Below are 71,840 nucleotides of genomic sequence, written 5' to 3' on the forward strand. Positions count from 1 at the left end.
ACTAGGATTATTTTATGTTCAATTTCTGCCAACGGATCCCTTTCTCCTAAATCTTACACACTGGACCTTTAAAGAGCAACTTTCATCAGGAAGAAACCTATGGGTTAAGCAGATGTGTGCGGCGGCCTGCCTCGAGAAAAGTTGTATGGTTTCCTAATCACCCACGTGTAAAAATTGACTTTTTGTCTTTATTGAAATACGACCCATCGCTCACCATACACGTGTCTTTTATGTTGAAGGAGACCGTGTGTTGTGTGTGAGCTGGCACATCCGGCGCCGTGTTGTGTTTTACTGCGGGTGAAGGTGGGGGGAGGAGGAGGAGGAGGGACAGACGCTTCCTGTCGCCGCCGGAGCGAACCGAGGATCCGTGTGTCCGTGCCGCTGTCAGTGAGTACCACCGCCGCTCAGACGCATCGCTTCCAGGCGCCGAACCGGGTCGGACCTTTTGATATATTAAACATCCCGGCGTAGTCCAGCGCTTCACTTTGCAAAACAACAGCACGACCGAGGGGTTCCGCGGCGGGTCTGTTGTTGTCAGCGGTGGGAAGACGAGCCCGCTCGGTCACATCCAGTGCGTGGAGGTGGGTGACATGTTTACGCGGAGCTGATGTTGGGGTCGAATCTGGGCTCGAGGCCTTGCGGGTGAATCCCTGTGTGTAGCGGCTCGGTGTCTGCTAGTGATTAGTGAGCGAGAGCTGCCCGGGGGCTGCTAACAGGTCGCTGCTAAGCCTGCTCTCACTAAAGGCCGCTGCTAATAGTAGCTACTGTAAAGTCGTTTGCAGTAAAAGAGAAACAACAACAACAACAACAACAACATCAACAACAACAGGGCTAAGGTGACACACGAACATGAAGCAGAGCAGAACGCGAGAGCTGGGATCCGGCGAGGAGCTTGTAAAGTACCGTTAGCCTGCGAGAGGAGCTGTGCAGTGTTGGGTTAGCTTCACTTCATAAAAACCATATGTTCTTGTGAGCCGGGTTATGGAAACATACAAACTGGAGTTATTCCCCCCCCGCCCCCCCCAGCCCTCTTTAAATCTGCTCCTTTCGTCAGCTGTTCCTCCTAAAATACACTCATCTTAAAATACACCCTGCTGGCCACTGTGATGGAGACTGATACAAAGCAATAGCGGTGGGGAAGGACACCGAGGACAACTTTATTTAAGCAACAGCAGCCATATAAAATATGATGGATGAACATGATTACAGTTGCTGTGCAGCTATCAAGTTTGAGGTGGACAGTTTGTGGAACACGTGGATTTAATGCTTGTTTTGCTATCTGACGTTCACCTGGAGATAACTGCATTCTCCTCAAATCAGGAATATGATCCAGATCAGTCACTTCTGTCAATAATGCTCAAACCATCAATCAAGTTTGTGTCTCCAGCCCTTTCTAGACCAGTGCTTCTCAAAGTGTCCTTTATCTTTACTATAATTTCATCTATTGGTATCAAAATGACTATATTCCTCCGAGATTCCACACATGACATGGGGTTTGTGTGTTTTTTGTGTGTGTCAGTTTGCGGGTCCTTTACTTGCAGAGTTTGAGCCCCACTGCTCTAGATTACTGTAACTCATTATCTACAGGGCTCCCCCGGAAATCAACTTATTTAAACCTCAGCAGCTACAGGGTTATTAAAATAACTGTATAAAATGAGCACATCACACACAGTCTTGCCTCATTCCCCTGGTTGCCCTCATTGCATCTTTGGATAGTTCATCCATTGGGTCCTGCATGAACTTGTGAAGCACTTCGTAAACCTATGCTATTTAAATACAGTTTAAAATTATAATTATAATTATCAGTGGATTTTTGAGGCAGATACTACACTAATAACTCTTATTTTGAAATGTATCACGATTGCTCTTCATAACCACTACAGCAGCTTCCATGTGGGTTGATAGGACTTTGGCACAGTATCACAAACTACTGACTGCTGGTTCATTAACCTCTATTTGTCCACCTGCAAGTCTTTCACTGTCAAAGGTCGCACAAACAGACACACAGACTGTACAGAGACATGTACCACTTGTTATGTGCAATAAGTGTTAAAAATCCCCATACAACCAAAGAGGGGCAGATGTTGAAAGTCAGTCGAAAATACCAGTTTTTTTTTTTTGAAATATCCATAATTTGGCAACAGATTTAATACATGATAGTTGTATTTATTTGTAAGTAAGAGAGATGCCAGTAGCTGCCAGAGCTCAGATGGTGGAAACTGTGATATGGAATGATTGTGGTTGGAGCACTGGGGTGTCAGGTGGGACTGTGGCAGTGGCAAATGGTTAACTTGACTGAAGGGTCAGGTAGGATGGCGCCCTTGCAGTATTTTACTTAGGGCCTAATGGAGGTCAGGACCGGATGTGGGCATTCAGGGACATACGGCTTTACTCGCCCTCCAATGTGTGTTTCTAAATGAGACTAATGAAAAAGTAGTGCACAGCATTGAGTACAAGTGATGGTTAATACTAGTCCCTATTAAACACCATAAATTCCATATCTAACTTAATTAGACTGAGCCCTGTGTGTAATAATGCATATTTCACTTTCACAAATGCTGGTGAGGTGAACTGATCCGGGCCCCTCAGGCTGCACTTCCTCTCAGACTATGCAGATTTCTCTTAAACAGAATCATTTGATTGGTGGAGCTCACTGGGATTAGCACACAGCCAGAGAGGAAGTGCTGCTCGAGAGGCCTGCAGGGACAAGAAAGACCTGCAACCAAGGAATAGTGCGTTTCTCATGTATATGAACGTACTGATGTCATGCAGATGGGTACGATGTGTTAAGCCCTCCCTGTCCCAGAAAGCAGATTTACCACCAGATGGGTTAAATGCAGAGGTTAAATTTACCTGCCATTGCATGAGTGTGTTGTGCATGTCTGAGCATGTGTTTGGTATAAATAAGCGTATCTTAATCTTTCTGTCAGGGTGTTGTGCCTCCTGCTCTAAGTGGATTATTACCAAAGTTTGGAGTCGATGTCTGTCCATCTTTGGTTTAAGAGGGATTTATAACACTTGTCGTAAAGCTTTTATTGCACCTAACATAATGAGTCGTCAATAGGGTTGCAATGATGTGATCACTTTCCGGTAAATTTCCAGTAACTTTCCATGGGAATATTGAGCTCGGGAATTTTTGGGATTTTGAAAAAAAAAAAAATAATATGCAAACTAAATGCTGATCAATAGAAACATCATTCAAAACTCTATTTTTAAGATGTATGGAATGCAGCACATTCTGCATGTTGAATTTCAACCCTGCACTGTGCATTTCTCAATCACATGCACAGATAATTCCCAGCTCAATAGCCCTGCATAGTGTGCAGGACTATTTCCCGTAAAGTTTCCAACTTTGAATATTCCCAGAATTTTGCAACTCCTGTTCGTCAGCCTGTTTCACTACAGTCTGTGTGTGGAGGAGCAAAGACAGTCACACACAAACTCTCACACTCTCATTCAACACAAAGCAGTGGATAGAAACACGACTGTTATTGAAAGTAAAACAGGAAACTCTGACTGAGCTAAAAGTGCAGTTGTCTTTTTTATTAAAAGAATCTTTGGTTTCATGGGCAGGATTTATTTACCCATAAACACGTAGAATCATGTTAACAGCACCGTGTTCCATGTGCCAGATGGCTCCAGTACATGTGCTGCTGGGTCATCAGGTTCAATGTCCATTTCCCTTCATAGCCATTGGTCACATCCATGATGGTGAAGAGGAGACACATTAAGAATCATGGCTCCTCTGAGCTTGATGCTCAGCAGCTTTAAATTTGCAATACAAGGAACAAAAGACAGTTTCAACATAATGCGTTCATGTGTGTGCACGCAAAGTTATGTCTGCATCAGAAGGAGAGAGAGCAGAGCCAGGATGGGCTGACTGAATCAATGTGCCGCAAACAGCTTACCAATAAGATTTTACCCATTTGGATAGAAAGTACAAAATCAATGAATAGTACAGTGTTGATATTGTTGAAGTGGCCACGAATAAATCCGTGTATGGGAACCACTGAGAAGTGTAAGCATGTTTTAGCTTCCTTTTGAAACTGTCAGGGTCAGAGGATCAGCTGAGTTGGCCGTCCCTCGATGTGGTCTCATTGAGGAAGTGAAATCTTATCACTGAGACCATATTTGGAGGTGCTCATGGACATGTGGCCACATTCTTTTACTGAATACTCACATGTATGTGTTCCTCTAACCCTTGACAGTAGGTGTGTCAAACGCTTGGTGCTTTCTCATTCGTCATAACGACAACAACTAATAACAATAAAACACACAACATAGCTAGCTTTGTGCTAATGTGCCATGCTCGCTGTGGAAACAGTGCTGCACACAGTAATTAGACTCCACAACCAGGGGAACAAACCAGGTTCAGCAGCTGCCTCGGACTCCTCTCTCCAGGCTCATTTGATGACAGATGTCCCAACAGAATTACAGAAGAACATATGTTGGGCAACAGGTGATGTGGGAAGTCGATTTGATCCCACACTGTGGTCCGTGACATCTGAGGTCCATTGTAGAGCTGTGAAACATTGTTGATAAGATGCAAGTGTAAATCTAGACCACCATCATGTAACGAGTGCAGACAAGTGCAGCCCACAGCTCAGATTCCATCATCAGTTCTGGTACCAGTAAGGAAGGAAAGCAGCTGTCTCCCATACACCTGTACAGAACCCCCTCCCCCCTCTAGATACTGTAGAAAAAATTTAAAAATAGTTCTTAGTTTAATTATAGCTGCATATTTCATGTGGCAGTGTCCTTCTGCTATCTGTGTGACAGCACTTTCAAAATTCCCCTTCTCCACGGTCAACAAATTGACTTGATCAATTTACAATTCTGTTCCACTTTACCTGAGGTTCTGTGATGCTGATGATCACTTTCTGCAAAAGCCACATACTGTTAGCAAACCACCTTAAGTATAATCAGGCTTCACCTCCAGTGCACAGATTGTCAATTTAGGGTTTTTGCCACTGGAAATATTAATAGTTGACATGCATCTTTTTTGTGGCGTTTTCTTTTTTGGGGAGATGGACAGCATCAACGTGCAGAGATGATGTGATGCAGTCAAGTCAACATGGAGCAGAATCTCAGAGGAAAGTTGACATGAGCACCTGAGGCTGTTTGAGAGCAAATGGAAGAACTCTTCAGTGTTTGGATCGTGTTCGTTATAAAGTGCTGAGTGACTTTATCTTTCTATCCAGGGCTGTTCGGGGAATAGGGTAAATACAGGATACAGTGGGAACAGCTTTAAAGTGCTGTTTGATAAGAAAATTAAGATCAAAGATCACAGCTGACAAACTGAAGGCAGATTTCTAAACCTCTGCTGCCTCAGGTCTCCGCACCTCTGTGCGCTCGGTATGATCCAGTGAAAGGTAATCGTTGTGTGTCTCAGCCACTCCACATGCCAACCAATTAGCCCCTAGGCATAGGCCCATTTTGAATAGGACTTACAGTGGTGTCATTTCATTTTAAAACTAAGTGTTAGTAACTACTCCTTTGTCTGTCCTCTATCTGTAGGTGACCCCTGTGATGCAGCTATGCATGTTCCTGGGTGGATTTTAACTCTAACCTTTACCTGGTGACAGAACATTGGACTTTTTCCTTTCTGTCACCACCTGACTGGTACAGTCTCTGCAGCACTGGGCGGGAAAAGCAAGTGAGACTGAAGGGGCCGTAGTTCTTGTGGTGGTGGTGACAGAAAAGTAGAGCCACCCTGTCAGCACGTTGGTGGCACGTGAGACAGGATGACCAGCCTATTCAGACGCAGCAGCAGCAATGGAGGCTCCAGAAGCAACGGAAGTGGTGACGGGAGCGGCAGTGGTCAGGGTCAGCTCAACAACAGCAGATCCAACCGGCTGGTCCGACGCTTGGAGTTCAACCAGGCCATGGAGGACTTCAAGACCATGTTCCCCACTATGGACTATGAGGTGATTGAGTGCGTGCTGCGCTCCAACAACGGAGCTGTGGACGCCACCATCGACCAGCTGCTCCAGATGAGCATTGACGGACAGGGCTCGGATGACAGTTCGGATTCAGATGACAGTATCCCACTAGAGGTCAGTGAAAAGGACCAAGAGCACCCACACCAGTTAGGAATCCATTGATTTTTTTTTTTTTTTCATTAAAAAAAAAACCCATCATATTTGATCTGAATTAAACTTTTATGGATTACCTTCACAAACATCAGGATCATTCAGACATGTAACTGCTTCCCCTTTTTATTTTTTTCAAGTCGAGTCCATTGAAAGGAAAGAATAATTATGAGCCCTGGTTTTATTTTACAGAATGAATGTATCAAATGCTTAGCAGAGGAAAAAAACCAATTTACACATACAGAGGCTGCTGATTGTCCATCTTAATTTGACAAAATAAATACAATATCACAGAGAGGGCTAAATGTGGCATGTTACATTTCCCTCTGGTCTAAACTGACTAGTTTGAGGGTAAAGGGTAAAACAGTTGAAGGGAATAAAGCTCATATTGTCTTTTGTTTCTAGATTCTGGAGCGAACACTAGAACCTGACAGTTCTGATGAGGAACCGCCTCCAGTCTACTCTCCACCGACGTATGATATGCACATTTATGACAGGAAATATCCAGAGACCCCACCAACACCCCCACCCAGGTGAGTAAGGGAGTGGACATCCTCAGAAGAAGCTTAAGCCTTGATATTGTAATTATCAGATTAGGAGCTACTTTAGAAACCTGCCTTGTAGGTGGCTAAAGGTTAACGTGCTTTACTGGTGTAGTTCTACATACTTTAGGCACTTTAAACATGAAACCATTACTTGATTCTAGAAGAGATTTATTGACCGATGATTCAAAATGATCACAATTCTTTCATATCAGAGGTGCGTCTCTGCATTGTTCAGTATTGTTTGTATTAAAAAAAACGTTCAGTAATTAGCCACACTGATCACTTTTCATTTGAACTGAGTGCATTCTATTACATGATTCATTTATCCATGAAAATGTAGACAACACACGTACCTAACCTGCAACAATTGTGCTGATAATCAACAATTGACAACACAACATCGGCCTGATCCCAGTGAAAATGAGACCGAGGCTGAGGGGAACATCTTTGTTTTGCATGTATTCGTCATTAAATATGACACCCTGTGACTCTAACCTGATGATGGTGCTAGATGAAATGTCAATCCATCGCTAACTACGAAAAGGAGTGTACGATTCTTTTTGTGTCTCCGATGTCTCTCTGGTCTGTAAATAAACGTAGTGAGCCTAAAGCGGTTTGTAGAATTACTATTCTGTTCTGTGACTCTTAGATTTGAAGTCCAGCCACCTCCCGGTCACCAGCAGGTCCGAAGCTACCGGAACTGGAACCCTCCAATGCTTGGAAACCTCCCGGATGATTTTCTACGTATTTTGCCGCAGCAGTTGAACAGTATAAAGGTAAAAACTGTGAGCATACAGATTTTTAATTGGTTTCTTTCTTTTCATCAAAAATGACGTTTGTGTGTTTATCAGTGTGGCGTCAAACAGCGATTAAAAAATTAGACAAATATTCATCATCTCATCTAACTCTCAGAGAGAAAGTGAATAGTTGGTATATTCCAAAATGTTGAGCTATCTCCATAGAGCACTTATAGTAGTAGTAGTAGTAGTCCAGTTTGTATGCCACTCATGTTTATATATGAGTATCACCAGGGTTAGGTAAAGTAAACTGCTGTTGGTGAATGGCAGTAGAAGACTGTTAGTATAGTGTTGACAGCAGCAGTAGTACAGGCCGCTGTATTTCAAGATACCAGTGATTAAACTGAACAACTTTTCAAGTGATCCTTCATCTAAGCACATTAATTGATTTGTATTACCAATGACCCATGCTGTCTTAATCCCCCAGCAGGGTTCTCAGAGCAGTGTGTCCCAGCCTTCATCGTCAACCTCTTCAGTTTCTCCAATAAGCCAGTGGACAGCCCAGTCCAGCTCTCGGTCCGGAGCTGCAGGGACCACTGGAGGTGCGGGATTGACAATGGGCGGCTCCGAACAAGACAAGAAACTGAAGCAGTACCTGGATGACGAGCGCATCGCCCTCTTCCTCCAGAACGAGGAGTTTATGAAAGAGCTGCAGCGCAACCGCGAGTTCCTCATCGCCTTAGAGAGAGGTATGACTGTGACTCATTCCACAGAGGCACCCTGCTCATAGTATTGTTTGGGTTTCACTGGAAATGATGCATAGAACATAAAAACCTACACATTCGATGTTGATCCAATTTGGTGCAGATCCTGATAAAATCGGGATCCAGTGAATTTAAATGTGCTTTCATAAGGTGACTGTTGGGTCTTGGCGGAAGCATGCACTCCGCTGAGTGCCAATATAGTTTAAACTGAAAAAATCCAGATTATAAATGCCAATATGTGCCGTTCACAATTTAATTCCTTGAGGTTTAGCAGTAATCATAATTTTGGTTTCTTGCTACTGCTGTTTCTTGTGTTATTTCTGCATTTGTCTGCACTCATCTTATGATCCAACGCAGTCTCACTCCCAAGTCCTAACATTCAGACTAAACCTTAAAGATTTGAGAAAATTATAAATAATAAACAGCAATTTTACATAACATGTTTTTTATAAAAAAGGACAAACTGCTGAGTTCTCAGTTTCCTAAATGTCCTTATTCAAATACAATTAAAAAGAAAGAGGACAAAATGATGAGATGAAAGTTCAAACCCTGACTTTGAATGAATGTCTCCTAGCTCAGATTTGAAATTTTTTGAGTTAAACCTCAAGACATTTATTCGTCCACAGGCCCATCGTCTTGTATGGATCTTTAGTCTTCTAAAGATCTTCACCGTCTTCTATTAACAGGCCTTGTTCTTCACATGGTGATAAACCAACTATTTAGCTCCTAACTGATTTAACACCATTTTTGAGGAAAGACTGTTTACAGAGAAAGTTTGTAAGCAGCACAAATACAATCAATTAATACTTTCAGAAATTTTGGCCTTGTTAAGACCAGCTTTTTGAGACACGATTGATGATTGGTCAAACGGTTTGTTGCGGCTGTTCTGGTGCAACAAAGCTTTAAACTGTTTTCCCTCCTCATCAGATGCTTGTCAGGATGAATTGATGTGGTGGTTTAGACGTTTGGGAATTTCTATCATTCTACCTGAACTCTTCACATCTTGTTCTTCCCGTCTTCCTCACATCAACAACATCTGCTCTCTGTTTTTAGATCGCTTGAAGTATGAATCAAAGAAATCAAAGTCCAGTAATTCATCTAGCATGGAGAGTTCCACAGGTAGATATCACTCATCCGGCTTCTGCTGCCAAAGCTATTTATAATGTTTCTTCTTCTACTGAGCACTGGGTCTGTCATTGAGTGTGTGTGTCACTTTGATATTTGTTGATGCAGGAATCACACTATAAATACTAAACATATTTTTGCGTGCAGGAGAACAGCACACTGCGGCTTCAATGGAGGCCATCTCAGATGACGCTCTGTTCAGAGACAAACTCAAACTCATGGGCAAATGTAAGTCTCACGGTGGACAGTAATACTATTATTAGTAGTATTCCACAAAGCACTGCAATAACCTTTTAAGGTAGATGTGTAACTGTTAACAAAGTATATTTCAGTGTGTACCAGTTTTTGATATCACATCTTGGCTAAATTTTGTTGCAGCAGAGAAAACAAGTAAATGCAGAAACAACAGTTGACAAAGCCATAATTATTACTGTTACAGATAAGATATAAACATCCAAATGGTCAAGGTCCTTGTCTGGTGCAGTTAATTATTTATTATTACTTTTTCACTTGCAGCAACGAGAAAGAAGCTGTTTGAAATTGCCAGGACGTTTTCAGAGAAGACAAAGAGGAGAAAGTCAAAAAGAAGGCTCCTGAAGCACCATTCGTATCCTTTGGTCAAAACTTGCTCACAGTATCTGGATAATTTTCAATTTTTTATTATAAAGTCGAATCGTATTTACTTACAACAATCAAATTCCATTCAAAGAGAAGGAGATGATTTAATTCTGCTTTAAAGGTTCAGTGTGTAGAATATAGCAAAATCTAGTGGTGAAGTGTTTTGTTGTGGCTGAATGCCCTTGACCTCACCCTCCCCTTACAAGACATGAAAGAGAACCTGTTGGAGTCTTCAGTTGTCATAAAAACTCGAAAGGTGTTTCCAGTTTGGGCTACTGTAGAAAACATGGCGGCCTCCGTAGAGAGGACCCGCTCCTGATCTATATATAAAGTATTTAAATACAAACGGGCCATTCTAGGGTACAGAAAACAAATTTAATTACAATTTGAACACTGAAAACATCACTAGGATTTATATAAAGTTTCTGCCACTTGATCTCTTTCACCTAAGTCCTACACACTGGACCTTTTTAATAACAGCAATTCATTCAGCAGTAACATCTGACCTTGTACATTCTTGTCCTCAGTGACAGCTAAAAAGTGAAATTCTATTCTATACAAAGAGCAAACACCAGTCATGTATCAGCCTCCATAACTTATCTGTTTGTCCACATCACTGAGACCATGGTGTTCTTAACTAAGCTCCTGTCAGACTGGGCACAGCCAACTCTACAGCCAATCTCCTGGACAATGTGGAGGGAAACCCCTGTGGTAAGAAGCGATGTCACACCCACATCCATAACCACAGAGCTACGCTTCAATTCTGATGCATAGAATTTGAACTTAAGTTCATCTGCTTGACGATCAATCAGAAGCCCTCAAAGCAAGAGAGGGCGAAAGGTCCAAATGAACATGTGTTGAAGGGGATCTTCTAACTCAGCGTTTGTGTTTGTGTCCAGACGAAGATGGTCAACGGAGGAAGGCAAACACTCAGGAAGAGACTGAACAACGTAATGAGCCGATATCATGGTGAGATGCTCCTCGGGTGTTCCTCAGGGGGCTTCACAAGAGTCCTGTCAATGTTTGGGTACACGTTGCTTTCACAGTTATTATAAGCCATATGGACACCTCGTCTAAAATGATGAATGAAAAAACATTACAGATATTCATAAACTGATACAAATCACCCTCTCACTCCTTACACTTGTCTCTAGTAGATACACAATTTAGCACAAACCCAACACCAAACAGATATCAAACATACTGTTCTACTGTCACAGAATTCACAGTTTACAGTTTGGTGTCATCACAAATCTCTTTAGAAAATGATTTAAAAAAGCTGTTGATCAGATGTAATTTTTTGAAACTAATGCTCAATGGCAGAGGGAGCTTTTCCTATTGGTACAGATAAAGTTACACTTTACCTAACAGCGTGCAACATCCCTTTGAAAAAAGAAAATAAATATACAGGAGGGCCCATGATCTTTAATGGGCTATTCATTAATACCTTTATCATAGGCACCAACTTTATATTTATTTGGGTGTAAGGCAAGTGAAAGTGAATACTCCGAAATTCCTGAGAACCCTGATATAAGGAGAATTTATCTGTGGCACTAACATCACACAGGTATCGGTTTATGAAGGGTAATAAATAACATAAGTATGTAGGTATGTAATTAATGAATACATATGTAAATGTATAATTAAATAAATGAAGAGTTAAAAAAAGTTAAAAATATATCTAGAAATACAGAATATATTACTTATATATAATACTTATTTATTTATACTTATACTTAAGATCTGTCATAACAGATGGGGACAAAAAAGAAATTTGGGATTGCGTATATGACAGTGTCATGGTTTTGTTTTTTGTAGATTTGTTAAAAAAGACAAAGGTCACTACACAACCCCTGTGTTGTCTGTCGAGGTTTGTTCAGTCCCAGTTCTATTCATCTGGACTCTGCTCTTCCTTTCAGATCCCCCCGTGCTGCACCATGTCAGGGTTACCATGGAGAAAGCAACATGACCCATGGGTGGTGGCCTTGCAGCTCTTCCAGTCTCCACCGGCCCACCCCCACCCTCATCCAGACCAGCCAATACAAGGCTCAGCAATGAGTTGAGCCCCCGCCCCTCCCTTCCCTTCCCTTCCTTTACCCAGGGAGCAGAAATGGGCTGTTCCCAGCACTGGGCTGACTGTCTATAAACGTCTTATCTGTATTATAACACTTTGTTGATATATACTTTTAAATGTAAAGGAAAAAAGCATTAGTCCTCACCAGTATTTGTTAACAGCTTACTTTAGTTTCTTGAGAGGAAACACACACCTTGTGAACCTTTGTTACTTCTCCTGTTGTGTCCAGTAGCAGAATATATGTCTGTGAGCAGGGTCCCTCAGTTCGGGCATTTCAAATCCAAAGTGTGCACATTCCCCTTTATATACACTCAACCATGTAAAGCTCTTTTTTACCATGTTTTCTTATCCAGATTGTGATATTTTGCTGTTTCTCAACGTCAGGGGTTATGGAACAGAAACTCTTTGCTGTAAGAACATTGTGGCCGCTCGTGATGTAGGTCACCCGATCCCAGTTAAAAGATGGTGCTCCTTTTAAAGAACGACTGGTTTGGTTTGTTTGTCAGAGTGCAGACCAGTCTATTGTAGCAGCACGGGTGAGAGCTGTGATGAGATATGTGGTGAGAACATTAAACATGGGTGGCAGACCTGGGTGTCACACTTTCAAATAGCAAACGGCATGAAACTTTAATCCCAGCATACAAGCTGGGGTCGTTTGAACCGAGAGAGGTATTTTATATGTCAGTCAGCCCAGCTGATGTCGTCAGAGTGGGTGTCACATCCCTACACAACAACAACTTCAATGACATGAGCATGTGTGGTTTGATGGCAGAGAAGCAGAAGGGACAAATTAGAAATGTTTACCAGTGACTCCTGCTGGTTGCTTTTGGTACCATCACCCCTACACGGCCCATGGTGACCGCTGTCTCTTGCAGCATAGCAGAAAGAGTGAGCCACATAAAAAGTATAAAAATAATAGAAAAAAATAAATAAAGTGCTCGTCAGATCAAATGCTGACGAGTGGCTACCAGATGTCAACATCTACCTCCTCCTACCCATAAGCCCTTGCATTTCCAGGGTCCTGCCCTGTTGGTTTGCTTAATGTTTTCTTTCATGCCACCTCCAGAGGAACTTTGCTGATAATCTATCAAGTTTCCACAACTCTTAGGTTAAATGTTTTTTGCAAGAAGTTGATGAAATCCAAGTTGTCCTTCTGAGCTCTTTGCTGTATCTCATGTCGTCCCTGTCCTCTCCCAGCGAGTCACGTCAGAGAATTGTGATGGTCACGTGTGTGTGTTTGGGAGGATGACACTGAAGTTGGGGGAAATGAAAACAAAAAAAAATTGCTTTTGAGGTTTTCATCCTCACCGTTCTGCTGTGCATTTCCTTTGTATGTGTAGATGTGAATCTAGCATGGTTTAGAGAAGTAGTACCAGACTGATGTAGCCTGTGTGAACAGAGGATGTCGGGAGAGGAACACTAAGCGTAAATGTGTGTAGTAGAATTGCATTGAAAAGATTTCTTGGGAAAGTGTCTGGATTTCAGATGTATACAATTTAGAAGAATTTACTTTCTCCCTTTTGTACATAAAACTTTTTTTTCTCATCACTTTTGGATTATTATTCTCAGTTATGTGAACGTTCTCTCTCCCCTTTGATTAAAAGTATTAACAAACTATTTGCTGATTCAGTGATGAGCAAAGTTTGAATGTTGGGCAGTGTTTTTATGTAAGTAACCCGCCAATGGACCATTTCAGTGTAAATGCATGTAGACCATTTACTGTAAGCTCCATTTATGAATACTTTTATATGAGCCGTGGATCATGATGATGTGAAAATGTGGGAACCACCGGACCAATCACCACCGCTCGGATAAAACACCTCCTGTGGAGAACCAAATAGCAACTAGCTCGGTAACATAATGGCTCATTTTCAGCCAAAATGACAAATGGAGACCAAAACTGAGCAAAAATATAAAAACCACAAAACTCTCAGAGTTATGTGGGGAGGGGGTGTATCTTGGTCTGGCTTAGGTTGTGGAAAATGGGACACATGGTCAGTTGTGTCGCATTGTGTTATCGGGTGATCAGTCCTCAGCTTGTGTTCAATTGTCCCTGAAATCTGCAAAGTTCCAGAGAACAGGAGACCGCTGACAGGTGTTATGCTTCCCATTGAATCCAGTATCCGTCATTCCACTTGAGCCAAATCCATTGGCTGTGATCTGTCAGTCGCTTCTGAGGCTGACCTGATGGTCTGTTGTGGCGCCCAGCAGTGGTTTCCCATCTCTGTCAGAAGTCCGTTGGTAGAAGAAGCCACAAATCCTTACTGATTAACAGGTGTCAGTGTCGTAAGCACGACTTCAAATGAACCCTTGTGTTGCTCTGTGGGTGCTCGATGTGTCGCTTCTCTGTCCTCACACATTTTTATCAACTTCAGAAAGCAATATGTAGCAATTTTACGTCTACTGCTGCCAACCAGTGGCCAGAAAGAAACAAAGTTAGCTTTAAGGAATGGGCTGAAACATGTTAAACCAGTTATCTGGTCAGGGTTGACCTCTCTTATTCAGGAAATGGTTGTTGTTCATATTCTCATTTAATGTTTGAAGAGTGAATTCTAAAAGCAGAAGAGAGAGACACAGTGTTGGGCTGTAGCGAGTGTGAGGGCAGCGACATGACTGTTGTTGACCTGCTGTCCAACGCTCGCTCCTGCAGGTTGTGCTTCCAGGCCGACCCACACTGGTTCCACTTGGCAGCACCTCACGAGTAGATTTCACAGCGTCACCGGAAGACTGGTGGTGCTGCTCCTGTGTATGTGTTGGACAGTCGGCAGGTTGAGGTGCGGATTAAGAGGAGAGAGAGAGAGCAGTGTTTCTGTAAGAAGTTAATCCACAAAGCAATCCCTCCATCAGAATTACCCGGACGTTGGCTTGTGAGAGTCGCCTCATTTCTCACTGAGATTTCAGCCCCAGCTTGTTTGAACGCTGATGAGATCAACTTGCAGAGTTTTCCTTTTGAAGATCAGAGAGAATTTTCAATGGACATTTATCGGCTTTTGGGGAATTGAACTAGCATGACAGGCACAGTTGCTTCCATAAGGATTCGGGCAGTGATAATTTATGAGTTTGCCTTTGTACACCACCACAGTGAATATGGAATGGAGACGTGAATGAAGTATATATATATATATATATATATATATTTAATTTTCATAGGCTCAACAGAGAAAATAACATTACTATAAAATGTTATTTTCAATGCTTGGATATTGCTGTCCACACCAGTCTGAGGTCTGGAGGTCATTGACATTATTAGTATAACCAGTTAAAATAGGTTTAATGAGGCAACCCGACGACCACACATGTCTTAAGAAGGCTGAGGGGGATTGGCTGCTTTTGTTTCACACGCACTCCCTCACTGTCACTTTTGACTCCACATGTACACAATATCAACCCACGCTCACATATCCACGGCCTGTAACACTTTGTGGAGAAGAACAGTGTCTGAGGCTCTTTTAGGATCCACTAGTGGTCTCTGAGCTGAGCTGTTAGAGGCTATATTTATCTGACTGTTGTTGTGGGGAAGCTGTTGATGTGTTCTCCTCTCAGGGACCCCTCCCCCCCACCACATACCGCCACCCCCACCCCCACCTGTCCAGAGTTATTCTGCTCCACTTTGATTAGTTTGACACACCTGACGAGCACAGATCTGCCATTCAGGTTATTCATGTGAACTTAAAGCATCATTTCGACTGTTTGGCCAGAGTGTAACATAAAGGAGACCAGGATTACTTTTTACCTAAGATGATGCAAAAGAGTTTGAGAAATAAGTTCAAGTTGCTTCCTCTTCTCGTCGGTCACGTCACATTCAGCTTTTCTGTTTTAAAGTTACTCACTAAATGATTAGTCTTCCGATACACAGAGCATGATTTCAAAGATGTCCACATGTGACCGAGCACTAAAGGGAAAATCCCCAAAGAACGACCCAACTCAAACCACGTGGTGCTTCACACTCCAACACGCTGGTATTTGAAACTTGAACACCCTCCTTATGAAAGATTTTCAAAACACAACTCGTCAGAAATGACAACTTAGTACAAAGATAAAGAATATTGCTTTATAATTGAATCTTATGCTGCAATCATAAAATACATGAATTAACTGATGTGGGTGCCTGTCATTTACAATCACAGTTCAGTTTGCGTTGAATTACTTCAAACAAGGAAGTCTTGTTTTCACCCCCTGTCTGTTTTACACAGAAGCAACTGAATGCATTACCACCACACTTGATGGTAGGCTGTGGTTTGGGTCAGGGAAGAACTCACTTAGGTTTGGTTGTCACTTTGGTTGTAGATCTGAACCAGGGGGCACATCCAGTATTTTTTTCTTATATAGTAACTTCTTTAAAATTAACAGGTAGAACTTTTTCACAGCTAGCCCAGGGAATAATTCATGGATCTTTTAGGATATTTATGGTGGAATTTGTTTCTGCTTGATTGAATTTAACTGTTGGTGCAGGTATGCGCTCTACCAAGAGTCATCCTAGTTAACAGACTGTCTTCAATTTAAAGACATGATCAGTGTGCAGCCAAAAAAAGAAATGAGACCCGGATCCCAGTGAAACGCCCAGTTGATCCGGTTGTGTTAGAAGAGTCAGACTCCATACAGCCACTGTGTGGGTGGGACTGTTATACATATTAAAAAAAACAAAAGAAAATATCCATCATCAGTTATTGCTATGTAGGAAAATATATATATTTTATATCGTATTAAAGGTTTTTGAAAATTTAGTTTTAGCTAAAATCAATTTAATATTTTGATTTTGAGTTAATTTAATATCTCTAAAACTTTCTGTTGAATAATAAATGCTGAACATTCTGCCACTGGTACACTCCTCATACCAATAACAGTTTGAGGGAAAGGGCCTGTAGAAGTCATTTGGGTGGATTTTCTCTTTAGTCTGAATTCTGATTGGCTCAGTCAGTCGATGTTGGCTGACTTGGGTGTTGATGCTCATGTGTTGTACAGGTGCAGTGCTGTGTGTCATGACTGTCAAGCCTCATCACAGTGTGAGAATGTGTCATATCAACAGAAAACACATCACTGTGCAGACGCTGTGCTGCAGGTTTAACGTCAAACAGGTTTATTTCTCCTCCCACTCATGTTATGGTTGTTAGTGGTTGTTCTGTTTTTACATTTTGATTTCCACAGAAGTTTTCTTACATGAGGATTTCTTAGTCATTTCTTACTCGTGCTGTACCTCGTGTCTTTTCTTTATGAATTACTGTATATTTGTAAATATATTAACCATTAAAATGTTTTCTATAAAGCAAAGCCTTTTGTCACAAGTCATGAATTCACACACACACCCTTAAGGCAGTTCTCCTCTTTGCTATGTTTTCCTTATGGGTTCTCCTTGTAAACTATACTTAAAAATCAAATCATCCCAACTGTTACTTATCTGTTGGTGTATGGATTTCTTGATTTTTGTTTAAACTAGTGCAATGCCCCTCCAAACCTTTCAGATGTATTCCTTGTCATTAGTAAGTCCTCCTCAAACAGTACTGAATGATTGTCTGTATGCAGAGTGAGGTTAGAAAACGTGATTCATCCTACCTGGTTTATCTGCAATTGCGATTTTAGAAGTCAATGTTGTACATAGAATAATACTTTTATTACACTTATATTTAAGTTTGAATGATTAACTTAACTCCTATAACTTTTTTCATATGCAACGTTCCAGTTCTGATGTCTGTTAGGCAATCGCCAAAATCTTCAGAACCAAGCTCACCATTTTTTTTAAATAAAAGCTGTTATTCAGCTCGAATAGGAGAGGTTATTCTATGAATGTTGTTGCCATGGAGATCAGCACCTGTGATACCTGTGACTGTGCGTCTCTGGCTCTGGTAGACCAGTACGGCCCATGGGCCCCCAGTTGCTGATCACTGCTGTAGTTTATCCCAGGACATAAAAGAGGATACACCTTGGTCCACAGCCTGACGGCTACAGAACGCTGGTCATCTTTTGTTCTCATTAATATTGAAAGCATTGGGTCTATAAATCTCACCGAATTCAATAATGCATATCCTTGGGCTCTTAACATTACAGGTACCAAGTGCAGAGCCGATGAAATGAACGGTGTGTGGGACCTAGGAGCTACAGACAGACTTTGTGAAAATATCAAGTAGATGACCCACGAGCAGTTCTATTGGAGAGCACCGGGATCAAGCCCCTTCAAGGGTTATATGCAGCTCCATCACATTATGTACATATATGAATATCTAAAATCAACCATATCTTGACAAGCATCTTCCTGTTTTGTAAACCCATTTCAATCTATTGTAGAAATGTTCTCATCACACATCACCAATGAAGACATGGAAAAAGAAAATGCCAAAACACACTTTCAATAACTTTTATTTTTTTCTCCCTAATAGATCTGTACAATCAGCAAATCAAACTTAAAGATGAGCCTAGCAAAAAAACTGATCTGTACATGTTAAATGCTTTTAGGCAACGACAGCTTAACATCCATTTAAATAATCAAATGATGACTTGTCTAGCTGTGCAAACACTTACAAATCAGTCCCACGGTGTGAGAACAGTGAGTGAGTTGACTGGGGAGGCGGGGGGGATTAACTAGAGCAGACCAAACAAAAAAAAATGTTCCCTTTATAGCTTGTTCTCTCCAGTGTTATAGAAAAGTACAGTCCAATATCTTATTTACAAAGAAATTAACACTAGTCTACAGGGTCTATGGGCAGCAGGGGGCAGCGGCGGGATGGATGAGGGTTATTTTAAACACCTGTTTAAAAAAAGGAGAGAGAGAGAGAGAGAGGAGCAGAGTTCATGTGAAACAGGAAGGATGCACACAGGCCAGGGACAGACAATATGGCTACTGCTCCGATCCCAGCACCGACGTGTGTTGACCTTCGTCAGGAGGTCAACACACACACACGGACGACCCACTTACTGCACGTCACTATCCAATGTTTTCTAGCACAATCCACCATCAGCTGCCCTCGTGCATGTTGCTTTCATCACCCTATTAACCATTCCTGAGATAAATTATTGAACTGAACAAGTGTTGATTACCTACAGTGTGTTACCGTTAACAGCGGTTATCTTTCTAGACATGAGTGTCAGATATTTAAACAGTTAATACCCCCCCCCCCCGCCACCCAACATTCTGTCCTTCAAATAGTCCAAATAAAGCTGCCTTATTGCTAGAATAACATTTTTTTCCACTGAAAAACCTCATTAAAACTATGACATATGTCGATCCAACATTATTTAGAATTAGAGTCATAATGTGGAAAGGAATCCCTTCTTCACTCAGCCACGTCCAGCTGAGTCGAATGTTAGTATATATTTGCAAACACAGGGAAGGTCGGACTGCATGATACTGATGAACATGTCTGACAAAAATAAACAAATGTCTACAATAGTGAAAAGACAGTTGAAGAGATAGAAGTTAAAACCCGTGGTAAAATGCTCCCAGCACAGCAGGACACTGTTCTTCACATGTGGATAAACTAATCCAGGGGTTTGGTGACCAGCATCAGCACGTCTAGATCCGGTTCTTAAATCCAAAGTTATCATAGATCCTCACATCAACACCGTGGCCTCGTCCTCATCAACCCCCTTTTAATGTTTTAACTTGTTCTTCATCTGAACATATGTCGTGTTTACTAGATCATTAACCTGGTAACTAATCTGCGAACAATAATCCCTGAGTGTCTTGTCAAACTCCCTTCAACAAGATGTCATCCATCTGAAGTCATCCTGTTTCTCAATCAGCAGACTTGGTTTGATCCCGTTTTTTTCCTCTCAAATTGTTATTCACATTTTTGTGCATCACTAATCTGGCTCACAGTTAACTGGGATATATTACCATGGTACCACAGGCTGCACAGATATTAATAATGACTTGTGCCTGAAGTGGACAGCAGTCGAGGCCTTTCCTATTCCTATTTCGTATTCCTAGTCTATTATTAGACAAATAAATCCACATGCTCTTAATTAGCTCCCATTAAATCACAAGAGCATCCTTCAGGTCAGACAGATTACTGTTAAATTCTCACATGTAACATCTGAGAGTGATGCCCGGCCTCCAGAGAGAGGGAAAACAGATGATTGCTCATGAATTCATAGCTGTTATTTGAATATTTCAATACTTCTTTCTGCTGTTGCATTTTGTTCAAATTAAAAATGTTCACCTCAAGAAGCCAATGTCTCTGATGATGAACTTCCACATGAATAACGCTGACAGCAAGAGTGGAAAACCCAGAGTTAAGAGTCAGCTGAAGATCAGCTTCATGATACTTTCTATCCAGGATCACGAATGTTAACGCTTCACTACACCAGCTCAGCATTCCTCAGGTTTGGGCATAAGGTAGTGATTATCTGAAGAATTGAAAGATAAAGTTAACTGTTGTCCACATGTGAAGAACAAGGCTCTGCTCTGCTAGTGAACACAGGCATCAGCCTGATGAAAACTGTCAGTGTCGTGCATTGCTAAGTTTAAAATGTGCCATACGACGCAGCAGGTCTATAGTGAGGGAAGCAGTGACACTTCCTTTTTCATGGGTCCCTCACTGAAGTCAGCGTAACAGCAGCAGTCTGCCCTTACGTCACATTAATCACTAATAAAATGTATTAATGCTGCAACCAGCTGACAGTCAACTTTCTTTGGAATTAGGATTAAACCTGGGGACGTGAAATAGTTGCTGAACATCTTCTAAATCTAAATTATTCAGATTGTGTTTTTGATCTCCATAGAAATATCTTGTGCACTAATGTACTGTATATAAATCCACTGAGCACTTTGTTGGGAACACCACACAGATGGCCAGTCGAACGTATCGCGGGTGAAAGTTGTCCACAGGATGCCATGCTGCAATCTGCCTCGCTAGAGGAAGTAATTCAGTAAATCACCTCTTTGCTCACACAGATTGGAAGTGAACTGGAGGCGAAGGTTCACCACTGAAACATTTGTGTGTGTGTGTGTGACCGTGCCCTCACACTGGTTAGTTCCTCTCTGCAGATTGGTCAGCTGCAGATTGAGGCACTATTCTCATCACCACAGTTAAGAGTGGTCATCAGTTACTGCAGCTGTTATATTATCTGTTGGCCCTAACCAGTCTGACCATTGTCCTTGGACCTCGCTTATAAATTACAGAGCTTCTGTTCACTGGATATTGTTTGGCTCCATTTGGACACAAGAAACTGAGAATCTCACAAGATCAGCAGGTTCAGAAATACTCAAACCAGCAGATCTGGCCCCTACACTCCCAGGGATCAGATTTTTAGTCACTCTGTTGTGAACATTAAAAAGTTCAGTGTGTAGGAGTCAGGTGAATGGGATCGATTAGCAGGAATTTAATATAAAATAATCCTAGGGATGTTTTCAATAGTGTATGTTCATCTAAAGTTTATTTTCTTTAATTCAGAATGGGACTTTTATATTTAAATACATTATATGTACAACAGGAGCAGGTCATCTCTATGGAGGCCGCCATGTTGTTTTTTTTACAGTCGTCCAAACTGGACAAACTACCACATGTTCTCATGTTTTGGAGGAGAGGGTGAAGTGAGGGCTTTTCAGCTGCCAAATGCACCTTCACCACTAGATGTCACTAAATTCTACACACTGAACATTTAACTGAAGCGTCTGACCTGTGTCTCCATGACTATGGATTGTTCCACAGATTGCAGCGTGAATAGGTAGGTGTTCCTAATAAAGTGCTCAGTGAGTGTGTATCATCAGGTCTCAGGACTTTGGGGACACTCAATGTTAGGACTTAGAGCCACTACAATATAGTAAAGTCAGTTTTTAAAAAGAGAACAAATGTAAAACAGGCCCAACACAAAGAAGCGTATCAGCTGGATGTCACCTTGAACAGGCCGTTAGAAAAATGCACCTTGGAAATAATGACTGAGAACTATTGCCCAACTTTCCAAGTTCCACTGGGAAAAGCTTTTCAACTGCTTGTTGTCTGGGTGCTTGAAATTCCTGGTTCTTCTGTAACGCAGTGAAAGTTGGTGGAGAGTCATAGAGCAGAGGCAACCAGCTCGCTCCTCTATACGAGCTGGAGGTGCTGCAGCTCTTGAGGGAGACCCCAGAGAAGTCCATGTCTCATGAGGCCACAGGGCTGAACAGACCAGCTGGGTGCTCTGTGCTCCACCAGGGTCAACAGTCTCAGTTTCTCTGCCCCCCCTCATTCCATCCAGGTGACTCTCTGACCACATCATCTGCTGAGTCAAGTTTGAAAAGCAAAGCCCTACAGGCGACTCTAGCTGATGTGTCAGTGAAACTCACTCTACATAGTCTGATGGAGGCGCCAGTCCTTCCACACAGCATGATGATCCACAGTCAAAGTGCAAAGGCCCAGAGCAAAAATGAAGGTAGGATGGGGGAGGAAAAAATATTTGCTGCACCTTTATTTAGTTATAATATAGATTTTTCTTTAAAAAAAAATTTCCCAAGTACCTCTTCCCTTTCCTTCTTGGAGTTCTTTTTGTACAAGTACAAGAGGGGGAGGTTGTCTCATTTTAAAGCAGTGCTGGGTTCTTTTAGATTATGCCTGCAAACAATCTTTAAATTTTCTTTTCAAAAGGAATGAGGGAGGGTAACGAGGACAACCACAACAAAAGAAAACAAAAAAAAAAATGATGAGAGAAAGTCGGGAAGAACAATCTTCTTAGATCCAGTGGCAGGGCTGGGGGCACGGGTCAGGATACCAGATTGCTGTGGTGTCGAGTTCAGAGCATGTTAGGAGTTCAAAATCCCTCCACCCAAGAACCCAGGCCTCTCTCTGCCAGGGTACGGTTCACTGAAATCACCTGGAAAGAGACAAAAAGTCATTAATCCTTTTCAGTAGTCTCTAAATTGCTTCTATTTTTAATGCATAAATTGCCATGAATAAGATTCCAAATTGAATTCACATTGAAGACAGATACTGGCTTGACACGCGCACTTGTTCCTGAAATTTTATAGAGGAGCTGTATGTGAGAGGGTAAATGTCAGTTGCTCCAGAAATGTGTGTGTGGCGTCAGTGTTGATGTGCTCTTAACAATAGCACTAAATTACACAGGACCATGTTCCGCCTCCTGTGTGCTCTACCCTGGCTCCACCACTTGCCTGAAGGATCCAGAAATGTTCTTTTTGTTGTGAATGTGTCTGACCAGGACAATCTATTGCGCTCTATGTAAACGGTAAACACCAGAATATGTCCTGATAATTGGGTCCAGAAATGTTTATTATAAATTTTGAGTAATTGAAAGTTTTTTTAAATGAGAACAACTGAGCAGGAAATATTGAGTTCAACCGATGGCAGCTTAACACCAAAGAAAATAATTTAGAAGTAAAAGAAATTAAGAAAACTGTTTTCTTACTGTAAATGTTACCGTAGTGATGGAGATAATGGTGTGTACAGGGAGGCAATACAGCAATTTTCAATGTATATTGGAACCGTCAAGCAGAGGTTTATTATGTGTATTATTGGCAAAGGGCACAGTGGTGCACATTAATGAAAAAGTCAGAGGCACCCACAGTGTGTAGCACAGTGAGATTGTTCATGTAGGTGTAGCAGAGCATCATACCTCCTCTCCGACCATGTTCCACAGGTGGACCAGCGGGAGGCCTGTGTTGTTGTCATAGTTCGATACCTTCTCGGAAAGACAAATGAAAGGTTAGAAACAAGTTTGACTCTGCAGAGCGTCAGTGGTGGAGGTGGTCTCACCTGTGCAAGCAGCGCCACTCCTCTGGTCAGCTCCTCCAACGCCGATGTCGCCTCTGGTGAAAAACGATCCTCTCCTGATGAAACACATTTCACATAGGTCACAACATATCAGTTCCAACTAACTATATCTGCACTTTTCACACAGATTAGTTCAGACTTGGACAAATTGACAAATTAAATTAAGTCAACACTGAAAGAACTGACACTTCCACTGTCAAACTGGTGTTGATTCTGTAAGATTTAAAATGTCTAAAGACAAACAATGTTGTACCTGGAATCGGGGCGATGCTGTCGAGCAGCACTTCAGCACCTTGAAAAGGTAGTGTTACAAAATCAGACCTGGAAAATAAAAAGAGGGAAAAGGAAAATCACATGTTAGAAGCATATTTAATCTAAAAAATACTGGGAAAAGTTTTAAAACGTGGAGCTTTAAGAAGTTTTTCTGAAACGTTCTATATTGTCAGTGAGTAATATTAAAACACGTATGATATTAAACCTCCTCTTTGGTGTAGGACTTCCAGAACAAAAACAATAGCCCCCTCTAGAGTCTATCTTACCCTACATGGCAGAGAAATGAGGCTGCACAGGTCACTGCTCCCTGCCGCCCAGCCCACAACAGCACCAGCACAGTGAGCGACCCCAGTGAGCGACCCCAGTCAGTGACCCCACTCATCCCTGTCATAGCCCCTTCAGTCTCCTGCCCTCTGGGAGAAGATGCCAGACGCTGATACACCACACTGAGAAACATTTTTATCCACCAGGCTATGATTCTGCTCGGCTCTCTCCCCCTCTGCCTCCAAGCAGTCTGGACTGTGAACTTACCCACTGCCCCCTCTACAGGTCCGGCAGTAGCCGCCACGGGAACCTTTTATACCACTATTCACGCTGAGCATGGCATGTTACTGGCATATCGTTCCACCACTACTTGCCCTACATTTGTTTTCAATACAGGTCTGGCGTTGATCTGGATTGTGAAGTCCAGAGAAGTCCTGGCAGTATGCTTCCAAGAAACCCTTTTCAATTTTAAAGTTTTGAGTGTAACAACATGTCTCAACTTTACATGAACACTGTAATCTTACACCAATGAGGTCACCTTGAGTCAGAGTCTGCGCAGTAGCGAACATGGGATGGAGCTGGTGAGTCTCAACTGTCAATCACTGACATTTCACCCCACTTTTTATAGCATTAAATAAGTAATTAAAGCCAACCTCCAAAAGACCATCAACCCTTGAACATACAGCAGTGTGGTAAGAACTACCTAAAATGACAGGAACCATCTTTGAGAAAAACTTGTTTTTAACGTTGATTTTAACTTTAGTTTTGTGAATGTTTCATCCACCATCATGGAGGACACAGGGTTTATGACTTATACTGCAGCCAGCCACCAGGGATCATTCAAGAGGTTAGGAATTCACTTTTGGGGAGCAGTCATGTCGTCCATCTGTTTAAATGGTTTTAATACAGTGGCACTCACCTTATTTGTCGTAATGAATCGATTTTCACTCTGTCATAGCCTCCGTAATCCACATATCTAATCTCCACCTCATTGGTTTCTTTATAGAAGGTGATGACCTGGGCTCTCCACCAGGCACCTTCCACCGCCGGAGCTGCACAGATCACACCAACTGGAAGACACACAAACAGACAAATTATTGATGCTGTAGGTCCCAGTGAAATCATGCTGAGTCATGCCCTGGGGTCATGGCAACTCTTTTTGTGTTGAGGTGCTGACTTTTTATAGAAACTAAATATTTACAAAGTCAAATTTGAAAAAAGGTATTTATAATCCTAAAGCAGGATTTGCTTTACCCAATAAAGCGTATGCACACTTAAACTGCCTTGAGCTTCATGTAAGATGACAAGACACGCAACTGGTAACAATGCATGTGACCCTTCTTCACTCTAATATATATTAATTAATTTAATGCAACACAATTTTGCTTCTTTTTAATTTGCTGAGAAAAGAAAGTCCACAGTCCTTAACCAATTATTTTTGTTCTCACCAATTTAACATGTTTTTTTTTGTGATATTTGAAGATGCAGTTCAAGCTGCTTATGCTGTCAAAGATTTACAAGAGAAGAGAATGACTGAAAGGGCAGAAACATCACAAGTGTGCTCTGATCCCACCATGTGACCACGGTTACCTTCAGCAGGTGAGGGCAGGGCCGGGGTGCCAGGCTGGGAGTAGCAGAGGAACATCTGCTGGTCGAGGCTTCGCAGGGCGTGGAAGGTGGGGTGCGTGTGCTGCTGGACAAAGATGTGGCCGGCTGACACGATGTTCACCACTATCACTTCAACTGTCACTCCACTGGGGAGCAGGAGCTGAGAGGACAAATGACAAGTCAGAAACTGTTACTGCTCCAGCAAATTAGGACAATTACCATCTAGAGTTCATGTAATTTGACTAAAACCTCACTAATCTTGTCCTGGAATGTAAAGCAGCAGCCAATGAATAAACATTTAAAATAAAACACCTTGAAGGTTATAGCTTTAATTATGCCAATTGTAAAATCTACTTTGCAAACCACTGGAAGAAGATGACTATTGATGAATTCATGTTCCGGTGTTGTTAAGTCCTGTCTGATATGAGAACAAACCTACGTGTATGTGCAGCATGTTGGTGTCTTTTTAGTCTTTTAACTGGATTATCTGTTGCAGCATATTTTCTCACCAGTGACCAGAGGAAACACTTGTGGTGCTCTGTCGTTCTAATGTGACAGGACGGAGTACGAAAGATTTTTACAGGTGCTGAATCTAGATTTTTTTTTCATTCTGTACTTTTAGGTAGCTTATTTGGTTATGAAAATGATGAATACTGTTATTTCAAGCAGTATTGTATATAAACTACACATTCTACTGGATTGACTGGCCTTTAACAACATATTGTCACTGCACATGATGTCTGAGAGAGAGGCAAAAGGGAATGAGAGATTTGTTGAATGTGCAGCTTAACGGATCTGTGTAGTTTACCTAACTAAAAATGAATCCAAAATGGCACCTGTCACCAACTGTGACTCAAGGTGAGGCCACTGAACGGCTTAATGTCTTTGTTGCGTTACTTCCACACAACAAGGACTAAATTAGTAAATTAATAAACTTATTTTTTGACAAACACTTCCCGCTAGTCGACAGTTTCCGTCTCTGTTCATTTTGTATAAAAACAAAACTATTGAAACTTCTCTTTACAATTCCCCCCCTCTTGGATTAACATTACACAACTAAAAGGATTTTCAGGAGTTATATGGCCCATCCTTACCCAGGAGGTCATAGGAAGTGATGGCAATGTGAGTTGGGGCACTGGGGGTGCATATAGGTTTGTTAAGTCCAGATCTTTGAACTTCTTCCCAATCAACGACAGGGCTTTGTCCACCTGCTGCTGCGTACCTGCAGAGAGAGACCACACAGTTAGTTTAGGTGCAGTCCAGAACAAGTTACTGTGACACGATCTGCTGGTTTTCTCCCACTGACAATCTGGTTTCCTGCAATCCCAACCCCTTCACACCAAGACGACATGAGTTGAACCACTCACCCTCTATGTGACAGATCTGGAAGTCCTGGGTGTAAGGCAGGGTGGAGATGTAGATCTTTGCACCGGAGTTTTGCTTGATGAAACTGACGAATCTTCCCTGCTTGCCGATTAACCGCCCGACAAGTTGCTGGTTCAGGAAGACACACAGATGAGATGTCACGTCAAAAGGTCCACGCATTAATACAAAACAAGAACGTAACAAACACCAAGAGCCAAGCCATAAATACAGACTCTTCTTAATACAAACAAACTTATTCCCTATACATTATTTGCGTCTAGTAAGTTTAGTCTTGAGACAATACAATTCAAAAAAGAAAAATTGCCTGATCTTTTCAATGAATTCTCAGTCTGCAATTATATTATTATATTCCAAAATATTGGAAAGCCTTTTCTTCCAAGTCAACTTGATTAAGAGTCAGCATATATGGGTGAACTGCTGCACAATCGCTGGGAAAGAGGAAGTGTCCTTTATCCCTTTTTATCACGTCACTTGTCCTGACTCACCTTTGGCACCTCGATCTCCCAGATGATGAGCTCAGAGCCCGAGGGGACAGCGTGGTTGCTCTGGCTTTCCCCAGTACCCATGGTGCAGCCACTGTCCATTGAGTCCATACTATTCACATCAGAGCCTGGACACACAAACATACATACACAGACAATAATCAGTAACCAACCCCTTTACCAGCAATATTCTACTTCACAACAATGTTAATAGTTCCGGACCAGATGCACATTAAATCCTACACTACTTCTTGCGCACAGGAAATACTTGGGACATAAAAACAGTTTAGGAAAACTTCAGAAGAGTTGTCCTGAGCTTTGAACTTGTCGTTGCTTCTCAGCTCAGTGATTGTGTTGTAGGTTTTCAGGCGCATCAACATTAAACGGCTCAGCAAATATATTCAGTTCCCTTTGTTTACTTTTCTAAGAAAAATGTCTCGCCAAATGCCTGAAGGGCTTTCGCAAAGTCACCAGCATATTCAGATTTCATAGCAGACTTGTTTTCACAGGAGGAAAATACAGTGTTTGCACACATCAAACAATTTGACTCAAACAAGGCTCCTTCAAAACTTCTCAAACGGAATGAGGTTTCAGCTTCCTTGCTTTAAGCTTGTATACTACAAAACCTGCCTGCACACCATTGTCTCTGTCAGTTTGGACTTGCTGTCCACTCAAACTCTGCTGAAGAGTATTTACTTTATTAAAGTGACTTGTAACTCATCCAGTTTAGCTCCATGTTTCCAGCTTGAACGACACTTGAATCAGTCTTTTTCATCACAGCCAGCACGTTGCTGCAAACTGGAAATAATTGTGTTTTTTCATTTCTTTGGGAAAGTCTGTACCTTGTTTTATTTTCTCGAGTCACCATGATTCCAGCAGTGACACATAACAGCTGAATTAGTTACTTTCACCCTGACAGTGACCTTACAGACATGAAGCCTGAAGGAACGACCTTGGAGCGCATGTTACTCTATTATTTTATGATATTGTCTATATGCACTAAGAGGGGACATTTTTTGTATATCAGAGAGGCTTTTTGTACTTTTTGCCTCACAGGCTGTATATCATTTAGCTGACGCTTTTTATCCAAAGCGACTTACATTTTTAGAACACTCATCATTTTATGAGGGGCCATCTAGGGGTTCAGTATCTTGCCAAGGACACTTAGGCATGCAGATGGGATAGAGTGGGATTCGAACCGGCAACCTTCTTGTTGCAGAGCACCCGCTCTATCCCCTAGGCCACACTCTCCCCGTATATAGCTTGAGGATGAATATTCTGCAACCCTGCTTTGGGGATATGTTAAGCATTTAAATGAGGTTTTTGAGAGACATTAGTGTGCTGGTGTAAAGATGAGTATTTACGTTGGATTCTACATCACAATCAGCCTGGTTGCATTTAATAGGTAATGCTTTTTTTCCTCTCAGATCTCCAGTCAAAGTGCTCACTCATGTCATTCTACGAAAAGACAAAGACACAAACATCATTATCACTGCTTCACAACAAAAGCGTTCCACCACAATAACATAAAGTATTTTATACTACTACACTTATTAAATATAAAATGTCATCCCAGCCAAGCAGAAGAGAACTATTCTGGTCATGTGGGCATTTCAGGAAAGGTAGGTCTGACCCGAGACACGTGGGACAAACTGCACCCTGAAGGCCTCAGGGAGGAGGAGGTCATCAAGCTGCTTCAGGAGTATTCTGAGCTTGGGCAGATCAAATTCCACAGTGACATCATACCAGCTGGCTGAAGGGGAATACCATGGGGAACTATGTTCTCTGACAGGACGGGTCCTATGGAGTTGCCATTACATGTCGGAGAAAGGGCGATGGAGTTGATTTTAGAGCTGTCACTTTTTATTCAAAATTCTACCATTCATTCAATTGTATTCAACCTGTAATGGCCAATGCAAATTCAAAATATCCAATCTAGAAGCGCATCAGACTCTGTGAAGTAGTTTGTCTCCAGATCCAGCAGAGGGCTTTCACTGTCAGCTTGATCTATTGCACCCCCTTGACCAATCTGTAAAATAAGTCAGTAAGGATAGGTTTTTTTGCTATGAAAGTGGAGGAGGCTAGCAAGCAAAGCCGTCCTGAGCGGAGTATCATGAAACCAGAGCATCGGAGAAGCAGCCTGTGGAAGTATTGTGGGTTCTACAATGTAAGTGGTCAAGTTATGATCAAAGGTGAAACTGTCAGTCTTAGTACAACGCAACTGCCTTATAAAAAAAAAAAAACTGTGCAGCTGAGGAGGCATCACAGACCAGAGGAATGTGTTTAAGTGTTCAACCTCCTCTGGAAATATTTAACAGAGTGTGAGTCATGTGAAATCTGTTCAAACTTGATTTTCGTCAAAACTGACTGACCTAGATGTTGGATTGATTGAAGCCACTGGAGCAGAAAGGCGGTGCAGTCATGTTTTAGATCTGTGCAGCAGTCTTTGACGTTGGCTCAGTAATTACATTTAGAAGTGTAATTAAAACGAGTTTGAATTGGGGGCTCACTTAGTGGACGGTACCAGATCTTTTTAGTGAAAGGGAGCTGGGGGAGATAAAAAAAAGACTGGGCCAGTTGAAGACTGATGATGGTTCTGGAGGATGTCACTGACATTTTCACAAGGGGAGCTAAGGATGCACCGATCCAACAGTGATATGGTCTATTGATGTGATACTGACTCAAATGGCTTGGGGATAACTGCCAATAGATTTAATCTATTCTGTTGAATTCTATATCATTCAATGTTAACATCTACTTGAGTGTGTCACTTATCAGCAGTGCACTGGTGGATCCCCAGACAGACAAGGTGAGTTGATTAGAGGGAAAAATATGTTGTGATTGCAATACTGTATAGTATTGTGCAGTTTGTTTGTTTTTTCTTATCAGTCTCAGATTTTATTTGTATTTGTAACTCATATTCTTAAATCACAATATGTCTATAGGGCAAAGTAGGGTTGTCAGCATACGACTTGGGCAACTGCTTTGAAAAAGCTGATGCATCTATCAGATTTTGAAACTCTACAATATCACTATTGGCCTCAGACACAGTATCAGGACTTAGCAACACTGCTTACACCAAAGCCCACAACAATCAGATTGATGTCTCACCTCCCGACTGGTCCGTCTCCACCTCACATGTCCCATGAGCTCCATTCCTCAGGCCCATTCCGTTGAGTCTCTTTATTTCACATGCAGCATCCACAGAGTTTTCTTCAGTCACGTCCAAAACTGATGTGTCAGTGGCAGTCTCAACCAGCGACCCAGGCTGTGTGGCTTCTCTTGCTGACAAGTCTGTAACTTGGATAACATCCATTTGGTTATCGAACATGCTGTTTTGAAGGTCCTCGCTGCTGATGCCATCCTCAGAGTGGCATGTGCTGCATGCTGAGTCCTCGGCCAGCACGGCTACTTCATCACCTTTCAGTTGCGTGTTTAGCAGTGGCACACTCTGTGCTTCTTCCTGCGATGGGGTTGGCCAGTGGCCTGTCTGAGTGTTTGTCTGATGAACCCTTTGCCTGAACTCAGCGGTCTCCCATAAGGGAGCTGAGCAGCATCCATTAGTCATTCCTGGCTGTTCTTTCTCTGTTGCCTCTCGAGACTCACAGCTGATCTGCGAGGAGCTTGTCAGTAGATGATGGTGGTCCTGCTGTGCAGTTATGATTGGCTCCTGTTGGGAGTGTTGTTTGCTGCTAGCCAGTGGTGTGCTGCTGCTGCAGCTGAGCTGGCTGTTGTCTGTGACCTGGCACATGTTAACCCCAAGGACCTCCTGAGTGGCTGCCGAAATGACCCCACATATGAGTCCAGCTGCCAGACGCTCCAGATCCTGATCCTCTTCACTGCTGGTGTGTATTTGGATGTCCCCTGGGGTCACTGATGAGGTGTTGGAGTCTTGGGCAATGGTCGAGGCTATGGAGGTTGGATCCGTATCTGCAGGTGTGCTCGTTAGAATAGGTTGATGAAAAGCCTGCGCCGATGGCGTTTCAAGAGTGTCAGCTTCTGATCGGATCCCTCTCTGCACTTTGGCTGGGGTGACTGCACAAACAATGATCTCATCTTGGGCATTAATAGTGCTGTGGTACTTTGCAACTTCTCCTTCTGGCTCAGGCCTCTCTGCGTCAGACAGGTAGGCTGTTGTGGGGGGGCAGCTGGTGACCTCATTAGACCGGCAAGGCAAGACCTCTTCTTCTGGAGCAGAGGCTGGTTCATTGAGCTGGTGTATCGCCAACTCTGTTACCAAACCAAGTGATGAGCTTGTCTCTGGGTCTTTATGGTCTTTCCAAGACACCTGCAGGCTGTCGCCTTTGCCAAATGCTGGTTGCGTCAAGACACAGGCATTATGGACTTCCTCTCCCCTTATTCTGCCAAGAAGAGAGGCAGCTTCTCCAGAATTTAGTTCTGGTAAAGGTGCTGCTTTGCTGTCCAGGACATGGATTAAGGAAATGTTCTCAGGATCGCTTTTCTTGTCAGTGACCTTTTGGGGTCTGTGGGTTGGGCATTCTGTGTCAATTGTGGGGGATACAGTGCCTTTTTCAATCAAACCATTGCTACCCTCTGCTGAAGATGTTCGAAGGCCTATGTCAGTCGGCGCCTCCTCAGGGCTGCCAAGACTGATGAGCCGCTCTTTCTTCCGCGAGATGTACCACCACCAGCCGATAAGTGCGAGTACTCCGGGAAGCGTGTAGGGTACAACAGCGCGAAACCTCAGCGGCATTTCCTCAGGACACTAGCAGCTACACCTGAAAGTTGCAAAGACAGACGGATTAGTATTAGTTGACTGAATGCAATTCATAGCAGGTCTGGCTAAACTGGTACGATTTAAGGATTTAATTTCACACTTTAATCAAGTCTTTTAATGGATGTACACTGGGCAATACGATAGACAAAAACAAAAAAATGTCATATCATCAACAAGATCTGCTGTGATCCTCTTGAAAAAGACGTATCCATGTGCAACTACTGAGGGCATGACAGTGTTTTGATCCAACCTTGGGGTTAGGGCACTCACAGCAGGATTGAGATAGTTTTAGGTAGGCTTTGATAACAGCAGGATACATAGGAGTGGAGATGTCCGGTCCCAATCCTAAACACTGAGAATTGGCCAAAATAATGTCTGATCGTGCTCTACAACTTTCAAACTTTATCTCGGTCACAGACAGAACAAGACCGACAGAGACAGAGAGAGAGACAGAGAGACAGACAGAGACAGAGAGGGTGCTGGACTTTTGACCTCTATGGTGGCTGGCACTGACTCCTGGTCCACATAATCAACCGCCAGCCCCCTGCAGGGGAAAGGCAGAGTTCTTGTTTCTATATTTTCAATAACGAGAACCAGAAAGAGCCTCTTTTTAGGAGTTTGTAGTTCAAGGACTAGAAAATGAAAGCTTTGTGTATCTGTCAAGTAAGGGAAGTGAAACAACTACATTAATGACATGCTATAATATTGTCAAAAACATTTATATTACATATTTTTTACATTAAATATGCAATGTAAAGATTGCGCTAAATTCCTTCAGTGACTAATTGTTGTTGGACATGTTGTTTAGTAATAAGATGAGCATTGATAAAATAGGGTTTTGCAGCGGTCATCTGTCTCTTAGCAAGTAAATTCAACCAGTGAAAAATAGGCACTGGAAGACGTGATCATTTGGTGAAACAGAAATCATCAGTCGTGTATTTCAGGTTGAAATAGGTCAATCAACTGTTAATATGCATTCTCTGTGATTTTGGTCAAAGCTCCTGTAATCATGGACGTTCAAGTTTAACAGTTAATGCTGTGCAGACATACTAAAAGTCAAAATCAGCTAGGGGTCGCTCCATTGTTTGAAATACAAATATCACAAGCATCTGTAAAGTGTCCAAGTGGATTTGGTAAGTTGATGTAATACATACGCAGCTGTTAAATGTCAAAGTATTCCTGAACACATCAGAAGGTGAATTTTGAAAACTGTTGATGCATGGCTTCAGGTCAGTATCACAGAAAAAGCATTAGCACTATAGACAGTATGCGTAAACAGCAATTATGTAGATGAATATTCTGAATTCAATCTAACGGAAATCAATTAAACAAGACTCATCAAAAGGACTGCAGCCTCTATAGCAAGCAGAAAAGTAAGATGGACTGTCCATGAGCTCCAACAATAGACTCACATCTAGGAAATAAAGTGTGTGTAAGATGTGCACCTGGTTCTTCCTGGCTAAGAATAAGCAGGCAGTTCAGTTTCTAAGGGATCATATGACAAGAATCCCCAATGAACTGGTGAGCTGAAAGCAACAGCTACTTGAGACTGGGTTAACTCCAAACCTCAGATCATAGAGCTACACCATGTAACTGAACACACAATTCCTAATTTATGAAAAGACATTTGCATCATAAGCTCTAACAACAGTTGGTTACGGCATAAGGCACCTTTGTGGTTTATAGGTTATATATACATAGCAGAAAATGTAAAGCTTTGACATTAGCACGTACAACTACTACTACAAGACAAGTGTTTACCCTTCAACTTTTGTACACTAAATAAGGAATCTATTATTTTTAGGAGTTTGATCATCAACAAACAATTTGGGCCTGGACAGGGAGTGCTCTAGAGTTTGAAAAATGTATTTTCATGATAAAGCTAAAAATGTCATTATAGCAATGAAATTGCAAAAATGTAAGTGATCGACAATTAAAAGGTCACCATATGGGCCTATAACCGGATATGAGTACAGCAAATACAGAACTTTTTTTGAATGCAACTTTGTGTGTGATTGTAAAGTGAATATATATAAAAACACAAAATCAGATAAATAAACACTTACACAACATCCAGCTACATCTAACCCTTGTTATGCTGTGGCTGATCTGAGCATGTGCCTATGAAATGGTTGCCCGCACTACACTCACCTTGAACAAGGTTATAATACAAGTTACGGACAGTCAAACCAATCCACAGCGCTCCTTACAGGACGGACTGGTATTCCCCGGTGCTTTTCCTGCCCTTCCAGTCAGGAACCGGCTCTGTGACCTTGGTGGCTTGAATAGGGGAGTGGTCAGGCTTCATTTACATGTTGGAAACTTCCAACAAGCCCAGCACAAGCCACCTAAGCAGCTTGCACAGTGGATACAGTCTAGTGTCCTTACTCCACCCTAATCACCCAATAACGACCTGCCCCTATTACACACCACACTTCTGCTGATCCGTTGTGATCTTTATACTTTCTCTTACTCATTGTTCTGCACTCACTCAGCACAGGCTCGCTCCCTGTCACGCAACATGACCTTTGAGCTTACGATATCAGAAAAGGGTCAATCCCGGGTTAGTAACATCTGACATCTAGTAACTAGGAAGGACACTGCGCCGCCGACATGGGGTTAACTCCACTGTGCTGTTCTTCGGTCACTGCCTGCTCTCATGGAGGAGTGTGGTTTGCAAAACACAACCCCGATTCTTGAGGGCGACATTAACATTAATGTGGAAACTGCCTGCAAGTTGAAATGCAGGCCGGCTCCTCAACACGTCTCCTGTGTGTAATAATAATTTCAATCACCTCACATTGAGGGGACACCAGAAGGAAACAGTGGCTGCACTTCTACAGTCGCGCTGATGTTAGCTACATGCTAATCATGCTGTTTAGCTGACGGACAACCAAAGCCCAGAGAAAAGCACCTCACTGCCGCAAAAACGCGTCGGGAAAACCGCACCTCCATCTTCCTCGTTGTCCATTATTAGAAACGACGTCCAGAGGAGACTTCGCTAATATCCTACGAGCTACGTGCTCATAATACACACGACGAGCGTAATACATAATCCCAGTGGCGTCGTCCAGCACTGGCGTGTAAACGCAATACTATCATCCCCGTGTGCGCCCGTTCCATAACAACATCGGCTAATGGCACTAGCTAACCGGTCCGTGCGACAACGTGAAGCTGCATGCTAACTTCTCTGATTAACCCTTAACACACAGACGCCTCCGTGCAGGAAGACCGAATTAAAAGCAAGACCCGGGACGTGTCTGTCTGCACCTCAGCGTGCCTGTGTCTTAAATAAACCAAACTGGCATGGGACAAGTTAGCAGGCAATGGGACCAATTTATAGAAACGTGTGCCCCTGACATTGGAGCCGAATTAACCAGGGCACTCTAAATATCCACATAGGAACTTGGGACGAGGGATACAACCCACAATAATCTGCCAGAAGCATGGTCGAGTGTTAAATGACAGATATCCGAGGGGAGTCTGGTGTGACTCGGGCTGGAGGCTGTGACCTGACGTTACACTGCTGGGAAAAAAGCATGGCTGGCTGGGAGGCCGCAGTGCAGGGAAACAGGCATCACCTAAGTTAGCAGGCTAACCAGCCTTTTGGCCATAATCCTAAAAACACATCTCCAATCATTATGAACACGCATTAAAACCACGGGGCGGCTACACGCACATGCCCCTTACTGCATTGTTTTTGGCCCGGCGACCATGAGCGGTCGGCCGGTAACACGGTTAAAGCCTCGTGTTTGACCCGACCTCAGGACTTCCATTCACCACACTGACCACGGTGCCTTGGGCCACTACACGCAGCCATTGCATAACGCAGCTTTACACTCACCACAACGCACCACCGAGGGCAAGTGTCACACTGGCGCAGGGTTAAAGGACATTTTGAGTCGAGGAGCGCTCATGCTCTGCCTGGGCCTCAGACCTCCGGAGTTAGCCTGCTAGCCGGCCTGGGCTGACTGAGAGCCGGGGACATTGTGCCGGGACGCGTTTGTCACCATCCAGGCCACACGATCCGGTTGTCAGTCCGATGCACAGAGACGACAGGAGCGAGGGAATCAGGGGGGGGTTCACTTACACAACAGGGACAGAGGCTAGCACGAGTGCGATGGCTGTGAACTCACAGAGATGTGTGGGCTAGTCGTTTCAATGACATGGGATCACTGCGCCCCTCCAGCGGCACCGGGCACCGCAGACAGCTCGCAGGGACCCGTGGGCGATGTCAGTCAACCGGTGTTTTCTCACGATGTGCGTGTGTGACGCCTCCGTGCGAGGATTTGAACTAAGTCGCACGGTGTGGACATGCTGCAGATGCTACTGACTAGCACGCTCCTCCACCTTCGCCGCTCAACGCGCCTCCTCCTCTCCGCAGTGTCTGGGTTTACTTACAGTATTTTAGGTTCCACGGCGCCGCCACGGTGAGAGCTCTACTGCTAGTTGGGCTTTCTCTAACGTGTCCTCTTTGGAAAGTCAGTCTCTCCTCCCCACGTGTTGACCGACTAGCATCACTCCCCCAAAAAAAACACAGACCCAACAGCTGGTGAAGCCTCGCGATACTTGGGCGTTCTGCTCGTCCGTGGTCTCGCGTTAACTGAGAATGCAGTAGAGTATAAGGCTACTATGTCAGACACGCATTTGCATGACTTTGATGGCAGCTCAGGCCTGAAGGTGTCATGTCCGAATAAGCTCCCCTTTGTGCACAGTCTATGATTAGCACCCTCCTGGCTCACCGTGAGCAAATCTGAACCGAACTGGCGTCAGATCCACTTAAAACGTGCAGTAACAGCCCAAGGTGGAATATGCCGTGAGATAAATGTCTTATGTCAATCATCATCTCATAAAAAAAATAATCAAAGAGAGGATTAGCAAAAATCCAGTTTGAAGCTCTTATCATATCTGATCAGTCGATTAGAGAAGATTTCCAGTTACCAGACCAAAAGAATAAAACAATCTTTATTTTATTTATTAAATTCAGTTCAATTATATTGATGAAGTCACAACATGGTGCTAGTTAAAATAAAGTCCTCAAGTCTAATTAAAGCCTACAGGAAAATGAATGTAAGAGAAAACTGATCTCACTATCCTAGTTTTTCTCATTTATTTACACACACAGAGAGAGATAATGCAAAACTTAAAATGTATGTAACATTTCCCATCGAAGAGGATTTGTATTATGATTTTAATCTGATGTTGATACAAGTATGACACAAATATGTTGAAAAATAAGCATGGGCTCCTCTACCTAATCACATCTTTACCCCCCCCCCCCCCAAAAAAAAGAACAACAAACATCCACAACAAAAACCAGGCTCTTCAAGTATATTCTTCCTAATTTGCAGAGTGAGGAGGATGAAGGTGAGAGGAAGAGTAAAGCTTGCACTTAGCATTATCTGCCTGGACCCGCAATATGGAATGACAAATGATTGACATTGGGCTAAATGGTCGTCCAGGAACCCATTACCCCATGAAATTGAGCCAAAGAGCTCACCCAACGAACTAGATATTGTTTGCAATACAGTTATGTAGATGACATTGCAGTAAATCATATTCTGCAGTTGTAGTTTGCTAGTTAAATGTCCACATTCCCATGTAGTTTGAAAAAAACTGAAATAATTAGACACAGCCATGGATTTATTTATTTACCAAAACAATTTGTCCATTACCTTCAAATATAATGATGGGTCAGTACACCTCTTTATCAGGGAATTAGATGATTTTGGATCTTCTTAAGTTTCCACAAGTTGATCTAGCTGCAGAGGAGATTGTCAGTGGGTGGTGGCTGCAAGAGCTTCAAATGTACTCCCTGAAACGTTGACTGAAGCAAATAGCAGAGCAGGTCATGTCTGAAAATGGCTTTACAGAGTCATTTACAGCATGGTGTGTCATGATGACGACATGAACAAGCTGATAATCATAAGCTCAAAGGTTTGGACGATGTTGAACAAAAGTAAGATCTTGTTCCCTGGTAAGAGAAAGTGCTGGATGATGTTTTTCAGTTTGTTGTGTGAAAAGTTCCTCCGAAAAGTTTCTTCCAAAAGTTACCGAAGGACATACCCTTCAACCACAGCTTCTAACGTATACAGAAGCTCCCAGTATACAACCTACAGCAAGCCTTGGTCAAGATCTATCACTATTAGATAAAGCAAGATAGTCTTCCCATCTACAAAACAATTTAAAAACTCATCCTGTGCAGGTTTGTAGGGAAACGGATCCTTCGTAGTTGATGGGTGATGACTGTACCTCCCTGTCTCTCAGAGGGCTGACCCTCACAAATGTTTGGATTCTGTAGCATTTTGAGAAATTCTAATGTAGGATCAAATGCACTTATTGAAACTTGAAAATGTTTACCCATAACAGACAAACTAACCAATCCAGATGAAAACAAAACCTCCTACCTTCATGGCAAGCATGCTTCGATCTGCAGCTTTAAGTGTAAAGTGTGGTCCCATAACCACCACTCCAGGCTTAATCCCATAATGAAATATCAATAAAGCAGCTTTTCATGTATTTCCTGAAGGACCATTTCTGGTTGTGTACGTGAAAAGACTCCTTATGTGACCCCTTGTAATATAAGATAAATAATCAAACAATGCCAGCTAGTGCGAAAACAAGTTTATTAGTAACAGTGAAAAACAGCGAACATTTGCAAACAGGAACCAGTGTGTGTGCTGGTGTGTGGTGGTGAGAGAGGAGCGGCCGAGAGAGTAGGCTAAAAACATATTAGTGCTAGTGTCAGAGTCTTACTTGCTTTCATGACAGACTTATTCAAAGAAACACATGTTCAGACTATCATCCTTCTTGGAGTCTCTGGATAGGTCGTAGACAGATTTAAGATGGGATCTGTTGGGGAGTAACAGTCGGACATGTTTGAACCTAAATTATTCTTTGTTTTGGGACCTCTGTGCTACACAATGAGTTGTCCATAATAGGCATCATGTTCAAGTGTAAGGCTGTTCATTAGTTTATATGGCATCAACCCAAGTGACTGACCAATGGATAATGCCCTTTCATAAAAGACGTGAAACTCAGAGGAAGCCCTCATTCACATCCCACTGAGGTAGCAGTGGTAAGGCACCTGGGTGAGAGGAGATTTGCCCTGAGATGTTGAAGGGTCTGAACACTGAAAAATGTGTTTCTTACATGTGATGCTAAACTGGAATAATACTATTAGCTCTGGATGAAAAACAGGAGCCATAGAAGACACATCAACTTCAAGATACAACAAGATTTCGTGAGCATTTGGCGATAAGGACCGATGCTTAAATTCTTGCAGGGACGCAAGAGACTTTATACATTATGTCCTGCCTCCTGTATGCTCTACCACTCGTCTGTATGCTTACAAAATGTCCCTGTTACATATATGAACCCGACAATCTGCTGCATTCTTCATACGTGACATTGTCTGACATTTGAGACATTTGAGTGCAGAGCTCAGAGATGATTTATGGGAATGTCTGTGTGAGAGGAGATGACATAATGTTTTCACTTAATAGTGATAAACTGAATTCATTGGGTAAGTGCAATAGACATATATTCATACCCCACATTACGCACACACACAAGCCCCCTTCCCCGACCTAAACCATCCAAACTTAATGCCTATCCCTAAGCTAAACCTCATTCTAACCCTAACTCTAAAACCAAGTCTTAACCCTCAAACAGCACATTGAGGTGTACTTCAGATCAAACATGAAGCTTCAGATAGCACCAAACATCACAGCGTGAGCATTCTGTGTCCATGTGACATTACTGGACGTATTTAGGAAACAAATGAACAGTGATTAAAGTGAGTAATTCACCTATTTTGCTTAAAAACGTTGATATTGCATGTGCAAACAATACAGCTCAGTATAAAATCATTAAGGCTGACAATTTCTTCCAACTATGATCTGTAAGATTTTTGATTGTATTATAGGATGAGTATAAAAACACCAAATATTGGTAGGCAATCGTAACAGAGCTTAATTTACAACTATCAACATGTTAAAAACAATCTAGCTCAAATGATTACATTGATACACAGGAAATAAATGCTTTAGGACTCCATATTAAATCAGAAGATGAGAAAAGGAGAAAAAACTAACTCATACATACTGCTCTCATCTCATCCAGTGTGCAATTATACTGACACCATGATTGAGCTGGAAACTTGTTCTTAATTTTCACTCTTTCAGGCACAACACATTGTTCTCCAGTGTGTCATCAGGTTGTTTGTAGGAATGTAAAAGCTGCACTTCTGTCTTGTTAAGAAAAAATGTCTGTCTTACAGGAATATGAGGCTGCAGTATATCTGCCGATCTGTGACTGGTCTGGCTGTTTGTGCAGAAGTTAAGTTCTGATGTCTGAGGTAAAACAGGGCAGTCAGAATTTTTTGCCTGTCCTGTTAGAAGCAATGTGTAAAATTAAATGAAATTCCCACATTACAGAGGTTGTTTTTCTGCGCATAGATAAAGATCAGGAAGCAACGACATCAGGGAGAGCCATTCGATTATAAAAACCTATCGCTCAGAATTGATCTTGTAGCGCAGGACAACGTAGGTGGCCAGTCGTAGGACGATGAAGAAAATGCCTAGGACGATGAAATCTATGTAGAGCTTTGCGTCTTCCACATCCAGTAACTGCAGAACCTCCTCAGGCTGTTGGAATTTACACACCTTCCCGGGACACTCCAGTTCGGAGCGGTTCATCCCATAGATAGACAGGATCACTCCTTCAAACCCATATCTGTGGGAATGAGATACAACCATTGAGGCCAATTCACAATTGCTAATCGTGCATCGTCTCTTGATTCTGAGTCAAACATATCAAAATAAATTAAACACATGACCAAGGGCTGATTTGGTTAGTGGGAGAAGATTATAAAAAAATTGGTTTAACTATAAAGATTCTCCTTAGCATAGTAAGAAGAGTAGTCCATAAGGTGAGTTAAATCAGTGGGGTTAATTCTCTTGGGAGTGTGTTAGTAGATTTAGCAATCTTGTTATTAGGTAAGAAATTTGACATGATTCTTAAAGAGAGGCCACTAAGTGTCTAAAATGCAGAGTGTTCATCATATGGATAACATGAACTTGTCTGACTCTGAATTGAATTGCTTAGCCAGATGAATCAAAAAAGGTCAAATTCAGATATAGATAATCTAGGGACCATGAATAGCCACAAACAAATTCATGAACCATCTATTGACAAAGCTTTAATGGACTGCAATCTGTGTTGATAGGAGTGTTGGAAAACTACTCAAAAATCAACCTCTGAGGGACCATGATCACAAATATTTATTTATGTGTGCAGCGGTTGGAAAAAAGTTTAAGGTTATTAAATGTTGGTTTGTTACAGGCTGTAAACAGGCCAACAGTTGAGTCACACTATCTAGATCACTTTATTGCGGGTAACATTTTAAATAATCCCTGAAATACACACAATAGGTGAGTGCAAAACTTCGGTAAGTATACAGTACTATGGATCAAACTGAATGACAAATTTGGTCTACAAACTGTGAGGGATTTTCTCGATGGACAGTTTGTTTTAAAATATAAATGATTGAGTATGCTGGGCCAACCTGGAAGTTTGTTAAAAACCCGTCTCCATTTCTATTGCTATGTTTCTTGACCCATGTTAATTCTTTTGAAGTTGCTGTATCCACACTTGCCAAAAGTGCAAATAATGACCAGATTTCTGAAAAAGTGCCATGTTGTAATAAAAAAGGATTACTGATAAATATAGTTTGATCTAGATTGACTTAGTGACCTGCATCTCCACATTTAATGCCCCACTGCCAACAAACCAAAACCCATTAAATTGTTATTTAGTCATTCATTATTAGGTGTTTTTTATTTCGCACTTCATCATGTAAATCATGTTAACCAAATATTTACCGTTTGTAATGTGAATCTGAATTGAAAATAGGACACTTTTTGCTGAGTTACAGTTACCCACCTGACATAAGACACGTAGGAGCTCCACTGCAGATACTTGGGGATTGTGTCAAAATTCACAAAGAATCCGGAGAAAAGCAGCACTGGGATTGCTGTGACAGGTCCAACAAATGTGGCTACCTGGATGCAGAGAGCATTATCTTTTTTAGATGTGTATTGTAAACCAAGAAAAACAGATGTGTACCAATGCAACCAGCCGTACCTGTAGTGAGCTGGAAGCGGCCCCAACCAGCAGCCCGAGGGATTGGGCTACCAGGGCCGTACAGATGGACAGGGCTAAGAAGAGTAGGTAGCGGGTGGCCTCAGGGGGCTGTTCCGTCATCCAGTACACTATACTGCAGTACATGATGGGGCAGATAACCTAAAATAACACTTTGATTAACCTTTGATTTAGTGAAAGAATAGTTCATCTCAATATCTTTATTTGTACACAAAAACTCGGACAGGTTTTAAACACAGGTGAGCCCACTGAGGAAAGGTGATAGACCCCTGTCACGTTGCCAGTGGCGGAGTTTGTCTTCTTGAGTGTGAGATGCTAGGTGCTGTGTGGACCGGTAAAAAGAATGACACACGTGATTGATAAATGCGTGTTTAAAAACCATTGCAGCACCGACTCAGCAGGCCTGCAATAGGGCTACAGACTAGTATGACCGCTAGCCTTGTTAGCATAGCTGTGTTGTGCTGTAGGTGGACTACATTGTATACAAATACGGTGAAACTGTGGCGTTTCTGGTTTCAGGTGACAGATGTTATTACAGAGTTCCTAAAAGGCGTCACCGCACAGAAAAAGTGGCAGAAATGAGTGTCCACAGGGGTGTCATGTTTACATCACTAATGGATGCCTGTGGCTACAGCAGAGCCATTAGAATGAATGCTGACTGTCTCCCCTTCTGAAGAAAGTGCCAAACGTTAATAGATGTTTGCGGGGTATTTTGATGACCCTGGAAACTGAAGTGAAGCCGTTGTCACAACAAAACACAGAGTGAGTTTGACTCTCAGCTGAATCACAAACAACTGATCACAGACTTGTTTTATTTCGATTGAGAGTGCAATTGCATTTACACCTGTGTTCAATGTGGTCAAAAGTGCCCCTGACCACCTCCAGTGTCGGTTTGGCCGATCTGATCGAAGTCTATCCTCCACTTGGGTGTATGAACCCCTTTACTTTCATGTGGTCAAGCTCAATTCAATTACAATTTGATTAGCAATACTTTTTTTACCATCAGGTGTAAATGTGATAAGAGATTAAATCTAGCAGAGAAGCGAGCTGTGCATTGGAAAAAAAACAACAGATAGTACCTTCAACAAACACTAGAGTGCAGTAGTGAACTATGTAGTGGTATTTTGCTGTGTGTGTGTGTGTGTGTGTGTGTGTGTGTGTGTGTGGTTTGGCAGAATGACTCAGCCCAACCCTTCAGAATCAACACTGCTAGCTCACCTGAAATGGGATATCAGCCATGGTCTTGGCAAGGTAGTAGGCTTTCAGGCTGTACCAGTAGTTAAGGTGCTCCCTCAGGAACACAGACATCTCCAGAGGAACTGAATAATGGTGTATTGAAACATGTACATTCATCTGTTTAAGATTTTGAAAGATAACAAATTTCCAAAAGGCAGGAAGTTAGACATTTCTATTCTGTTTTCATCTATATGAGTTTCAAAATAACAAAAGAAGAAAACATCCTGAAACTTACGTTGCCACCTTGTAGGGTCAGTGCTTTTGACAAGCAGCTTTTTGTGGCAGTAAAGATTCTCTCAAGGATTCTCTCAGGACTTAGAGTGGGCCATCCTCAGAAGCCTAGAGGTTTTATCCCCGGCTCCCTTTATACTGCGTTAAGTGTCTTTGGTCAAGATACTGAGCTTTGACAGCTGTGTGGCAGTGTATGAATGATGAGTAATTGAGCAGAGCATTTAGAAGCTTTGAACGAATGTGTGTGTGAATGGGTGACTGTAACTTGTACTGTAAAGAACTTTGATTGGTTTATAAGACTAGAAAAGGGCTTTATAAATACAGTCAACCCATTTTCCTCCGATGTTTGATAATGTTTGTATTAAGGGGCCGAGTTGTGCATTGTGGATTATGAGATGCCTTTATTATCATTATCCTTTTGAAGAAGCAAGAATATTTTTCATCTTTTATTTTTTCACCGATGGTGTGATGTTAACTTGAATCCATTCTTCCCTTTACCAGTGAAATGTTTCTATGACTGACCGAAGAGGTATTTTAAATTCATGAAATTTTCCTTCTCAGCCCGCAAGACTTTCTTTGAATCAAAAACAAATCATGCTTATTTTGATTTTGATTTTTTCAAGTTTCTGATGAGGAATTTGTGTTGGGGACAAAGAACAGGTTTTCCCTTTGATGACTCTTCAACAAGGTCATATTTGTGCAGATAGAACAGTGCACTACCCCTGCAGAATCTTCTAAATCTTCCTGGAGGTCTGGGAGTTTATTAATTTGCCTGTCTAGCAATCAGCAGTCCTTCCTGCTCTTCCAGATCTCAACTTGACCTCCATCATAACTTTAAAATGCCATTTCTTAATTACTTTAGGATTTGTGGAAACAGCCATCTGGAAACACTTTGTCATCTTCTTCTTGCCTTCACCTGCTTTGTGCATCAGTTACTTTAATTGTCAGGGTTTTAATAGCTGCTTGGAAGAGCACATGGCTGCCAATTGTAGGAGCAAGGTATGAAGAGACAGAATAAGTTTCCAAACTTTGTACTTAACAATGTTATACACCATTCTTGCTTAATATGTTGAAAATAATATTTCACTTTAAATTGTATGCCTATTAGAAATCAGTTCATTTTCTACTGAGTTAACTATTACACAGTAACTTTAAGTTTGACCTGGGATAACATCCAGCCCTAGATCATACTCACAGGTCAACACGGTTGGCATGAGCGCTCCAAACATGAGGAAAAGCATGGAGAAGAAGAGGAACCCAGTGTTGTTAAAGACCTTGCTGGCATCATTGCCAATGTTCAGATAGAGCAAGCCTATTAACACACCTATGGCGATGTGGGACATCAGTCTGAGGTGGGTCAAAACCTGGCAACAGATCAAATGCAGAGTAAAATAGATGACAATCTTAGACTTGGAGGGTAAAACTGCCGGACAGTTTTCACTTGATTGTAAGATCACTGTATCTGACACAGTTACACCTGTAACATGCATATTTGTGCAATAGTTTTTAAAGATGTCACCTACCTGGTCTCGACATATTGTTATGAGGGTTCTCTTGAAGAGGATACAGAACTGTGTTAGTGTGCTTGTGGAAAAAGTATGGCTCTCAATGTGTCCAGCATTCTGTAATAAAAAAAGGTAATATTATAACAGTGATTATACAACACATGAAAATGCAGTACACCACAGTATACTACAGTCAGCAGCAATATATTTCTGATCTGTTCAAAAGAGCATGTTTTGTGCTTCAAAGTTGTAGAGCCAAGGTCTGCTATGCTTGGCAAGTCCAGATACTGCTGTTAAGGCTGCAGCACCAATCTGGAGGACGATCAAGCAGAGGATTGGCGTGAGAGGATCCTGAGGTATTGCTTTTGTATCGGGGGTAGACTAAGGCTAACCTCCATTGACCTAATCTTCTGTCTGTCCAGATGGATCAATGTATGCTCACAGGAAAGACGTTTGTCTTGGTCCAGCTCAGACATGGCTACTCACGAAGAACAGGATAGGAAGAACTCCTTCTTGTTTTCTTTATTTAAAAATTGAACATGGTTACACAAAACTTGTAACTGGCAGCCAAGCTGATGGGGAATAATCACTAACAATCCATCCATCAATACTTTATGTATACTGCTTAAAGTCTGAGGGACGTGGGGGGCTGGAGCCAATCCCACATTTGGCAGGAGGCGCCGTACACCCTGGACCGGCCGCAGGGCCAACATACAGAGACAACAACCAGTCACTCTATCATTCACACCTACAGTTAATTTAGAGTCTCCAATTAACTTAATACCGTGTTGGAGGAAGCATGTCGGAGGAAGCCTTAGTACCCAAAGAAAACCCACTAAGTCCTGGGGAGAACATTCAAACTGCACACAGAATGATCCTAGCCTAACCCCGGAATTTTTTCGCCACCTCGGTGTGTTTGTACCAACAGGAATTTGGACATTATTGATTTGTTGGTGTCCAGCCCCTTGTTCTCCATTAGTGAAGTTCATGCTTATGAAGTGAAGGTCATATCATGTGCTAAGGTAGTTTACTGTTGTTATGTAGCAATCTACTATTCCCATTATCTAATATTGTACTTTGTTGGTGCATATCACCAATCTATTGAATCACCACCAAATAATTACCATACAATGAAACTGTGGAGTTACTGAAGGTCAGTAGCTCCAGGATAGCGCCTTCTTTCTCTCAGGTGATAATTCAGCCTTGGCTGCATTTTAACAGCACATTACCTATTACGCACCGTAGGGTACTTTGTGGCACAGACCGACATCCCGTTGGTACCACACTGGTTCTTCTTCTCCTCTAGTGCACACATTCCACCTTGGACTGCCTCAAACAACACAGGGTTCAAGTCTCCATACTCTCCTGATGCAATTTCAATAACTGAAGCAGAGACAAAAGCAGAAGGAAATTAACATAATGGGTGATGTGAAATCATCCTCAGCAAATACATGTGTAAATGTGGAGCGAACATACTGAAGTCTGCAGGATTGTGGTAGGTGGGACAGTAAAGGCCCAGACTCTTCAAATAGGGTATGAGGTAAGGGACTGAGCCTTTGTAGATACACTGTCCCTGACTGAGAATGTAAAGCTGTGGAATGACAAGATTGTTTAATGAACAAGTAAAAACTTTTCAAAAACTGGGACCTTTCTTTAAACTGGGATCTTTCTATAAACAGAAAAGGCCTGTGTAAATTATTATCACAGCTTCTCATATGATAAATAGCATCTGGAGGTTGAAAACATTTCCTAATTTCCCCCTTTATTGTCAGAGGCATACCTTGTCAAACATCTCAAACAGTTTGGCACTAGGTTGGTGGATGGTGCAGATGATGGTCCGTCCTCCCAGCGCCAGAGAATGCATTAGTGAGACCACCTGATAGCACGATGCACTGTCTAAGCCACTGAAGAGAGAGACATACAAACAGAAGTGACACCTTTAATGAGCAGCTGGGAAGTAATTTGAAAAGCAAAGCTCTCATTAGATATTGTTTTCATGTTTAATTCAGCAAAGGGTGCACAATCTGTGAGTCCGATTTTAAGTAGAATTACAGAACACAATTTTTCAAATGAAACAATTTAAATTTAACTCTCAGTTGGCATTGAAAAAAAAGCTTGTATCTTCCAAAGTAAAAATCCCTAAGAATGTTTTTGAAGAAAATTATGTCACAATCAAATACATTTTTGAACTTTTGGATATAAAATGCCACCAATGACATTGACCTATGACCTTCAGAATCTTATCAGTTCATCTTTGAATTCATGTAAATATCTGTGCTAAATTTGTAGGGGGTTCCCTCAAGTTCCAGAAATTATGCATTGGTTCTTAGTTCTGTGTTGGTTTATCAGTTAATCAGTTCTATAGGTAAACCACAGACCATACTTAACGACATGTCTCCACTTCCTCCCACTATCCAGAAATAAAGCCAAAATAGCCTGGATAAGAAAGCTGAGCAGTACTGATCAGGGGAAGGTCTCATCCGTCCATTATAATGTTTCAATCTGTTTTCAAAGCATCAAATAATTAATCAAAACTTGTCTGAAAAATTTGCACTTGAAGGTCCATCAGTATGATACGAACGACCTACAGTAGCTGAAACCATCTTTGAGAGTAATTGATTTGACGTGTACTTTGACATTTTAGTTAACACGGAGGAAGCTGGATTTATGACCTATTCTGCAGTCAGCCACCAGGTGGCAATCGACATAATTTGGCTTCACTTTGGGGAAGTAGTCAGTTGTTTTTGTTTATTCACAGATAGTAAGCCTATTCTAGAAAAAAAACAAGAAACATTATTGACCTGTTAAAGGCCAACACGTGGGAACTTTCAAATCTACTGTATGTGGCATTTTCAACAATTCAACTTGTGTGAAGAGCATCTTACACAGATAAAATGGAGTAAGTCCTATGTAGGACACTAGTGTCTGACTCACCTTGTGGGCTCATCAAAGAACATGACTGGAGGATTGTTGACCAGCTCAAGGGCGATGGCCAGCCGTTTACACTGACCTCCTGACAGCGAGCTGGTGCGAGTGTGAGCACAGTCAAGGAGCCCTAAGGCAGTCAGAATCTCATTGACCTGAACAGGAAGAGCAGGAAGGACAGTATGGGGTTTCATGATCTGTCAGTTTGATGAACTTTCTCTTCTATCATATATTAAAAGAAATATGTTGACCTATGACTGAAAAAAAAGTCAGACAATACACAAAGTAAACACTCGCTCTAGATTGTGCCTTTCCCATTTTTACATTCCCTGGAAGCCAGTGCAGGTGCTTTTTATAGTATTCCTATACAGACACAAAACAACCCCAAATTCATCTCTTCATGATTTGAAAAATGACTGAAAAAAGGACTGAAAAAGTATAACAACAATATACATATAATGTAAAATTTTACAGATTTGGAACCCCAGATGCTGAGGTTCAAATAGTATTTGACAAGTGCATCTGAACCTCTAGGGGCAAAAAATAATCAACACAAAAGTATAAACAAGTGCCTCTTGCGTCTACCTAAGAACACTTATAGAGCACAGTATAACCACTAAATAATTCTGTAATTATCACTAAACATGGACTTTTCATCAGTAGCAATATTGATACACAATGCCCCTTATGATGACTCAGCAAAGGGAAACAAGTTCGAGGCATGCACACAAAATAAAATAGTTTTCTCTTTTGTTAACAGCCTGCACAGTCTCGTTTAGCTGCAGGCCAAATTTCAGAAATCAGAAAGTCCAACTGAATCATTCAAAACTAAAAAGAGGACTCACAGAAAGGACTCAAGTGAGAACCTGTCGCAGGTCCAGCTTAAACGCCTTAAGTATATTTGTTTACGCCTCAAATGTGTTTGTCGTCTGCCGGATATCCTTGACGTGCTCTGTTATACAAACAGTAAGAATATATTTTTAACAATACCCTATTTGCGCCCCTTTGGTTGCTTTGCAAATTGTTATGCTTAAATGTGGATGTTATTGGATTTGCACTGCATATGCCTGTGTTCATATACAATTCTTTTTGCAATAAAATGAATAATATTTATGATTCTAGTACTGTTTGTGGATCATATAGTTTTGATTAAAGGTGTGGGTTGGCCGCACACATTTTTCAGTTTCAAATTGGGCCGCGGCATTCTTAAGTTTTGGAATGGCGGATCTAGAGGAAGTAAAACTCTTAACAAAGTTTCTGAGGTGAACCTGCGGTCGACCAAGGCAGCCCGATCAACATCCAGACTTTTAGGGTCATGTGCTGCCCCCTCCCGCTTGCAAACACGTCTTCATCTTTAGTGATCTGTAATGCCGGTGATGTTCAAAGAGCCCGTGGTAGATGTTTGACAAACGCGGGTGTGTCCTTACTGTCAACAGAAAGTGGCAATTCCTTCATATTAACTGTGATTAACTGGGAATTTGTCATAATGCGTTGGTTGTTACTCATGATTTACTGTTCAAAGAGAAGAATTATTGTTAAACATTTTTTGTCCATGTCTTTGAAGTAAGAAAATATGATTTATTTAGCTCACCAGTGCTTTTTTCACATCTTTAGTCTCATTCAGCTTCAAATTGGCCGAAACCTACAATAAAGAGAAATACAGTCACGATTGTGTTAAGCAACAGGTATTCTCTGTGAAGCACCAGCAGTAGGTTTCAGCCTTAAGACTCAACCCTTTCCTGCAGCACCTCAACACACTAACGATCATCTGTTTCACGACGAGTTCCGAAAATATAATATTATTGCCATGGGCCTGTCAGTACTGTATCAGCTCACCATCATGGCCTCCCGTGCAGTGAGATGTGGCAGCAGCATGTCCTCCTGCATGATGTAGCAGGACATTTTCCTGAATTTCCTCAGGTCCCTGGGTTTACCATTTACCATGATCTGACCCTTCATCCCCGTCTCCCTGGTTAACAGAAAGCACACACATACACAAATAATGAACTTAACAGTTGGTGACATTGAATGTACTGAAGGCAGAACTACATGGGCTCGTTGAGTAAAAACCTGATGAAACAGAATTATTAACCTGCTTTCGGGTGTTTGCAGCAGAAATGCTTTGTTTCAAATAAAGAAAAGATTACTTTTGATTTACAATAGCTGCATAGGGCAATTTTTGCTCTCTCACCTGTATCCAGCCAAAATGTTCATTAAGGTGGACTTCCCGGCCCCTGAGGGCCCCATGATACCGATCAGCTCCCTACTGCAGAACCTTCCAGACAGGCACTTCAGTAGGGCTTTACATCCTAACAACAACAGAGAGGATGCCGGTTGACATTTAACAACAACAGGAAGGAAAATAGCAAAGTATTACACCTGCGCTATGCGGTAGTAGGCAGGTCCTTGTAATCAGAGTTACAATAAAATAAACAGTGATAACCCAGGCAGTTTTAATCCAATTTAGATTTAACTTGGCAAGTTGAGTGGGACTAGGAGAGAACCAAGGTCAAGGCAGAGTAAGCCGAATGCAAACTGCAAAATGAATAGAAACTCTAAACTTTGGCCCCACTTAGTATGCAGCATTGAAGGACTGAGATACACCTCTCTATTACAAATGGGCAAAATCTGACAAAAATGTTTAGAAACACATTTATTTGTTCATCCTACCTAGTTTGTCTGCAATGACGATTTTTATAGTCAATGTTTTTCATTAAATAAATCTGAATATGCTTTAATGACTGTTCATGTGTGTGGTTTATGTAAGTTTGACTGATTCACTTAAAAAACATGTCTTTTAATCATGTTAGTGATAAGGACTAGGGATTTACTCTTGTTTTGTTGTATTCTGTTTGTCTTTGAACCACCGCACCCAACTCCATGCGGACTGTCACTCATGATGAATCACTCCCTAGTTTTAAAAACCCAGGCCTCTCAGTTCCTTTTCATGCCACTTAGAGTGTAGAACAAACAATAACATGACATTGAATATAAATGTTTCAATAATATACTTTTACATTTGGTTAATCTTTGATGGATTTGTTATTAACAGGTTGTTTTGTATTGCCTCATATTAGATTGATATGTGTCATTTATCCTGAAAACTATCCTCCTCATCAACTTTGTGGATAGATTAATAGTATAAGTGAGAATAATAATGAACTTGTCTACTTGTATTTAGTTGATGTTTTGTTATGTGATAATGAATGTTGTTATATGGTGTTATAAAAAAGGGTAGAAATGAAATTAACTATTGTGATTTTGATGTCTTGCTCATTTTTACTCCAAGATTTAATTCATACATTTGAAGGGGTTATTACTGCTGGCATTATTTAAGAAGACACCAAATACAGCAGAATCAAACCCAGAGCTGGTTTTGGTAGTATGTGTTTATATAGCTTTTTCCAAACATGCACTGAACTCCAGATAATCTCCGGGTATTCTCCAGAGGGAGATATGACGACACAAAGAGTGAGTGAGAGGCTCCGGACTTTCTCTGGAGTATCTCCAGGCAGCCCCCAAGTAAAAAGGTTGGATAATGTTTAAATTATCCGATTTGAGAGCTGAGCCGGAGACCCTACAGAGGATTCACTCCGAGCGAGTGAGTGAGAGTGTTGATGAGGTTTGAAACTATATAGAATATATTTAACCCCAGATGAGGGCAGAACGGGGAGGAAAAATACAAAACACATACACCGGTGTCGATGTACTGGATACAAAAATATGTGATCTCTGCAGCAGAATTAATACATTATGAGATTTCTTTGCTGTTTTGAATGGATCTGAGCAGAGAATCTCCTGCTGCATTGGCCTTGTCTAAAATGCAAACTCTGCAGAAAGTCTGACCCATCTTCCACAGTTCGTGTCTGAAAAACAGCAGAATATCTGGGAGCCTTGCTTTTCACCTTGTAAGGTGCCATGACCCACCGCTGAAGAGATGCATATTAATTGTTGTGATGGTTTTTATTATATAATATATTTCATTATACTATATTATAGGGTATATTTGGGTATATTATAGGGTATACTGTATGTATGTATTTATTTATTTGATTTTAATTATTTATTTCATTGTTTTGGTAACATATATAAAATATCATCATATATTTATTACTGCCTCAGTACAAACACCACATCGTTTCATCTCTCAATCAACCGACTAAAACATGGACCTGTACCATGGACTCATGCAGACCACGCTGGCACACACACACACACACACACACACACACACACAAACACACACTCACAAACACACATACCCACGCAAACACACCCTAAAAACACTAACCCTAACCCCAAAATACTCCAAAAAACTGTATTCCATCACTATATTATCATACACATCACTTTAACTGCATCATGTCTTGCCTGTATGTCTTTTCATTACGTACATATCTGTGTATCTCTTTTAAGTCACTTTCTGTTTTCACCATTTCACAAATAAAAAAAAAAGAACGGTGTTATCTGAACCTTGGTGTACTAAGGTACTTAAAAATGTAGTCATGGCTCAGAACCAAGGTGACTTGTTCACACAGGCATTACTGATGTGATCCTATCTCTTGTTGTAAGTACCTATATGGTAGTTATACTGTACAGCTCACTACCCTTACCCATTCACAAACTGATTGAAAGAGACATGATAGTATATGTGTGATACCTCTCCTCCTCCAGCATGGTCCCTCTTGGATGGTGTAGGAGAGGTCATTGAACTCCAGGTCCACCGCTGAGCGTTTGGGTAGGTGGGAGAAACGTTGGGCTTCAGTGATATCGTTTTCAACCTTCTTCAGGTGGGTCAACATGGACGGCTCCTGCTGCTGCTGAGGTTGAAGCTGGGCCAGAGGTTGGCTGTCTCTGTTAGAAATAATGGCCTCCTCCATGGGGATGCTCACAGAATCCGGTTCCAATGCCTTATTGTCCATACCTGCGCTCTGTTTGTGTACAGAAGGGTAAGAGAAAGGGTCAAAAAAACAAAAATACATTTCCGCCTCTTTTCAGTACATTGTTGACAGAACAAAACATGACATATTTAAGTTTAAGTTTTCCGTTTTAGTTGTCAGGATATGATTTGAAATATGAAACCAAAAAGAACATTGATATTGCATTTTTTTTGGGGGGGGGGGGTTCGGTCAGACTGTTCGGATTTTATAGGGAATAATTAACTTGAACAAGGAGTTTATGTTTCATTGTCAATTGTCTGCTTGACAGGATTATGCAAAAAAGTGGAAGGAATGGAATGAGAAACATTTATCAGATATGATAAGGCTGTGGATCCAGTTTTCTTTTAGTTTATTTTCTAGTTTTCCTCATTTCCACTATTGTATAAATTTAAAAAAAAAACAAATTCTTTAAAACAGGTGTATTGAAAGCCACCTCCTTATTTAGTCAGTGAGTCAGTTTGAAGATTTTATGTTGAAGATTTCTAGAAAATGTTCAAGTCACAAAACATTAGTAAGTTGAGAGGCGGTGGTCTAGTGGCAGAAACTTGGACAATGTCAGAGAAGGTCTCTGGTTCGACTCCACGGAGAGACAACAAAAGACGAACCTGGATTGATCTGTCCAAAAATCCAAGAGTCTCCCTAACCTGTCCAGTGCCCCTGAGCAAGGCACATTACTCCCCCAAAATCTGCTCCCCGAGCGCCGTACATGGTCGCTCACTGCTCTGTGTGTCCTGCACCAGATGGGTCAAAAGCAGAGGTTAAATTTCCCTACCTGCATGAGTGTGCCTTTGCATGTCTGTGCATGTGTTTGGGACTAATAAATGCATACATGCTTAATAGTGCATTTTCAGTAAAGCCTCATTGGAGATTTATATGTTTCCTGGGAAAAGGTAGTTTAGGTATGACCACCGTCAGACAAAATCCACGACCATTGTCCTGGCAGGAGTCTAAGCAGCAGAAATATGCAACCCTCCCTGTGATCGCAGGGTGATTAATGATCACTGAAATGGGGATACGTTTAATCTACTTTGTTCTGCGCTGACCACTGTAAAAATGGTTCCCAAGTCTGCGGTGGTACAGTAATTTATCCTTTTTGAGACAGAAGTCTCATTTAATCACTCATGGGGTTCATAATCTCCTTGGGGATTAAAATCCACTTTCTTTTCTACCCTTGATCTGCTTGGAGCAGGAGGGGGCTAGAGTTTCCATTTTGGGAAAAAAACTCTGCAGACTGAGGTACACTACCAAGGACGTAGCCAAGTTATTGTATGGGAAATGCCTGCTCTGTCACTCGCCTTTCAGATTACACATCCATGCAGACACATTTCACTGCTATCCTTGAGTGAGAAGCCAGAGAACACTCTTTTGAGGACGTCATGCTCCTACGAAGGAGGAAGGAAAAAGAAGAGACATGCTATGTCTGCCAAATTGTCACGAGTCAGCTGCTGTGTTCTGGAGGAGAAGGGAGGTCCATGGAGGAGGTAGAGAACTCAGTGAACTGGGATCATACCACTTCAGATTATCTACAGCACCACTGTTATATCTGACTTTAAAACTTGATGCCCCAAATACAGCTTGATTAAAGACTCATGAGACTCAAATTAAGTGCTCAGGTGGATGCAGCTTATTGGGGACATCAAAGCGATGAGAAAAAATCATGTCCCTTGTCTGAATCAACTGAATAGAACAAACGTCTACTCTGAAGATCTTGTGTAACATAGATCTCTCTATGGTGTAAAATCGGATCATCTACTTGTAGTACTTTGCCTCTGCAGAAAAAGTCTGAGAACTGCGTCCACATGTAATTATCTCTCAACAAAAATTAAACAACAACGTGATAGCCTTACTGCACGACTTGCAACAGTGGAATCAAACAATGACGCTCGGGTTTGGTGGCTGCCCCTATCCGCTTCAAGACAGTAGTTGCGTGCCGTGCTGTGAACGGATCAGATCCAGTCTACATCCCAGTCCGTCCACTCTGCATCGGCCAATCGGCTTGCTGCTCCCTCACTGCACGGGACACCTAGCCACTCAAGAAAATCCAGACTGCTTGCTTTTCTGGCTCCTAAATTGTGGAATGAGCTTCCAAGTGACATCAGTACAGCAGAAAGTCTACACATCTCTCGCCACAATCTAAAAACACATCTCTTCCGACCACAACTAAGTTAAGAAGATGTAACACTTGTGCCTTGAATATCACATGGGGAGCTGGCGCCAATCCCAGATGACATTGGGCGGGAGGTTCACTCTGGACAGACTAGGAATATTGTCTCGGTGTGTATGTAGAAGCTATGAGACAATGATATGATTTTTCTTCACAAAGTAGAAAGTCCCTTGTTGTCATCAGGTATTTAAGGGTTGTTTGATCGCCTTACTTTGATGGTTGTGCCACTATGTTGGATGTGTGGCTCTTTTGTAAATTATTTGGAAATGGACTTTACTCACCAAGTTGACTTGGTGGTGCTAACTTTGCAAACCGAAGAGCAGTCTGATTCTTTGTGGAATAGATCACACAACATATATGGTGAAAGCAAAGTGGGCAAAATTTGTTTAGAACGATTAAGAACGCCATCAATGTGCATAACATTGCTCATTTGTAGTGGTATCTCTTGAACTACTTGTTGGGCTAATCTCTCCCCACAGAAAAAGCCCAAAGTCTTGGGTGGGTTGCCACTCATGGACATAAATCCCATTAAAAAAAATTCTTCTGAATACTGACGGAATTTAGCTGGCTCTGGTTTCGCCTTCTTTGTCCCTCCGTGTTTTCAGCAGCAATGCTGCTACGCTTCAACCACGACTCCTTTATTGAGCTTTCAAGACGGCAGTGTATGACAGGGGATGACAGGTGGCGTGTGCCAGGTAGGGTCAAACCATCCTGGTATGGGGTAGACTCAGGGTTTTTCAATCAATCAATCAATCAAATTTTATTTGTATAGCCCATATTCACAAATTACAATTCATCTCATAGGGCTTTAACAGGGTGTGACATCCTCTGTCCTTAACCCTCAGCAAGAGTAAGGAAAAACTACAAAAAAACCTTTTTAACAGGGTAAAAATATGTAGAAACCTCAGAGAGAGCCACATGTGAGGGATCCCTCTCCCAGGACGGACAGAAGTGCAATAGATGCCACGTGCAGGAGAACATCATCAATAATCAAAGTCTCTAGCAGCATTGATGAAGCACAGTCCATGCTCAGCAACCATGTAGACCACGATCCACCATCCAGACCAGACGCCACTTCAGTCCTCAGTCACCGTCCACCGCCGCCCACCAGGAGGACCCATCACAAGCCACCACTGCGGTCCTGGTCCACCGCCCGTGCCCAATGCCAACGCGACACAGGGTTTAAAATAATGAAATTGAATAGTCTAGTGAATATAAAATTCCGTTTATGAACTTACCCTTATATTTTATGAAATATTTATTAAATACCTTTATTTAAAAGATTTTTGAATGGATTGCTAATTTTAAGTATATTTTTGAGAATTTTCACGTACCCCCTGAGAACCACTGGTTTGGAGGATGTCTTCAGACATGGGTGTAACAGGAGCCACATTTCTTATGTATCACTGGATCACACTTGTTGTAATCACTTGTTGTACAATGGTTAAACTAGGTGTTGTGCTAAATTTTTGAATGGCAATTTAAATTTGTGTGCACACATAATTGATCATTAATCCGCTGCTTTGATTGTCAAACGGGCAGGATTTATGTATAGCCTTTGCATTGGTTGCATTTTTTAGGTTTCCTAAGGACAGATTTTTCATTGTGGGGACACCGAGCATCTGACATCTGACATAACTTTAAACACTGTGACCTGTGTGCCAGCTACTAGTAAACCAAGTAGTGTGACTAGTGAAACAAAAGCTGATAAATTGGCGGTTTAGCTCGAGAGCAAGCAGGAACTGAAAATGCCTGTAAACATAGGAGCCATTCTTCCAAAGTTGCCATTCAATCTTAGGGAGTAATAGAAAACCATAACGAGACAACAGAGTTATAGACAATATCTACCCCACCTGCGAAACATCTATAGAATCACCTTGGCTCTGCTGTGCATTTGAAAAAGTGCAAACAGTTCCAGGTAAGAAGCCCAAGGAAAAAGTTTATTTCTTCTTCTTACCAAAAAAACAGAGTTTGCTTTGCATGCTTATATTTTGGTCACATGATATGGGATCTGGATTGGTGCTTGACACGCACAGATTGTGGTAAAACTGATCCCACTGTGCTTCATATCAAAAGGCTTTTTGATGGTAACAGCAAGATGCACAAATTGGTGACGTCTCTTTTACCCCTGAGGTTTCTGGGTTGTGTAGTATATCTCCTCGACATGCGAAAAAACTTGTTTTTCTTTAAAGGAAGTTGACATCATACAAACCTTTGGATTCTAAGGAGCATCTCACATTGTTTCATCATTTGTAGTTTTCTGTAAGTCTACCATGAATGGTTACAGCAGTTTGTCTGATAACAAAAATGTCTATTGAGTAAATGAAGGGATCTTCCAGAGCCATGCTTGAGCTCCACAACCACGTAGTTAAGGCGTAGTTAAGGCTCTGGAACTGTTGGACACCTTCTACTGGTTTCGAATGAAAAACAAAAGGGGGTCTCTTGTGTTTTGTGCATCCATCCAACAAGCTCAACCTCCCTCAAATGTGAACTTTGTCACTGTTTCCATTAAATCACCTGACCTCCTCTTTAGTGCCTGCCATAATTACTCTGGTTGATGGACGTTGCTTAAGAATACAATGTGATGTGGGTCATAATATGCTGCTGGCACGGGGCCCACAGGACTTCTTTGATGCCAACATTCATCATTTCTATGTGCTTGTTTGACTGATTTCAGTAAATTTACTTCATGTAAGTTTGAATTTCTGATCATTAATTGATGTATCCATACTGGTTGACGGACATGTCAACCAATGGAGTTCAGAAGTCACGGCCTTAGAAAGTGCATGGAAAGAACAAAGTTATTTCTCACAATCAGGTAAAATATATATACTGGGTAATTGTTTTTCAAGTATTCTTTGATAATCTTTCTTTATTGTTGTTATTTGAATTACATTTCATGATAAAAGAGAATATGAAATAACGAATGCTTCAAGTAAAGTTCTCAGGATGTCTCAAAGTCACTATTCTTTGGTGAATGATGCCAATGAGCTTAAGAAGAATTATAAATGTTGTCTTATATCATATTTATCGGATTTACCCTCCCACCCTTTCTTACCTACTAATATCTTCAAAAATGTCTTTAATTTGTAATAAAATGTGTTCACACCTAATTATCATTGACATAAGTGTATCATTGAAAACTTTTGACTAGTGAACAAAAAGACTAAAATCTAAAGTAATACCACCTCCATGGAACAAAAACCTTAATTTGTTTAGTAAGTACAGGTTTGGGTATTTTCCGTAAAATGGGGGGATAACTGGGCAAATGTCACTGAACTGTGAATAAACAGCTGTGCAGCCCTCTCCTGCACAGCTGTTCGTGCAGAGGGCTTTAAAGTTCGGTGGATTGACTTTTACTGTTTCCGAAAGAGAGCTACACAAGCCTTGTTTATAATGGAATAGTCCATTCCAAACAGGCAGGTTTAGAATGGACTGTTTAATTCCCTGTGGGTGCAGACTTCACACCCACTTTAGGAACAATAATGAATAACATAAATAAGTTCAGCGGCTGTCATTATAAACTCTCATGGTCCAATTTAGCTTTCCAAGCCAAACCTAGAGACAAACAATATAATGAGACCAAGTCCACTGAGCTGTACCTGAACCAGATTGTAAAGGCTGCAGGTAGATGTAATGGGTACCTGTAAACACGCTGGAAGATGAATCACACACTGCTTGGAGTCTTGTCTAACTGCTTTATGCACTGTGTTGTGTCAGCTGGATTTTCACCTAGCAGCTGACAAAATGGCACGCTATCCTTGGACTGTTCTGCAAGTGGACATCAAGCCTGAGAGTCAGACTGGCGGCTCTTACACAACACCAGAAGACTGAGCATAAGGCTATTAAGATCAGGCCAGTAGGTCAACAGTACTGGTCTCCCATGACTCAGTATGGGTGAGAACCAATTCACTGAACAGAAAGAAAAAAAACTTGTCAGAGCTACAACATGCACAGACTCCATGAGCCACTGCAAAACTCTGTGTGTGTAGCATTCTCTCATGTTCACAGTGTCGGCAGAACGACAGCTCATCAGTGATAAATAAAGAGAACCATAAACTGCTTGTATGATGTTGGTGATCATCATTAATAGTGGATGATAATAGATGATCTGAAATAAAAGTTTTCTTTTCTTTTCTTTAACTCTTAAATGGTAGTTGTAATCTTATGAGATTGCTTGTGAAATTTGTGTAAACTCCAAGCAATATATAATATTTTGTTTATATTACATGAACTGCACCAATTTCTTCGATGTATCACTTAAACTGGCATTTGGACTCCTTTCAGTGTTCCCACATTTAGTGAAACTTCCATTTCATTCAGTGCTTACACGTCTAAGCTTCTGTCAGCACTCCCATTTTGCTTCAGAATTTGTATTTCAACCTCCATTCCAACTTCAACATCCACTGCTAAACCTCCACGGTGAGCACATGTAAATCTCTTCAGAAAATATGTAGTCTCCTTAGTTAACATATGTATTCTTACCCGTGTATCTCTGCTGATAAACATTGTATCAGTAGTAAATGGATAAAATAAAGAGTAGGACTCAACCACTAACACTATGTCATTAATGAGTAAATATTAGCTTATTGAAAAATAATTCAGTTGTGAGCTCTTGAAGGGCCATTCATATTTGTATGTTCTCAGCCATGAATTAATGTCACAACACAGTGAATCAACTGAATAGTTAGAGTTAGAAGAGTTTAAAATCAACTTCAGTAGCTGAATATTAAGAGGCATAAAATAACAAATGGTTGAATTAATAGCACATTTCAGTTGTCTTTGAACCAAGAGATGATGATTCCATTTCTTTTACTTAAGTGATTGGATGGACAATAACTCTGGTTCAATCATTTCAATTTGCAAACAACAACCAAATCATCAGGCTTCTTTCTCTGCATTGTAACACAACTTCACAAACTAAGGAGATTCATGCCTGTGTTGTCATTTAAAATGTAATTTTTAAATTAATAATAAATATCCCCATATGGTAATGTAAACATAATTTTTTGCTACATTTAAAAAACTGCTAAATGTAAAAAACAACATTAAATGTATTCAAATCAATTCCTTAGCTGTACTGAAGCACTCTATTTTGATTTAAAGAATAACAATTCACTATTTGTTGTAGGTAGGTACTGGTTCTACTTTGCAAGCTTGTTCAAAGGGGAATATGAGTCATATAAGAAAATCCAAGTTACGCTTCTTAGGAAAAATATTAAGAGCTTACATGAGCTGCTGTCCAGTAAAGAGTTGATGTCCTCCTCTGAGAATGATGTTATCCTCCGTTCCAGCCTTCTGCAGCATCTCCAGCGTCACTGCACGCCCCACAGCTCAGAGCAGAGAGGGCGGATCAGTGCAGCCGGGGGGGCTGGTGGGCTGTAACACTGCAGGATGGATTGAGAAGGGACACTGAACCACTGTGCAGACCCTCCTGTCAGGACTGGGTCACATGGTCTAGAGACATGACTCCCCTGTTTCGTAGAAATGTGGATTTCTGCCTTTCTAATCTTCATCCTGGGTGACAGGTGTAGGCTTATGTTTATGTAACCCACAATTCCACACCGAGGGACTTATTTCCCACATTTTAAACCTTGGCCAAAATGGATAGTCATTATCCTAATAGAGTTCCATCAGCTGCTAAATAAGTTTCTAGTTTAAGTAAAATTGTATTGATTCAAAGTATTTGTTGATTCAGTGCAATGGACTAATATACATATACAAATAAAACAAGGTAAAGAATGGGCATGACAGTGGTCTGAACCCTAGTCCATGCCAAGTTACATACATTTGTTTAATATCTTTTCATGCAAATTGTCAAAATTTGATCTATGTTTTGATGTTTTGTTTGTCAGCATTCCATCACACTGAAATAGTTTGTTATCTGCTCATAAAGGTGGTAAATGGCTCAACATTTAATTAATAATTGAAATGTAATTACATTTTTACAATATATTAAACCATATAACTGTCAACTACAACTTGAATGGAAATTTCATATGGAAACCTTGTTGGGAAACATCCTGCGGAAGTTGGACACACTGTTAAATTCCACAAAGTTTTTGTGGATGGGACAATTGACCAACAAGCCACCACATGAGGTGCATATCTCCGAGTCTGAGTTCACCGGGACACTTGAAGCTGACAAGTTCTGACTTGAGAATATACAAATACATACAATAGACCCCCTTGTCTGTCAGTCAAAGGGGAGACATTCTCCAGTGTACACACCTGGTGTCAAACAGGATGATGGGACTTGTTGCAGTCACACACACATACACACACACACACACACACAGTCACGGGGTCATAGGATGGGGATTTAAAGATGATTTAAAAAAAGATTCTGTTTACTAAGCAAAGAACTTCAAGACACATTCAGTGTATCAGCTTGTAGTGACAAGTCCGGCTAGTTCAGCATCAAACTTCATTCCTTCACTCTCCATGAGCTGTCTCCAGAGCATCACCAATGTTAACGCTTGTTTCTATTTCTATTACTCCTCTGCTTCCACTAAAGTTTGCATGCTAATGAGCGAACCATGGAGGTTTTAGACCTGTGTGAAGTTGGCCCCCCGTCTCATTCAAAATATTAAAATGACACTGCTGTTCGTTTGTGCTAGGTTTGTGCTGGTTTGTGCCGTAAAAATTATCGTTTGTGCTGGTAAGGATTTTGAGTAATTCAAAATTGCATTTTCTGGCATGTGACGTCACCCAGCCCCCTGTTCACGCCCAAATCTCATCAAAATAGTCCCAATCGTTAGTGCTACGTTTGTGCTGGTTTGTGCCGTCAAAAGAAATTGTTTTGCTATAATGGTTTCTTAGTTTTTCCCGTTTGATTTTTCACACATGATGTCACTCAGCCCCCCGTCCTCCTTCAAATCGCGTCAAAATGGTCTCTATGTTTAGTGCTACGTTTGTGCTGGTTTGTGCAGTCAAAAGAAATATTTGTGCAACTATAGTTTAAAAGGTATTCCAGTTTGATTTTTCTCACGTGACGTCACTCAGCCCCCCCTCCATCTTCAAATCGCGTCAAAATTGTCTCTATGTTTAGTGCTACGTTAGTGCTGGTTTGTGCTGTTAAAATAAATGTTTGTGCCACTACAGTTTAAAAGATATTCCAGTTTGATTTTTCTCACGTGATGTAACTCAGCCCCCCTGTGCATCTTCAAATTGCGTCAAAATGGTCTCTATGTTTAGTGCTACGTTAGTGCTGGTTTGTGCTGTTAAAAGAAATGTTTTTGAAACTTTACTTTTTAAGTAATTAATACAACTTAATTTTGCCCTCTTGTTATGCAACACAGCCCACCGTCAACCTTCAAATCGCGGCAAAATGGTCTCTATCGTTTGTGCCAGGTTTGTGCTGTCTTGTATTTTTGTTACTCATTGCGTTCTCGTCATTTCAGGTTGTGTTCATTGTATTTCTCCGTGCTACGTATGTTCATTGTTTACTCGTGTTTCTGACCTCGGACTGAACCTGTGTGCCCTATTTGGATTATGTTTGCTTACCTGTGTACCGTATCCTGCCAGTAAACGTTTGTTCTTTATTCAACTACTGAGTTCTGAGTCGTGCATTTAAGTTCTGCACATCACCTTCAATTCTTAACAACAATAGTTTTTAAGTTAATGTTAAAGCTTTATTATGCCCACGTTTGACCTCACCAGCCCACAGTCCACTTTGAAATCTCAAAATAGGCTCTATCGTTTGTGCCGTCAAAATAATTGATTGTTCCCCAATCATCACATTTGTATGTCCTGTTTATATTAGGTGTTTGCTTGTTTTTTGTGCGTTATTTTCAAATACATTTGAGTTTGGTTCACTTCAGTCTGGTTTTGATTTAGATGTACTATTCTCTATTAGCCACTTGTCACGGTATCTGCTGTAAGTAGCAGGGTCATGAGATGAAACACAAACAAATAGATGCACAGAATGTGCACTCAGCCAGAGCAGCAGGCAACCATACCACTGTACCACTTGACCGGCAAAGCAGAAGAAACTGCCTAGGTATCTATTTTTACCACTTTTCACTCGCCACAGGAAGTTTTTTTTTTTTTTTTGTATAGGTAAGACCTTGTGAGACAGTGTTTGAACAATTAAAATACAACCTCATGACATCGACGCATCAATTCTTAATAGGTCTATTCCAATCAAGGCTTTACCAAATACAAATTTAAGTCACCCATCTCATTTGTATGAACCCAAAGGATTAAAGGTATTCGGAAATGTGATAAGAGGAGTAAAGAGGCAATTTCTCAGGTTGGCAATGCAACTGCGTGTGCCATTTATTAATCAACAAACAAAGTGCAAAAATAGCAACAAATCAGATTTTATAAAAATAGCATCTCTTGCTGAACATGAAGCAGAACATGAACATGAGGTTGCACGCTATGTGTTTCCTGTACTGTGGAAACCCCCTTGGTCAGGTCATCATACCGCTCCCATGCCGAGAACGTCCTCCTGCAGAATGCCACATAGTGTCCCATAGCTTGCCAGTCATGCCCTGGAGTAAAATGAACAACGCCCCTAAGGAGGAACTGCTCATTTCCAATGGTGATGTCCATGGGAAAGTCTTGGAGTCTGTAGGTGTACTCTGCAGCAATTTCGACCCACAGTGCTGCACCTGTGGAGTAACCATGGTCAACCATACCAATGCAAAGGGGCGCTGGCATGGAAGGGTCCACTTCCATTGATGGCTTAGCTGCTTCTGTGTTTAGAGGTCTTAGGCATATTGAGGGTTGCAGTTCGACTCCCTCCACAAGTGCTGCCTGGAGACCTTGAATGCCCTCTCTTTCTATAATGCCCCCATCAACAGGTACTAGGGGAACTGGCCTCCTGACAGGCAAACCCCTCCTGCAGTCTGAATTTGAGCACTGGGTCTCTGTCACCAGACTAGGAGCATGGTTCATCAACCTTGTGATGATATGGGCAATGTTACACACAGAATTAACCTGCTTTGCTCCTGAATGCAGTTCTTTGTGGTCAAAAATGTTCAGGAGGATTTCTGCCCTCTATCTGTAGGCATCATTGTTGATTCCCTTTGTCACAATGCTTGTGACTAACTTGAAAATTTCACTGTTTTCCTGGTGACTTTGTATGTATATTATGACATTTTCACTGTCACAGAATGCAGAGCAGAGACACTGACAGAATGAGTCAAATGCACATGTGTTTTGAAGACTGACCTGTGCCTTGCCTATCTTAACAGGTTTGGTCAGATTGCCATTTGGTAGAAAGCCAATTTGCATTTTTTGTTTTTTAGGAGCTGTGTCAACATGAAGCCACTCTGGGCATGGGGTTAGATAGCTTTTTCTCTTTTTGGGTGGTACATCAAGGCCTCTCCAGTTTTCCATGGGGTTGTCTTCTGCCTCCCCTTCAACTGGAGGTGTGTCCATTTTATTTGGCTCTGTGTCCTTTGAATGGACTGAGAGCGCTGCAGAGGAAAGCCGCATCTGTCCTTCGATGTAACCAAGGTGTGTTCTAATGAAACGGTTCTGCTCTACATGAGCAGAACTGCCGGTGGCCGTGCTGCCTGCAAAATATTTGACCATCACACTAGTCCATATTGGCAGGTATGAGCACATCCTGATTAAGTGAGGAAGCAGCTCAGGAAGGAAATTCAGATTATCCCGGTCACCCCCATGTGATGCAAGTATTCTGCCCTCAACACAGATTTCGGCAACCCAGGATCTTGCATCCGTGTTGCATTCAGTCACTGAATGGCTGGATGTTTCAGTCACTCCGCTTTGGTCCATATCATCATCCAGGCATATGTCAGGGTTGTAGCCCTCTGCAATTCTTTTTTTGAGACCTGTTTTACAGTGTCTTGCATCTTCAATTGAGTGGCATTGCAAAAGCTGTGCAAATGCCCTCACATAAAAGTCCTTCACTCTGCGTCCCTTCCATCGAGTGATGAGTTTGATGCAATGGGCAACATCTACTCGTATGAAGCAGGGAGGTAATTGATTTGAGTCTGCGTGACCCAGTAGTACACCAAAGCAGGTATTTATGAAAGCCCTTAGGTCGGGCTTTATCTGTTGGTCTGCTCAGTCGTCTTACCACACCACCAGTGGCATCAAAGCTAACACAGGACCCATGGAGCTTTGAAAGGGACTTGTACACCTCCATCTGCGAAGGGGTCCAGTAGTGGCAAAAGAACTTGTCCAGCCCAATGTCAAAAATGCTCCCACTCAAACTGGCACTGTACTTCAAAAGCTGCAGTGACAAGACCGGATCTGTGTGCTGCAACTCCTTACTTCCCCTGTCTGACTTTGCCTTTCTCAGAGTAGATAGGCTGGGTAGGTGGTTTGGCTCAGGGTCGCCCATGGACATCAGCTCTTTGGCCTTGGCTGCTCTCCACACATGAGGAAGTTGTTTCCCCTGCCAGAGCTCCTCCGACACCTTCACCCTCTCTTCACCGGCTAAATGTTGTTTTCCTTTGCCGCTGTGGAGACTTTCATTCACCTGTTCCAGTGAGCAGTCCAGGATCACGGGTTCATGCTCCTTTGGCAGTGTGTCTGCGGTTATCTGCAGTGTACCATGGCATTCTGTGCAGCTACCAACTATAATTAGGCACCTTGAGGCACTGTTGGGGTGCACTTTTGCCCTTTTAAAGGTAAGGGTACATTCAGACTGTTTTGCTCTCCAAATTTTCTCACTTAGAAGGCGAGTCCAAGAGGGCTTTAAAATTGAATAACGCATTGCATTGCTCCTTCCATTCCTGAAAAGGAATCTGCAGTTCGAACACAACTGTGTCCGATTGGCGGGCATCTGAACTGGGAGACTCCTCAGGATGTTCCTCCATCTTCACAATGTCCTGGCCGTGCCTCGTCTATTACAAGAAGTAATGTTTTGTAATTTCAGTTTTAATGTAATTTATGTACAATCCTTGCTTGTTATGTTGTTAGTTCGTGTTAATAAATGTGATGACTGTTCAGTTACATCTAGTTGACAATGTCTCTCACAAATCTGAGGTCTTAAAGTATTGTATATGGTAAAACGATGTGTAACCAGATATCCAATTTAACATGAGATGCATACATTATCCATAGGTTTGTTATAGATATATTATACTACATATAACCATATACAGTAAAAAAAAAGAAAAAGAAAAAAAGTGGTTACAGCTGTTAAAATCTTTCGTCCATATCAGCCTATCATATGCTATCAACACCTTTGCATTTGGGCATGTAATGAGGTACAATGTGCCCTCGTACTCCTAGCGCAAAACGTTTAAGCAGCACTAAGGAGTTTTTTGCTCCCCTAGTAATTTCCATACCGACACCCATGGCAAGGCCGGAGATGCCATTCTCCGTATTAAAAGTAATTGTAGCGGCACAAAGTTGTTATTTTAAGGTAGAATTGTTACAATTTGTTATTTTAATTTACTGATATTGGTGCGCTTCTACCACTTACTGGATAAACGGTACCTCCACTGTACATTAGCCATGCCCATCCCCCACTACTCGTGTCAGCTCCAAATTGATACGTTGAATTTTTCTCCCATGATGAGCTGTTAGTTCAATTTGATTTCTGGTCAAACAGCTATTATGTGTTGTTACATGTTCGTTTATCCTAAATATGTGAAGAGCCGGTCTGGTCTAATTCAAGTATTTATTTAGAAGCAATGAAAAGGTATGAAAAGTTAAAGCAAAACAATGGGCACCCAAAGCACAGCCGCCGGCCCTCTAGCGGCACCGGGCAGTCATGAGTCGCATCAAACAGACGGAGTCTGTACTTTTTTATAACAGTAGATAGAACAGGATTGGTCAATAACAAGGGGAAGTCTTCCTTGGTTCTTCCTCGATGGTGCACAGGCTAAGTCCACCCTCTTGGCATTGGAATACGGATATGAAGAGCAGCTCCGATTCGTTCCTCCTCTGATGGTTGCTAGGCTAAATGTTCACTTCCTGACCAGCCTTGACACAGCTGCACTTTGCGTGTCAGTGGTGTTGTTCATTGGAGTAAAGAATATTGTGTTCCTGCTCTATCGGCTGTATGTTCTGTTTGTGTAAACATTCGAAACCTCTAAACCAGGAGTGTCAAACTCATTTTAGTTATGAGGCCACATACTGCCCACTATGATCTCCAGGGGGCCACGCCACGCCCCTCCGCCCTGGACGACATCACGGCGGATACCAACATGAAACCAACATAACAGTGGGGTCCGACCCATCTTGGAACACAGACCTAGGAATCTGACGCAAGCATTGAAAGTGAAAGGTGAGGGCCGGCGTGCGCCGGCTGAGGTGGGATTCCAGCCCCCCCGGAGTCCGTGCACACCACTGCGTACCCCCTGTATCACTTTGCGTACCCCGTACCCCAGTTTGGGAACCGATAGTCTATGGCAGGGGTCACCAACCTTTTGGAAACTAAGAGATACTTCAAAGATACTGAGTTGTACGAAGGGCTACTTGTTTGATACAAACTTCCTGAATAACAAAGATCACCTTTTAATAGTAATAATAATATATGTGAAGAGATCATGTCAATGTTAATTATTTCTCACAATAATTATTAACAATGATTTCCACAAAAAAATTGACATTTATCACTACATTCCTCCATCAGTATGTACTTTTTCAAAAATGGAGAAAAAATTTATTAAATTATATTAATCACTTTGTTACAACGATGATAAAGCTCAACCAAAACGAACACATATATGTGACTGGGTTGTAATGTTTCTAAGTGTTTTATTAATTTGTTGGGTCACATACGGCCAGTTGCCAGAGTTTTTAGACCTAAGATCCACACTGGTCTCTCCTCATGTCCTCCTTCATTCACTGTGAATCCAAGAGCAAGACAAGCTTCATCGTATTTTCTTTTCAACTTGGTTTTTGAACACTGTGTCTTGTTTGTTACTGACCGGCTGCTTCACGGGAACGAGCTCTGATCTCTTGTAAGTGAGAGAGTGGGGGCGGAGCCCCGGGGACTGTGTGTCTGTGTGTGCTGTCTGGAGACACACACACAAACACACATTTTCCGCTCCTGGTATTTCATGCTGGCCTGATACGATAATGATTTAACAAATACACTTTTTTTTATTTCAAATAAATGCCTTGCATCCGGCGGGACACATGGACCCCCTGGCGGGCCGTATCCGGCCCGCGGGCCGTATGTTTGACACCCCTGCTCTAAACCAAAACCACGTCACCCTGTCTGTCCCCCAGAACCTGGGACAACTGCTTGAACTCTGTGTGATTTCGAATGAAGCTAAGGGAGTTATGCTTTAATATAAAAAGTTAGAAATGAGAACAAGTAAAAGATTCATGATTAACACCAAGCAGCAACGGCACCCTCCTTTCTTTATTGTTTAGAGTTCAGTCAGACACCCAGACCAGCTAAAATTTAAAATCCCAACATGTCAGTAATCAACAAGTCTTGAAGCTATAACAGTTGTATGTATTTACACACTGTGATAAACTCTCCCCCTGTTCATTAGAAGCTCTCTATGAAAGATTCCACTCATCTATCAAATATCTGTAATTTGCATTATATCTAATTATGCTAAGTGAGAATTAAATATTCTCATTTAGCTACAGACCAACCCCTTTTGTCCCTGTAAGGATCCTGTAGCTCGATGACTCTGGTTTTCCAGTCATCTGATTGGTCAGGAGTTGAGTAGTTGACAGGTTTTGATCTGTTATCTTGAGCAGGCTAATTTAGCCCCTTGTAGATGATTGTCGCGAATTCGCATTAAAACCGTTTCCGGTCTTAATGCCGCCGAGGTGACGATTGCCTGATGGTGCAAATACTACACATACCAAGGAAGGTATTGGAAGCACTCTGCCGCTATCTAGTGGTCGGAGGGGAAAATACATCCGGTGGTTGCGCCCGAAAATGCGGCTCTGCAGACTACAGATTTTGGCTGCTAAATTTTGGGAATTGAGCAAATATGAGGGAAGTTGTGCTAAAATAAAAAATATGAACCAGCAAATTGGTTTCTTCTAATGCCAATATCTATCGAAAAAGACTACATGTGACGAAAATTGATGATAGAATTAGCAGATTTCGGTTTGTCGCATATTCCCTACATCAGGCATTAAGGGCTGCAAATGGATCATATTTTATTTAGGTGCAATATCGTTGCATCGTATTAAATTGAATTCCTGTGCATATACTTCAAAAACTATCATTGCATGAGAAAAAGAGAGAACATCTTCACACGTGTTCAGTAGTAAGGACCCAGCCTAGCAATATAACCCTTTAATGTATGTCCAATGTATATATACATGTATGTTTAACCTCCAGAGCAGAACCAGAGCAACGAAAAGAAGTGGGCTAGTAAATGAAATCATTTTGATGAAAGTGGAACTTGAAGAAATGCTTTCATTTTATTTCACGGTGCTGAAGAATTGTCTTTAGAGGTAAAGATTGCAAATTTGGAACTCAGCCTATCAGAGGTCGGACCACTTTTTTAATTCTATATCATTAAAAGTTCAGTTATCATTATATTGTTATATTATTTTAGCTTTCTTGTTGATATTTAATATACACAGCATTTTAATGTGACCCCAAAATAAACATTTTAATTAATTTGACTTTTAATGATTAAAATGTTGTTGCTTCGTGTATGTCTTAACCAAATTCATTCACTTAATTATTTTGTGCATCTTTGCATATGTATGCCTTTAGAGAATGCAAGGTGAGTAGTGAGTAAATAAGTAAACTCACCTTGACATTTATTTGCAAGTCGTTGGTCATTGTACGGTTACCAACATTTTCCAGTGAAAACATTATTGCATAATATCACCTCAAGGTGTCACTTGGAAAACATTGTCGGGTAACCACTTCAACCCATCACATTGTGTAAACAGTGATGAGGGAATAAAACACACACACACAGACAGACACAGACACAGACACAGACACACACACACACACACACACACACACACACACAAACACACACACACACACACACACACACACACACACACACACACACACACACACAGTGATGGGGTCATAGGATGGGGATCTATAGATGATTTAAAAAAAGGTTCTGTTTACTAAGCAAAGAACTTCAAGACACATATTCAATGTATCAGCTTGTAGTGACAAGTCCGGCTAGTTCAGCTCTCCATGAGCTGTCTCCAGAGCATCACCAATGTTAACGCTTGTTTCTATTTCTATTCCTCCTCTGCTTCCACTAAAGTTTGCATGCTAATGAGCGAACCCATTTACAGTTTTTTTCCATCGCTAACGAGCGCTTACCTATACTTAAAATACTTTTTCTAAACTCTTAACACGGACTTACACCTACAAACCACAATTGGCCAAATAGATAATTTTCTTCTCAAAAGCACATTTTGTTAACTATATACTAACTCTTTATTTCAAAATAGAAGACATCTTTCTCTGCACACACTAACTTTACCAAAACACTGGACATCTGACTCAAAATGAAATTATTCTTTCAAAGAATAACTCTTGTTTTCACTTCACAAGGAACATGCAGCCAATCAATTAATACTGGCTATTGTGGACATTACAAAAACTGCATAGACTTTTATGTTTCAGTTTTACAGGTATTTGCATGCAAAACATGCAATCCACTGTTTTTTACGCCAAATTTTTTGGTTGGGAACTGTACTGTATATCCACATGTAATGTTCACATTCAAAAGCATTCCAGTAAAAAGCGACTCAGTTTTTTTTTCTTTACTGTTTACTACAGGAGGTATAGTAGAAATACTGTTTACAGTATGATACAACAGAAAACGTTTTACAGTATTGTTTAAAGTTAACAAAATATCCATGAACAAAAAAGCAACACCAAAAAGCCCAGTAAAAAGGGAGAACTAAAAAAAAGCACAAAATTCCTTTATCTAATCCCTGCGATCTTCAGGGTTAGGCCACAAGTTTTCATCCACATCGCATCTGATGTTATCCAAGGCGATACACCTTGGATAAAACCGCTTGGAATGCCTGATCCACCCTTGACAATCATCAACTGTGATGTTCCTGCAGCCAGCATCCATGGCTTCAAGGAGGGTCATGTGGCTGATGGTCATAGACTTTCCACCTCCATGTAGAAAAGAACGCCTCTATGGGGTTGAGGAAAGGTGAATAGGGTGGAAGAAATAGACAAATCAGTCTTGGGTGGACCTCAAACCATGCTGTAACTGCTTGTGAGTGATGGAAGGCCACGTTGTCCCAGGTGATAACGAAGGTCCTCCTGTTTTCACCCTCCTGATCCTGCTCTGGAACCAGGCACTGGTGGAGATCATCGAGAAAAGCAAGGAGGCGCTCGGTGTTGTAAGGTCCAACCTGA

General features: G+C 41.6%; 3 protein-coding genes across 8 annotated transcripts; 1 reads left to right on the top strand and 2 right to left on the bottom strand.

Moving 5' to 3' along the window:
- Positions 1 to 270: 270 nt before the first annotated feature.
- cuedc1b (CUE domain containing 1b) lies at positions 271 to 17,223 on the top strand. 3 transcript variants are annotated; one of them, XM_062385393.1, is made up of 11 exons: positions 271 to 387; positions 5,518 to 6,056; positions 6,498 to 6,625; positions 7,287 to 7,413; positions 7,862 to 8,123; positions 9,192 to 9,257; positions 9,411 to 9,491; positions 9,780 to 9,870; positions 10,534 to 10,592; positions 10,781 to 10,850; positions 11,801 to 17,223. In XM_062385393.1, coding segments are annotated over exons 2-11 (1,197 nt in total). In that variant the 5' UTR covers positions 271 to 387; positions 5,518 to 5,744; the 3' UTR covers positions 11,802 to 17,223. The 3 variants fall into 3 exon arrangements, with proteins under 3 accessions (XP_062241377.1, XP_062241376.1, XP_062241378.1); XM_062385392.1 differs by lacking the exon at positions 271 to 387 and adding an exon at positions 394 to 581; XM_062385394.1 differs by lacking the exon at positions 271 to 387 and adding an exon at positions 394 to 581 and having other exon boundaries at positions 7,865 to 8,123.
- Positions 17,224 to 18,290: 1,067 nt separating this feature from the next.
- akap1b (A kinase (PRKA) anchor protein 1b) lies at positions 18,291 to 36,957 on the bottom strand. 2 transcript variants are annotated; one of them, XM_062385599.1, is made up of 11 exons: positions 36,804 to 36,957; positions 30,776 to 32,403; positions 27,668 to 27,792; positions 27,164 to 27,290; positions 26,891 to 27,018; positions 25,779 to 25,956; positions 25,108 to 25,258; positions 23,905 to 23,972; positions 23,634 to 23,707; positions 23,494 to 23,559; positions 18,291 to 22,734 (listed from the first exon to the last, which is right to left on the bottom strand). In XM_062385599.1, exons 2-11 carry the CDS (start codon positions 32,376 to 32,378, stop codon positions 22,672 to 22,674), a joined length of 2,583 nt encoding a protein of 860 aa, XP_062241583.1. In that variant the 5' UTR covers positions 32,379 to 32,403; positions 36,804 to 36,957; the 3' UTR covers positions 18,291 to 22,671. The 2 variants fall into 2 exon arrangements, with proteins under 2 accessions (XP_062241583.1, XP_062241584.1); XM_062385600.1 differs by lacking the exon at positions 36,804 to 36,957 and adding an exon at positions 36,539 to 36,749.
- Positions 36,958 to 40,912: 3,955 nt separating this feature from the next.
- LOC133952027 (ATP-binding cassette sub-family G member 4-like) lies at positions 40,913 to 53,388 on the bottom strand. 3 transcript variants are annotated; one of them, XM_062386302.1, is made up of 15 exons: positions 53,335 to 53,385; positions 53,124 to 53,283; positions 50,655 to 50,772; positions 50,300 to 50,432; positions 50,055 to 50,105; positions 48,473 to 48,618; positions 47,319 to 47,442; positions 47,015 to 47,129; positions 46,779 to 46,921; positions 45,557 to 45,655; positions 45,229 to 45,397; positions 43,785 to 43,885; positions 42,549 to 42,707; positions 42,348 to 42,466; positions 40,913 to 41,138 (listed from the first exon to the last, which is right to left on the bottom strand). In XM_062386302.1, the coding sequence occupies exons 1-15, from the start codon at positions 53,383 to 53,385 to the stop codon at positions 40,913 to 40,915; spliced, it is 1,914 nt and encodes a 637-aa protein (XP_062242286.1). The 3 variants fall into 3 exon arrangements, with proteins under 3 accessions (XP_062242286.1, XP_062242285.1, XP_062242287.1); XM_062386301.1 differs by adding an exon at positions 46,323 to 46,351 and having other exon boundaries at positions 46,799 to 46,921; positions 53,124 to 53,385; XM_062386303.1 differs by having other exon boundaries at positions 53,124 to 53,388.
- Positions 53,389 to 71,840: the final 18,452 nt, after the last annotated feature.

This window comes from Platichthys flesus, chromosome 4 (genome assembly GCF_949316205.1).
Source record: "Platichthys flesus chromosome 4, fPlaFle2.1, whole genome shotgun sequence".
NCBI classification, from domain to species: domain Eukaryota; kingdom Metazoa; phylum Chordata; class Actinopteri; order Pleuronectiformes; family Pleuronectidae; genus Platichthys; species Platichthys flesus.

Excerpts from the sequence above, each read along its gene's own strand:
- cuedc1b (XM_062385393.1), top strand. The coding sequence starts at position 5,745 with ATGACCAGCCTATTCAGACGCAGCAGCAGCAATGGAGGCTCCAGAAGC. Across the intron at positions 7,414-7,861 it reads AGCAGTTGAACAGTATAAAG|CAGGGTTCTCAGAGCAGTGT; the intron begins GTAAAAACTGTG and ends TTAATCCCCCAG. Across the intron at positions 10,593-10,780 it reads TGTGGAGGGAAACCCCTGTG|ACGAAGATGGTCAACGGAGG; the intron begins GTAAGAAGCGAT and ends GTTTGTGTCCAG.
- akap1b (XM_062385599.1), bottom strand. The coding sequence starts at position 32,378 with ATGCCGCTGAGGTTTCGCGCTGTTGTACCCTACACGCTTCCCGGAGTA. Across the intron at positions 27,291-27,667 it reads GGGAGATCGAGGTGCCAAAG|CAACTTGTCGGGCGGTTAAT; the intron begins GTGAGTCAGGAC and ends TTCCTGAACCAG. Across the intron at positions 25,957-26,890 it reads CACTTCCTATGACCTCCTGG|CTCCTGCTCCCCAGTGGAGT; the intron begins GTAAGGATGGGC and ends TTGTCCTCTCAG.
- LOC133952027 (XM_062386301.1), bottom strand. The coding sequence starts at position 53,385 with ATGGACAATAAGGCATTGGAACCGGATTCTGTGAGCATCCCCATGGAG. Across the intron at positions 46,922-47,014 it reads CCACAATCCTGCAGACTTCA|TTATTGAAATTGCATCAGGA; the intron begins GTATGTTCGCTC and ends TCTCTGCTTCAG. Across the intron at positions 45,398-45,556 it reads TAACAATATGTCGAGACCAG|GTTTTGACCCACCTCAGACT; the intron begins GTAGGTGACATC and ends ATCTGTTGCCAG.